Source organism: Octopus sinensis, linkage group LG2 (assembly GCF_006345805.1).
Source record: "Octopus sinensis linkage group LG2, ASM634580v1, whole genome shotgun sequence".
Lineage (NCBI taxonomy): Eukaryota > Metazoa > Mollusca > Cephalopoda > Octopoda > Octopodidae > Octopus > Octopus sinensis.
In genome coordinates this window covers 90,424,556-90,496,644 of record NC_042998.1, presented here as the reverse complement: position 1 = coordinate 90,496,644, position 72,089 = coordinate 90,424,556, and the positions used below count along the sequence as shown (strand labels likewise).

Here is a 72,089-nt window from a genome sequence, read left to right as displayed (position 1 = left end):
ATGCGAAGATCATGCTTTACCACCTTGTCCCATATCTTCCTGGGTCTACCTCTTCCACAGGTTTCCTCTACAGTTAGAAATCAACACTTCTTTACAGAGTTGTCCTTATCCATGACCATACCAATGCAGTTCTCCTGCATGCTACATCTGATGCCTAAATATACAGGGGTTGGACAAAATAATGGAAACACCTTAAAATTTCAAACAAATGTATTTTAATATGAGGTAGGACTGCCTTTGGCAGTAATAACAGCTTAAATTCAATGAGATATGGATAGATCTGTCATTTTAATGAATTTTAATTACCCTTTTCTGATGATATCTGAAAAGAAACAGTAATTTTAGCAAAGCATATAAAGCAACACTAATAATAAATCAAAAAACATAAAAATAAACAAGTTTTTGATGGTTTTATAGATGTTCCAAAATTGTGATGTTATGATACTAGGTGTTTCCATTATTTTGTCCAACCACTGTATATATATGCACACACACACATATATGTATGACTACAACAATGGGTCCAGTGCCTTTTGTGGATAAGAATAGGAGGGAGCAAGTTCAGAGAACTCTTACCTCTGTTAGCAACCAAAGGTCCTTCTCTTTGAGTGAAGGGAAGATTGTATGATGCATTATGATGCATGTGTACAATTTGCAACACTGCATGGTAGGGACATAATGGGTTCTGAATGCAGGGGACATGTGAGGACTGCAGGAAAATGAGGCTAGTATGGTCCACTGGATGTGCAGTGTCAGTATACATGTGCAACAGAGCACAGGTGTATTGAGAGAGACACAGGTGTAGTGTGCAAGAGAGAAGATTGCACTGGTTTGGTCATGTGATGTGGTTGAATGAGGACAGTTGCATAAAGAAGTGCTTACTTAAGTGGAGGGAAGTTGTGGAAGAGGGAAACCCAGGAAGAAATGGGATGTAGTATTGAAGGCTGATCTCAAAATACTGAGCCTTAAAAAGAAAATCACAGAGGGTTGAGATATGTGACACATCACTGTACTCACGAAGACCTGCCCAACACAACAGAATTGAGATCCTAAAACCAAGGTGCCACATGAAAAGTACTGGTGATGGTACTATGTAAAAAGCATCCAGTACATTCTATAAAAAGGGGTTGGCATTAGGAAAGGCGTCCAGCCATAGAAAACAAGCCAAAACAGACTGTGGAAAGTGGTATGGTCCCTAGTCATACCAGTTCTTGTCAAGCCATCCAACCCATGCCAGCATGGAAAATAGACGTTAAATAACACACACACACACACACACGTACCCCTCCCCTGCTGCACACACATGTATCCCACCACACACTCATTGTTCTTTCACAAGAGTAGTCCAACTCATGCCAGCATAGAAGAAAGATAATGGCTATGATGGTGATGATGAGTATTGCCAGTGACTTCGAAGTTTTGACCAGTTAATCCATCATCAGGCAGTCCGATGATGGCTTAGCTGGTCAAAACTTCAAAGTCACGGTTAATACAATTCTTGTCAAAGAATACTAAATTTGTGCTCTAAATACACTGAGTAATCCTGTAAAACTGTTTTTATTATAACATAAAAACAAACATTATCATCATCATCATGTGGGCATGAGCCAGATGGTTTGACCACAGGTGGCAAGCTGGAGAGTTGCACCAGGCACCAGCCTGATTTAGCATGGTTTCTACAGCTGGAGACTCTTCCTAACATCAACCACTTTACAGAGTGTACTTGGTGCTTTTACATGGCACCAGCACAGGACTCTTGTTGGCCAATCCTCTTCACCTGGGGGAGTGCCCTTAACATTTCTGCTGTGGAATATAGGTCTTCTTGAATACAGCAAGATGCCAGGTATCTTGCTCCTTTGTCAGCTCATCTGGAAGGTTCAGTGTCCTGAGGTTGTCCTTCAGCACTTCATCCCATGTCTTCCAAGGTCTCTCTGTTCCATGTGTTCCATCTACATTGTGAGATCAGCACTTCTTTATGGAAATGTCAGCATCTATCTGCATCACATGAACAAACCAATGCAGTCTTCCTCTTATGCCTAACTTCTCTCTCAATAAATGAACACTTACACTACACATCCAGTGGAGCATACCAGCTTCATTTCTCTCTGCTATTTGCATGTCCTCTGCATTCAAGGCCTGCATGCGTCTCACTACCATGTAGAATTGCAGTCCATATGCATGCATCATACAATCTTCCTTTCACTCAGAGAGAGAAACTTTTCATAGCCAACAGAGGTAAATGTTCTCTGAATTTCTTCCTATTCTTATTCTAGCTATTAGATTCTCTATACATCCTCCCCCACTGCTAATTTGGTCCCCTAAGTAGCAGAAGCAAATGAGCCACCAGAGCATTTGAGAGAATCAATTTCCCAAGTATTTATTGTTTTATGGATCCTGTGCATCTTCCATATACAAACACGGTTTCCTCTGATAACCTTCCTATTATTCTGCTGCACATCTTATGTGTTTATAACTTGCACTGCTATTCCTGCCTACATCTTTCCTATAAATCAAGCAGGGCCACCTACCCGAAGTGGGTAGCGTCCTGTCTGTTTTCTTGCTTAAGACGTTAGTCTTTACTAAGTTAACCTTTAGGCCCTTAGATTCCAGGTGTTGCTTCCACACCTAGAATTTCTCTTCTAGCTTTGATATGGAACCTGTTATGAGGGCAAGATCATCAGCATATAGTAGTTGCCAGGGGCTGCCGGTCTTGAATTCCCCTGTTATGGCCTGAAAGATAATGATGAAAAGGAAGGGAGTGAGGACTAAGCCTTGATGAACACCTACCGGCACACCAATTTCTTGGTTTTACAGATAGTTAACTCTAATCTTACTGACAGCATCTCTGTACATGGCCTGTACAGCTTTCACAAGTTACTTGTCTATCCTTATCCTCCTCAGAGCCTACCATATCACACAGCAGGATACTCTACTGAAGGCTTTCTCTAGATCAACGTATGCCAAGTATAATGGTTTATTCTTAGCTAAGTACTTTTGAAATTGCATGACTATGAAACTGACATCAGTAGTGCTTCTCCCAGGATGAAGCTAAACTGCATTTCATCATGCCTTAGCCTTTATTCTACTTTACTGGACATTTTGAGCATTGCAGCAATGATTTTAGATGGACCAGGAGCTTATCTTGTTGGGTTCACATGAGACTCCCTTTATCCCATTTATTCTCCATTCAGCAGTCTTGCATAGTAACTCTTCCATGCCTCTTTCTTGTCCAAGCATACCATTATCCATCTACACATATTTCTCAATTCTCAATGACACACCGTCTAACAATCTGGAACATGTTAAGTCTCTGATCTTCATGTAGCAGGACATTGATAAACCTCTTCTTTTCTGATTTTGCCCTAGCTAGATAAACCTGACATCTAGTTTCCCTTTCAGAGTTCTGATGATTCTTTGCTACCACCTCCTTTCAAGACCCCTCACCTCTTTTATAGTCCTGTCAACATCACTGTTCCACCATGTCACCTGTAGTCTGGCAGAGGCTTTACTCCAACCATATTTGGTCTGTCACCCTCAGTAGATTGTCGTGTAGGAACTTCCAGTTGTCCTCTATGTCATATATCTCTATCTCTTCCTTCTTCTCATCAAAGGCTTCATTAAGAACATCTCTAAATCTCTGCCTATTTGAAGGGTTCTTGAGCTTCCACAACCTCTTTGTCCATATCAGCTTGTGTCTCTGGATCCTTCTAGCCCTAAGCCTAATCGGTGTAGGCATGGCTATGTGGAAATTTGCTTCCCAACCACATGGTTTCGGCTTCAGTCCCACTGTATGGCACCTCAGGCAAGTGTCTTCTACTATAGCCCTGGGCTGACCAAAGCCTTGAGTGGATTTGGTAGATGGAAACTGAAAGAAGCCTGTCAGATATACATATAGGTAGATAGATAGATAGATAGATATGTAGATAGATAGGTAGGTAGATAGATAGATAGATAGATAGATAGATAGATAGATAGATAGATAGATAGATAGATAGATAGATAGACAGATAGACAGACAGACAGATAGATAGATAGATAGATAGATAGATAGATAGATAGATATGTGTATTCTTTGTTTCATGCTCCACTGGATATGTAATGTTTTGGTGTACAAACAATGAAGTACAAATCGACTAAGAGAAAACTGAACGATATTCTCAAATCAGATTCAGTGGACTAAAGGGAAGAGTGCATTGGTATAGGTAAATGATACATTTACAGGATGGCAACTTATAATGAACTGCTGAGCATTCAAAGAGGGTGGAACTTACAGAAGAAGGAAACCTAGCAAGATATGGAACAAAGTAAGAAAGACTGCATGATTGATACCTGCTGCTGGAGCTCCGTCCATCTATGCGTGTATGGTGAGGCTGGAATGCATAATATATCTACAAAGTCTCTTCTTTTATCCATTATATTTTTGTGAAATCTCCAGCTATTCCTCACTGCCTCTTTAGCACCTTTTGTCTCACATCCTCTCCTCTTTTCAGTCTGTCCCCTTGCATCTTTCACACTCATCTCTTTATCACTCCTGTTCACTGTAATATGCTACTGTATAACATGAAATAATGTTGGGGTTCTGATATTCAATTTTCTTCACCATCATCATTACTTTCACTCACTCCTGTCACAGTGCTTGTGAAACAGGATTCTATCAGATCTGCTTATACCTAACATACCCAACATCAAACTTCCAGACTGTAAGTCACTACTCTTTCTTCTCCACCGGAATCACTTGTGATTGACATACATTGCTTTTCTTTAACTGTTGTCCATCTCTATGACTATCCATCACTTGCTGTCTCTCATATCATCAAACATGTAGCTATCATCACTACTTCTCTCTCTCTCATTAACTCTTCTCATTACCGACTCTCTTTCATTACTTCCTTTTCTCCCACTCTTTCACCCCAATAACTTGCTTCTTTTATGCTCTCACCTAAGTTCATCTTGTCATTGCCCTCTCTTCTACTCATGTTGTACTAAACAAATGGAGACAAAAAACTTTTCGTCTTTTTTTTTTTATTTGAAATGTAGTTGAATAGCATTTCCTCCAGTATTTGACTGGTACTTTATTTTATAGACTTTGAAAGGATGAAAGGCAAAGTTGACCTTGGTAGGATTTGAAACTAGAATGTAAAGAGCCAGGTATGTTGTGTGATGCTCTAACATCTCTGTCAGTCCACTATCCATATTGCTATTGTCTTTTACTTGTTTCAGATGAGATGCAGCCATGCTGGGGTACTGCATTGAAGAATTTTTAGTTGAATGAATTGATCCCAGTACTTGTTTCTTTTTTAGACCTGTGATTCTATCAGTCTCTTTTGCCAATCCACTAAGTTACAGGGACATAAACACACAAACACCGCTTGTCAAGCAGAGGTGGAGGACAAACACAGACACAAACATTTATTATATACACACACACACATATATATAGTCCCACCCAAGCTAGCATGGAAGGAAGAATTAAACGATGATGATGATGAGCTTCTTTCAGTTTCCATCTACCCACTCACAAGGCTTTGGTCAGCCTGAGGCTAAGGTAGAAGACACTAGCTCAAGGTCCCACACAGTGGGACTGAACTCAAGATCATGTGGTTGAGAAGCAAGCTTCTTACCACACCCATGCCTGTGCCTATGTTAAAATAATACAAACAAAAATACCAAATTAATATCCGAAGAGAAATATTTTTTTTTATTTTCAAGAAACAAATCAGTACATCTCAGTTTCTACACATGACTGGATACTTCTTTGCTAAACAGTTAGCTGTTTCAATAAATGTAGATCTTATTAAATGCTTAGTCTAACAATGAGCTTCATCTTTCTTGGAACTTCTTTTTGACAGTAATTTTTCAGCCAAGACTGTTACAACCATTGCAGCAAAAGCATACTTAAAACCACATAAAGCAGAATTCTTTAAGTTCACTATAACAGGATTCCAGTTCTTTTTATGGTAACGCCAGACTTCATTTCTGAAAAGAGAATAAAAAGTAAGTTCCATTTAACATATTCTAAGGTAATTTCATAGAAATGTCATTATTTCTAATCCTCTCTAAAGGAGACTATGGCAGCAGTACTGGATATTAATAGTTATCACCAAGCTAACATGACAGATCACATAAATAGGACAAATGTTGCCATTGGTTAGCTCCAAGAGGCCATCGCCTCTAGCTAGCTATGTGACACACAAACCTGTGTCCATTATAACCTTCGAACAGGGGAGGTCAGCAGCTTCCCCTTGCTGGTCTGGCATCCACAAACTAGTTTTGAGGTGTTTATAGCTAGCTAGAGGCGATGGCCTCTTGGAGCTAATCAATGGCAGCATTCGTCCAATTTATCTGGACTGCCATGTTAGCTTGGCGATAACTATTAATAATGTAATTTTATTTTTCAAATATCTGATTTTGAATAGCTCAAGGTCAGGGCTAACACAAACTCCATGAGATGTTTCATATAAGTTGATTCAGTCTCCATAACTTTGTAGTAAAAAAAGAAAAAAAAAAACTCCCATGAGCAAACTGGCCCCAGTAATTATTTTAAAGTTTGGTACTTATATTATCAATGTGTATTTGTTAAACTACTATGTTATGGCATCAAAAACATTACTAATTTTAAGCAGTGTAGATATAAAACACACATGCACATACAGATATAAATTATATATATATATATATTGGCCTGCTTGATTAGCCAGCGGGGTGGTGTCATTTGGAGGCTAAAACAATGTGAAGCGCATTGTGACCAGTGATGTGTAGCAACATCTGATAGCCTGGTCGGTCACGGTGATCACAGTGATATATATATATATAATATATATATATATATATATATATATATACACACACATACATACATATTTATATATATTTCTAATTAAATTAGGCAGCAGTTTAGCAATGTAACACCAGAAAGGAAAATTATAATAGTCATTTAACTTTAAATATACATACATATATATATGGATAAGTAGATTCAATGGGCTTCCACACTGTTTCTGTCTACCAAAGTTTACACAAAGCATTAATCAACTTGAGGTGATAATAAAAGACACTTGTCCAAGGTGTAACACAGTGGGAAAGAAATTTAGAATCACATTATTCTGAAGCAAACTTATTAACCATAGTTATGTTTGCTACTATATTATTGATATGCTTTGTTTTAGAATACATTGGAGAATGTATTATACTTCCTTCATTAAAATTGTAGGTTCAAGTTTAACCATATGAACTTTACTTTGATAAGACATTGATAGTGGAATACAGTGAATTAAGATTTGTTAAAACTTTACAAACATAGTTGCACAGTAGTAGAATATGATAAATGAATTATATTTTCGATTCCGTTTCATAGTTAAGATTGTTCACTTCTCGATGTATAATAAAAATAAGAAATAACATCTCAAGATCGAAGTAACAAGTGTATGAGAAGAACTGAAAATTTCAGTGAGGTTGACTTCTAATACTAGGTAGACTTTTACCCATACAAAGAATCAAATAAAATACAATTTCCAAAGAAATTATACATTTCACGTTTCTCAATAAACTTCAAATCATCTAACACCTATCAAAATAACCGTGGAATTTCCACAGGTGCAGCTAGTTATAAATTAGTTGAAATAAGTTAAAACATAAGGGAGATAACCAAGTGACATTTTGTTTTAATCCCATCCGTCATTACATTATCCAAATTAGAAAACTGTTAAGGGCTAAAACTATTTGTAAAAATATCTAAATTGTTTGTCATTTGAAGTAAATTCACCCTGTCAGTAGTTAGGTGAAGAAAGTTTAGAAGTGGAACCGGTAGCTAATAAAAGGATTATATTTAAAACAGTACAACTACGGAAGCATTAACATCATTAATTATCAGATACAAAAATTAAAATAATCTTTGTACTTAAGCACCTAGCACACACACTGTAAAGTAGTTGGCGTTAGGAAGGGCATCTAGCCATAGAAACCAAACCAAATCAGATTGGAACCATCCAACCTATGCCAACTTGGAAGACATGTTAAATGATGATGATAAAACAATATATTCAGCTAACAAAGGAGGCATCAATGAAGGGAAGTTCACTAGTATTTGACATTCCACAAATTCCTCTCTCTATGCATGTGTGTCTGTAGAAAGAGAGACAGAGAGTGCTGAGCATTGAGAAAACAATAGTAATTTTTTTTTTCCTTTTTTTCTTATTTTAAACTTACCTAACATATATTAAGAAATATAGTTTTCTCATATTGATTGAATTTTGCTTTCTTAAAACTATACGAATATTCTCTTGACTTCTAATCCACTTTTAGATATAAATTTTTGATAAAATGTTTTAAGTGCCTAACATAAATGTATTTAAAGAATATCTAAAACAAAAATGCTATCTTTGCATGGTAATTACTACCTGCCAGAGCAGCTAACTGGCTTCCATGCCAGTGGCATGTGAAAAGCACCATTCAAGCGTGATCATTACCAGTGTTGCCTTACTGGCACGTGTAAAAGCATTCCAGCGAGGTTGTTGCCAGTGCCGCTGGACTGGCTCCTGTGCAGGTGGCACGTAAAAAACACCATTTGAGTGTGGCCGTTGTCAGTACTACTTGACTGGCCCTTGTGCCGGTGGCACGTAAAAGCACTTACTACACTCTCGGAGTGGTTGGTGTTAGGAAGGGCATCCAACTGTAGAAACTCTGCCAGATCAAGACTGGAGCCTGGTGCAGCCATCTGGTTTGCCAGTCCTCAGTCAAATCGTCCAACCCATGCTAGCATGGAAAGTGGACGTTAAACGATGATAATGATGATGATATATTGGAATTTGATTAAAGGAAGATTGGAAGTCAAACAAGATGCCAAAAGCAAAAAGGTCAGAAGAAAGTATGATATATACTTGACAACATCTACAATCCCAATGATTTTACTCTGATCCACTCATTTCATGAACTGCTTTGCAACCATGTGGTTTTGGGTTCAGTTTCTCTGTACAGCACCTTGGGCAAATTTCTACAGTGGCTCCAGACCAAAGTCTTGTGAGTGGCTTTGGTAGACAAAAACTAAGAGAGGCCCATTGTGTGTGTTTATGTGTGTGTCAGCCTTCCAAAGTTAGCAATCTTGATGCTGTTGAGGTTTTGTTTAAATTGTTGAAAATAAACATCTGCAGGGAAAACATGAGTAGGAAGAGGAGTCTAGAGTGATTACGTTTTGGAGAGGAAGAACAAGGCATAGTGATTAGTGTGGATGGGGACACAATAAGGGTAGTGGCAGGTGGACAAATGAATGAGCCAGAACTGAATGGAATAGGTATGTAACTAGCTAGCTCTAAGAGCAGAGACCACTGTGGTAGTGATAGAAAAGATAAGGAGAATGCACAAACTGGGGAATGTCTGTTAGTGATTGAATGCTTGTCAGTTGGATGGCTCTTCTCTGGATGTGGCCTAAGATATCTGTGTGCATAGCAGCAACACTATCCAAATGCAGAGCAGTACTATATTGTGGGCTACATTCAAGACTTGTAGAATGTCAGCAATATTTTCTGACTCTAAAAAGAAGAGAGTCTTTGAAATGTGGTCCTAGCAATGTTAAGGACATACATTTGCCTCAGCAGCAGTAAGACTTTACATTTGTAGCAACCTTGTTTAGCGCTGCTCATGTTTAATAGGGTACAGTGTGATGCTGTTTTCTTTATGACTATTCCTGGGGGTTTTGCTATTACATGAGACAAAATTGGTATGACACTGAATGGTGGATGCTTATGAGGTCTCCATTCATGGAATCCATGCATGTTTAACATGTTAGTGTCTAGGCTACTTGGGGATGATGTATGGTTGAGGAAAGATAAGGGAAGAATGAAGACTTGTATCATTTGCACAATAGGTGTTGTTCTAGTGACAAATATAAAGGGAGGAGGGTGGAGGATAAAACTGAATTCAGAGGTGTAAGAGAGTTGATTAAGTGTTGGGCAGAAAGAGCTCTGTTAATACAAGCCACACTTTAGACTGTCAGTCCAAAAAATGAGAGATGAGTGAAGTCCAAAGACAGGAAGATCTGATAGGAAATTTGCATGCTGAACATCGCTGAAGGTTTTGCTGATGTTTAGGGCAACAGAACTGCTTTTGCCAAACTTCTCTAAAGCAAGATCTCTCTTATGAATGACATAAGAGAGTAAATTTCCAGTAGATCTAGCTTTACAGAAGCTGTGTTGGATGGATGGATGGATGGATAGACAGAGATAAATAGAGAGAGAGAGAGGTATTAAGGTGTGAGGGAACACTATTATTAGCTGTCTACATTACATTATAAAGGTGCGTGGCTCAGTGGTTAGAGCGTCAAGCTTACGATCGTGAGGTTGTGAGCTTGAATCCCGCACCAGGCTGCGTGTTGTGTTCTTGAGCAAGACACTTTATTTCACGTTGCTCCAGTTCACTCAGCTGTAGAAATGAGTTGCGACGTCACAGGTGCCAAGCTGTATCAGCCCTTGCCTTTCCCTTGGACATCGGTGACGTGGAGAGGGGAGGCCGGTATGCATGGGCGACTGCTGGTCTTCCATAAAACAACCTTGCCCAGACTTGTGCCTCAGAGGGTAACTCTATAGGTGCAAACCCATGGTCAGTGTCTGACCGAAGGGGGTCACCACATTACCTTAGGAATGTTACAGTTAAGTACAATAGTTGTTTAGGTCAGAGTGCTTTTCTTTGGAATGGGATACACTGTAGCACGTTTTGTAAAAACAAGCTATATCCTTGTAGAGTGTGTGGGATTAAAAAGTTTGGAACGTATAAAGGCAAGTTCTGGGGCACAGAGTTTGAATAGGGCATTGTCAGGGCCTTGACTTTGTTGGTTTGAAGCAACTGGACATATTTCCACACTTGGCATGTAAGTTTGTATAATATAGCAATGACCAGGTTTATATGTTGATGATCTGTATGGTATAGAATCTTCACATTATCCTTTCTAATAGTATAAAACATTTTTATCAATGTACGAGTCGTTTGACTTGCTAGAATAACCAGCCAGCTCCTGAAAATAAATAAAAACACCAGACCATCTTTAAAAAAAGGGAATGATGCATTGGAAAATAAATACCTGGATTTGCAAAAGGACAGAATGATCACAGATCGACTGGCTATTTGACAGAATTTGACATGGAGTTAAATAACTATTTAGCCAAGCAACTAGGTAGCCTCTAAACGGACCAATGTAGTCGCACGACCTCTTAGAAATACCAACCAAACTTCGAGTCAACTTTTTAAAACAGCAGGACACATTAGGTAATGGGGTCGTGCGTACGCTGGACCCGGAAAAAGAAATTGTAAAGCTTGGAATGCCTTTGATCATAATCGATCAAGGCTAACCTATAGCCAAAAGACAAATGTTTGGAGTGTGGAGATGGCAGACAGTAGTAAATTCTAACAAGCCTAGATAACGATCCAATTTTGGCTATTGTCTGAAGTTATTGGCATATGTAAGCACTTGGGAAAGGCACTTACCCACAATTCTTGTAATACTCACCAACAAATCGGAGGATTTGAGCCTATACATTTATATGTGATTTATTTATTGTTTAGAAGAATGCAATGGTACGAAGTGTATATTGTAGCAGAATCCTGAAGGTGCACTCAATGTATTAATAAGGTGTAGGCTCTCAGAGTAAGAAACTAAGTTCAATATACTTAAAATTTGAAGTGTGTTATGTTTCGTTAATTTGATATATTTTTTAAAAGACGTTGTTAAAGTTAGATCTCTGTCTTGACAAAGATTTAACCCCCGCGATGTATAATAAAAGACGATATTTATGCTAATGTCCTTGAAAGAAACATGTTACAAAAAAGCAAAACTAAAAGGAAAAAAAGAAATGATCATTCATAATATATGTTATATAAATATTATAAGCACGATTCCCCACTTTCAGTAATTCATATTATCTAGTTATATATTTAAGAGTGTATAATTCAATAACAACGAAGTATAAAGGGTTGGTTTCATAAAGAAATATTCACGAATACTTTACCAACCTAATCCATGGATCTTTTAGCCCGTGGGAGGCCAGTCTCTTCTCTAAAATTTGTAATCGTGGAGCATCTTCCACTTTATACTGTCTCCAGTCAGGAACTTCAAATTTCACACCTCCCATTATTGATAGACATGTATTCTATGACCTCCGCCGTTTCGTGACTTTCACAGCGAAGATGGGTTTCTTAGTTTCGTAAAAGGAGGGGACGTAATCACGTGAGTCCTCTTTGAAGTCGACGTTATTATCTCTCTTTGATACATGACCAACCAAGCTTTCTCTTTATTCATTTATGACAAACCTTTATCGAATATTTTGTTTTCCAAGCACTTTTTCGTTGTTACCTTGCATTTTTGGATGAAACTACATGAATAGGAGAAAATATTGTACATATGTACATTGAAAGGAAACATCGTACGTTCTAATGCACATGTACGAATGAGTTTGTATGAATACATGTACTGTTTCTCTTTCCTAATTTCAATTTACTATTTTCAAATAATGCATTCATTCTGATGGATGTTTCTTTGCGACAGTCACTGGAATGGAATCACCAACGTCTCCCACCCCAACGATGATGAGCATATATATCATAGGGAAACAACAATCTGAATTTCTTCCAATTTTCTAATAATTTGGAATGGCAGGCTGTATTTAATCATGTCAAAAGGACCAACGAAAAACTTGATTTACAATGCTGAGTAAGAACGAAGAAGTGCCAAAAGATTTAATGGCTGAATTGATGGAGCAGTGCAGTTCAAAGATCTTTAAAACTACATATACTAAGCATTTGGAGTATGAACTTTCTAGCCTGACCTGAAAGTCCTAGTTGGGTTTATTATGGCACATGTTCATTCAGCTGTGGGTTGTTAGTAAAAAAAGAAACAGTTATAGTCACTACATTCTATAGCAGTGGTTCTCAAAGTGGGCAGTATTGTCCCCCTGGGGGTGGTGGAAAGTTCCAAGGGGGTGATGATGGGAGTAGCAATTCATGTAAAAATTGGGGCGATAATGGGGTGGAAATTCATGTAAAAACAACAAAATAATGGGTTCATTGGGTTAAGTTTTTTTTTTGTGAAATACAGTTGCTTTGAATTTGCTTCAGAAAGTGGTCTGTTTGTGATGGTTAGTTGGGGGTGGGGACGGTAGGAATGTGGCCTGGGTGTCAAGTGGGTAGCAGTCCGAAAAAGTTTGGGAATCACTGTTCTATAGCAATGTCTGTTCAGAATAAAATCTCTAAAAGAGTACATTTTTCTCAGGGGTTTCTTTGGTTATATATCAAATGTACATCATTCTCTTTTCCCCCCCAATAACCTCAGGCAAAGCAAGATTAAGAGTCATTCTAAATACCTCAAGACTGGCGGTCTTGAAAGATATGGAACGTTTTAGGTGAACTCAGTGTATGTAACTCAAAGAATGAAGTTATTACCTGTAAAAACTTACGAGGGGCGTTCAATAAGTAATGCCCTGACCCACTTCCCATAGCAGTAGAGCAACGAAACTTGGCACAGTTATTAGTCTTTTTCTACATAGGAACCACCCAGAGTTACGCATTTCTCCCATCGTTTGATGCGGCTCTGGAGACCATTTTTGTAGAAGAACCCAGCTTGGTCCTCCAACCTCAACGTGACTTCAGACATCAAGGCTGCATCATCTGGGAAACGCTTTCCTTTCAAAAACAACTTCATGATTGGGAAGAGGTGAAAATCAGAGGGTGCAAGGTCAGGAAAGTAGGGGGATGGGGAGGAGTTCATAGCCATACGCCTGTGCTTCTGATCTGGCGACAAGCGAGTTGTGGACCGGAGCGTTGTCCTGCAGGAGGAGGATGCTTTTGCTGATCTTGCCCCGCCTCTTGATTTTGATAACTTCTCTTAATTTCCACAAAAGTGAAGCATAATAGGCTCCTGCAATTGTGGTACCCTTTGCCAGGAAATCTGTCATCACTACTCCGTCCTGGTCCCAGAAGACTGTGAGCATGACCTTGCCAGCGGAGGGCTGCACCCTTGCCTTCTTTGGAGGGGGTGAGTCACAGTGCTTCCACTGCATTGACTGGGCTTTGGTCTCTGGGTCATCGTGATGGACTCAGGTTTCATCCTGTGTAATCAGTCTTTTGAAAAATTTTGACTCATCTTCTTGGCACATCTCCAAATTCACCCTCGAGCACTCGACGCGTTCTTGCTTCTGGAAAGGCGTGAGCAACCTGGGAATCCATCTGGCAGACACCTTTTGCAGATGCAAATGGTCATGAATGATAGTTTCCACAGACCCGGTACTCATCTTGACCTCATGGGCTATTTGGCGAATAATTATGCGTCGATCTTCCAAAATGGCAGCCTCAACTTGACGGACAGATGCCTCATCAATGGCAGAAGGGGGCGACCAGATCTGGGAGCTGTTTCCACAGAGTTCCGACCATGTTTGAATTCACGATGCCAGCGTTTTACAAGGTCATATGATGGGGCATCATCACCATAAGTTACTTTCACTTTATCAAAAGTCTCCCGTGGTGTGCGTCCTTTCAAATACAAAAACCGGATCACTGCTCGACACTCAACAGGCTCCATTTCACACTTGACTCGGTCCAAACACCTGTAAATCAGAAACCACAATTAATTCAGAGCTGTAATTTGCCACTTACTCTATAGAGATATAAATGATTGCACATGCTAGATCAAACAACTGCAAGTGGGTCAGAGGCATTACTTATTGAACGTCCCTCGTATTTTACTAAATTTTTCATTATTTGAAACAAAGATAGCATATTTCAGCACAAATATAGTAACAAAAGGATTAATAAACTAGAAGAGCAAATGCTTATACAAAATTTCTACTCATTAAATTTTAAATTCCATTTTATTAGAATGATGATTTCTAAAATAAGGAAAAAGTATTTTCCCATCCTTACTTGGAACTTTGAATGTTATTATTTTTCTGATTATTCCTTGATCCTGGTAAAGAAAAGCCCTTAAATTACACAATTGTTCTTTACTGTAGTAAATTGTGTGGCTGAGTAATTAAAAAGTTTCTTACACGACCATAAAGTTCAAGGTTCAATTCCATTGGGTGGCATCTTGAGCAAATGCACTCACTAGCCTCAGGTCAACGTCAGCCTTGTGAGTATATTTGAGTGGACAGAACCTGTTAGATGGACTGTGAAAGGTCTAGCTTTGTCACACTTGATTCTGCTTGAGAATTACATTTAAGGTACATACATCTGTGGAATACTCAGCCAGTTCAAAAGCTAATTCAGAAGTGATCAAACAACTAGATGCTCATACTATGAAATGAACATAAGAGTCTGTCTTTAGCTAACTGTACCTAATACAGGATACCAATTTAGTTGTATACATTCTAAACCATTTCAAGGTGTTTTGATTGGGAACTTTTTCGCATCAGAAACAGAGTATGATGATACTATCAACTTATCAAGCTATGGTACGCAAGAACGCGTCAAGTGCTCGAGGGTGAATTTTGAGATGTGCCAAGATGAGTCAAAATTTTTCAAAAGACTGATTACACAGTCAATGCAGTGGAAGCACCGTGACTCAACTCACCCCCTCCAAAGAAGGCAAGGGTGCAGCCCTCCGCTGGCAAGGTCATGCTCACAGTCTTCTGGGACCAGGACGGAGTAGTGATGACAGATTTCCTGGCAAAGGGTACCACAATTGCAGGAGCCTATTATGCTTCACTTTTGAGGAAATTAAGAGAAGTTATCAAAATCAAGAGGCGGGGCAAGATCAGCAAAAGCATCCTCCTCCTGCAGGACAACGCTCCGGTCCACAACTCGCTTGTCGCCAGATCAGAAGCACAGGCGTATGGCTATGAACTCCTCCCCATCCCCCTACTTTCCTGACCTTGCACCCTCTGATTTTCACCTCTTCCCAATCATGAAGTTGTTTTTGAAAGGAAAGCGTTTCCCAGATGATGCAGCCTTGATTTCTGAAGTCACGTTGAGGTTGGAGGACCAAGCTGGGTTCTTCTACAAAAATGGTCTCCAGAGCCGCATCAAACGATGGGAGAAATGCGTAACTCTGGGTGGTTCCTATGTAGAAAAAGACTAATAACTGTGCCAAGTTTCGTTGCTCTACTGCTATGGGAAGTGGGTCAGGGGCATTACTTATTGAACGCCCCTCGTAACTCAGTCTTTAAGAAACTGATGTTTGGAACATAAACATGAAATTTTTATGGGAGGTTTTTATTCAGATCAGTATGAAACAAGTTTGTATCATAGAACAGAGGGCAGTTTATCAGATTGGTATCAAAAGAGTTAAATATTCAACCTGTCCAAGCCTAGCTTAAAGAAACTGGCTTTATTAATTTAGATTTCAAGCCTATTACCAAAAAAAAAAAAAAACCCTGAATTTTTTGTCTTTGATTTTTAGAAGAAATACTGGAGAACACTTATCTGTTTATTAGGCTATAGCAGGGAACATGTATTTATCAATTTTGATGCAAGCAAATTATTTGCAACATGTACAGAAAACTAAGCAAGATGAAAGATGCCACAGAAAGCTGTTGTCATAATAGAAATAATAGAAAACAGTTTATTTTTTGTTCAACCTGTGGTTAAGATATACATTTACATTTTTTAAAGAATGATTTAGTCAGTGCCCATGGCTCTTTGCAGAGCATTTGGGACTGGTAGGAGAAAAAATATTCCCAGAACAAGAGACCTGGTCCAAAGGACAGATGGTGGTGTTAAATCAGGTAACAGATAAAGTCTGCCACCAATTACTAGAGTCTCAAATTTTCAGGTAATTTACCAGATTGCTCAACTTTCAAAGGAGTATTGGATGGCCATCCACTTGAAAGAGAATATTCCATTGTGCTATGGAGACGTTTGTAGAATGAGGTGTTGTACAGTAGCCATAATCAGAACTTAAAATCTGCATCTAAATTGAGACTAAGGCATGTAGCTGGCAATTAGTGGGTAGGATTGGAGATTTTTTCCAGGCCTACAAGTGGAGGAAGTGAATTTAGTGCTGCAAGCTACTGATAAATGAACCATTTGGGAATATTACAGTATTGTATGTAAGACAATGAATTAAATACATTTATCAAGTGTAGGTCAGAGTTTCCAATCATGAATTGGTTACAACCAGAGAGAGAGAGAGAGAAAAGAGAATGAAGTGCACTAATAGCAACTGGACCATGTATATTTTGACTCTGAGCTATTGTATTTTCACAAGAAAATTTATTAGTTACTCAACCAGAGCAGGAGTAACAAATTATCTTGTGGAAATACAAATATGATATCCTAATCATCTTTATCATTGTCACTTTTTTTTATGCCTCCCTTTTTCATGCTAAGATGAGTTGTATGATACTTAACTGAGACAGTATTCTATATCCAGATGCCCAGCTTGACTCCAACCCTTGTTTTTCTTGTTTTTGCATGTTCAAATTCTAAGTCACTAGACGTTTTGTTTATGGAGGATATAAACGATGATGATAAACGATAATATTGATACTCAAGTAATGTTAATGCAAAGACTAGTAGAAACAAACACATACACGACAGGCTCTTGTAGTTTCTACCGAATTTCACTCACAAGGCATCGGTCAACCCAAGGATAGGAAAATAGATGTACATGTATGTATGCAATGAGTTAAGGCAATTTTGATTACATATATCAGTCAAATGAAAAGCAGGAGACGAATTTTATCCGTTAGATATTATTTAGCAAGTCTCATCGAGGAAATGACAAGAGACCGAGACCTATGGAAGTATGCTGTGCGTGAGAAGACCCGGCAGGACTAGTGAGACCATAACCCGTGGCCTCTACCTGGGATGTAGCCGGTCCACTTATGCATACCTTTCCTTCTTGGGACACAAAACTCTACTTGTGAAGACCTGTTGAGGCAAGTGAGAATCAGAATCAAAATCAAAATCGAAATCGATCAACATCAATAGAAATTGTAGCTGTGATACCAGTGCCGGGGGCATGTAAGAGAACCATCCGAACGTGGCCGTTGCCAGCGCCGCATCGACTGGCCTCAGTGCCGGTGGCACGTAAAAAGCACCATCCGATCGTGGCTGATGCCAGCCTCGCCTGGCACCTGTGTTGGTGGCACATAAAAAGCACCTACTACACTCACGGAGTGGTTGGCATTAGGAAGGGCATCCAGCCGTAGAAACATTGCTAGATCAGACTGGGCCTGGTGCAGCCTTCTGGCTTCCCAGACCCCAGTTGAACTGTCCAACCCATGCTAGCATGGAAAGCGGACGCTAAATGATGATGATGAAAATCCAATTTAAAACACAATGCAATTTTTTTTCAATTGAAAAACAAATACTATACCGAAAATTTAGAGAAATTTATTTACAAAAATAAACAAACAAGGGACAATGCAAGTGTTTTTTCATTTTTTTTTAATAAATATTTTATCTGTTGATCTGTTTATATCAATCTTTATAGACAAATGAACAGCAGGGAAAAGGATTTTGCTCTGCATATTTTTTTAATATTTTCTGTTTTTAAGATTTAGTAACCAATGACGACAATCTTTTGATCAATGACAACTAGTCACGATCAGCACAAGCAATATATCAGTAACTGGGGTTGGGGTGCAAACACACTGCTGACATAGCAAAATATCAGCATTTTAGTTGACAGAGAGGGGCATACATTTCTCATCCCATTCATAGAAAATGTTCACAAAGCACCAAGTGTACCGACAATGGAAATTTGTTTTTTATGCTTATTTTTTTTAATACATCATATGTGAGCAGAATTTGTAAAAAAAAGATCAATTCTGGTGAAAAGAACCAGTATAAATCTAATCTGTATTTTCTGAAAGCACAATTGATAGAAAACAATAGCTGATCTTGTCCAAATATTTCACAAAATATAATAATGATGGTAATAAATTCTAAGCTGCAGCCTCTAATATTGGCTGTGTTGTCTGTTCATTTGTACATGTTTCAGCAAGCTCAACTTGCTTGTGAGCTGTGTTCAATGGAGTAGAATTCGTTTCCTCTATACTTTTCCCGCCACTAGCTACTGTTGTTGAAGTACAAGTTGAATCACTAGTGGAGGATGAGTTCACTATTAGATCTTTGCTGTGACTACCATTTGATTCAGCTGCAAAATTAGAGGGAGCTTCTGAACTGTTGCTCTCTGCAGCAGATGTGGTGGTCTCACCTGGAGTAGAGCTGTTGGCACTTTGGGATTTTTGAATTTTTACATCCTAAAGAAAGAAAAAAAATTCCAATATATCAATATTATGATTAAAAGATAACTAAATATGTTCTTTAAAAATATAAATAAATACAACAATAAAATCCAATTAAAGTAAAAAGATATATCAAAATAATTAAATAAATATGAATTGTTGCTCTAAATACATTTTTAATTATTATATGTAAATGGTAGTTTACAGCAGATTGTCTCACCATAATTGCTATTGCATCCCAATGGCCATTTCATAATTTAAATTGGCCAGACACCAAACATTTCTATATCCAGTTTACATTGCAGCATATACACATAACATCAAATCTTATAACAGATGGTTGCCAAGAGATTTTGTTGATGTACAAGTTTAACATAAAAACAAAAAAGACCTAACATACACATCTAAACAGATACTGGCTTAAGGTGCTAGTATGTACATATCACTAACTTACACAAAAGGCAAAAAGATCTAAAAAAAAAAATGCTTTAATGTTAAGCAAGGCACAACACACACACACACAGAGTACATGTACCTAATAATGCTCAGTTGAAATGTAGATAGCAGTGGTTCTGAGAAGACTTTCTTTAAAAAATGATTTGACTATTATGCCTTTAATATTAAAGAACTCAAGAGATAAATGTGGGCCTTTAATGTCACAATGGTACAGAAGGGAAAGGTTTATAAAAAGTGCATTCTTTAACTCACTTGAGGGTCAATAATAGGGATAGCCGATTTATGCCTGCGAACTGGTGATCGGCTGGGGCTTGGTTGTTGTAAATCAGTTGAATAATAGGTGGTGCCTCCTCTGAACATTTCTGATAAAGCTGAAGTCTGAAAGAAGCAAGATATCAAAATAAATTAAACAAAGAAAAAGTTATACAAATAAATATAAAACTATTGATAAGAGCAGATTTTATCTTATTGCAGTCATGCTTCTTAACTATGCAGCCACAGATTTGGACAAATTTGTGAATCTGTTCATACCTTGAATAAATATTACAATTTTTTAAATAATAATTTCATTACTACTGAAATGTTAAAGGCCATAAATTCTAGGGATTCAGCTGAAAATTGACATCAGTATAGCTATTTAATGAACTACATTACATTAGCTAAATTATACAACATATAAATTTCTACACATGTATGAAAAGCTGTCAATATGCTTTTTAATAAAGTATTACAATTTATAAAAATATAAAATTTATAATGCACAAAGAGAAAATAATACACTTTCAGCCTCACAGATAGTATTCTACCTATTTTTTTTTTATTCAAGGGGCTTTTAACCCAATGTATATTATTTAAAACTGAATTTGCTTTAAGACACATTGTTAATAAAGACTTAGTTACATATTTCTGTGTTCTTCAGCATTTGTGTTCTAAATGTAAACAACTTTCTCATTGATAAGATTAAAGATGAAATTTGATGGAGGAAATATGGGTCTGCTTTACTGTACTTGGAAATACGTTTGTTTGGGTACAGAAAATGCATGGTTCAAGCCTTGCGGGCAGCATTCTGCCCTTTTTGTCTATTCACAATTCAAAAAAATAAAATTATTTATTGAAGATGAGAAAGATAACTTACCTGTGAATGAGTAGAGGGTGGTGGTGATTGATAACCAGGCATCACTGGAACTTGATAGGGACCATGTGGTGGGGCTCCATATATCATCCCAGCCCCAATATACTGTGGAGGCAACATGGCAGGAGGAGCAGTAGGAATACTCACAGGCACTGGTGCAGGACCAAACATACGTGGAGCTGAAGGAATGCCAGTGGTAGAAACTAAAATGAAGGATATATCGCTATGTGTAAGCTGAACAAAAATATCTAAAGTTAAATAAACTATACTAGTATTTTAAGTCTGTACACTGAAATTAATGATATTTCAATATATATATATATTTGTAATATGTTTTTGTTAAATTTTTCCATTTGTTCCTTTTAGTCAATCCTTGAAATATATATATGAAACAATTCCTCAAGAAACCTCATCAGTTCAATAAGAATGTTTTACACTATTAATTTCTTTTGTCATCATACTAGGACTTTTCTGCAAACATAAATATTTATCTATATGTATATACATTTACAGATAGATATCCAATACTTGGAAACATTTCTTTATCCAAATTATTCAAATTTATCAGAAAAAATGTTATCTGTGGCTCAAACTGATAGAGGATGAGTAATTCAAGATACTGTACCTCTAAAATAAATAAATAAACAAACTACCTCCCAGTCAGTTAATGCCCAAATCATGAAACTCTACTGTTGTCTTATAGCATGTTTTATTGATATTAGATTGGCAAGAGCCCGAGAGCATGAATTATTCTTAAAATTTGGTGCATCATTTATACTATATCCAACCATTCCATTTGTTTCAGGATATAGTTATTACTTATCCCTGTTTTTAAGAAATTTGTCCATGCCATTAGAAAGATTTGAAGGCTCTGACATCACCAGCAAGGAAATTATTAACAATCAAAGACGTCTTAGTAAAGCCAGAATATATTTTAGTGCAAATGAATAACTCTTTTTCTTGCATTCATGTGAAAGTGTAGTATGAATTGAAATGTTAAAGAACAGTAAGGAAATCTCTCTATATATATAAACGGCAAAATGTCTGCCTGTGTGTGCGTGCGTGTCCTTTATACAAATCCACATTTTTCAGTTAGAGGGCTCGCACTTTCTATGGTCATTCAAAACCGTCCAAGGGTGGTCGTGCACATCTTTACATTTCTCCAGTCATCCCGCAAAGCCATTAATAAATCAATAGAAGTGACATTTTTGTGAATTTTCTATCCAAAACCCAATCAAAATGCCCGAAACTTGATACGCCAAATGAATGCCAACTAGCTGTATGTGATTGGTCGGAGATTTGGACAGTACTTGCGTGTATGTGTGCATGCACTAGCACTATGACCCGGCATTGCTGGGTCATAGTGCTAGTGTCTTATATTTTACTATATAAAAAGTTAATTTGGTTGAAATTTTGTCCCAACTTAGCATAATTCTTTTCCCTTTCTAATAAAAACTGACCAACTATCTATATAGTTACTTGCAAAAAATAGTGTTTGGTGTACAAATGCTATAAAATCAGATATTTCTAAAACAGTACATCTGAGAAAACAACTAAATTTTAATTTAAAGATATCTACAAATATATCTATATATAATGAATTATATTTCAGGAAATATATAAGTGGAATTTTGAAGATTTGCAATATGGTAAATTATAATAATTAAAAAAATTGAGAAATGTGTGGTTTGACTGAAATAAATTTTCTTTTTATAAATCAAGAAATGCACAAAAAAAAAAAAAAAAAATACTTAGCAGTATTCTTTACTTGATATTAAGCAAATTTCAGCAATTATGTAAAATCAGATAAAATGGGTCAAATATAAATGAGATTCACTTTTGATACATTTTATAGAAGGTGATTAAAACTAGTTTAAACTAATATACCACTGAAAACTATTGCAAATAGTAATAAAAATATCATTTCCCAATGAATGGACAATGCAATATGAAATGACTATAACATGAACTTAGCATTGAATTTAGTGGAAACCTCAATCACCCTCAAACAAATGTAGTACTTTATACGTTACATAGATTAATTAGCAGTTTGCTACACTGAACTAATATCAAAAAACTGTTATAATACATCAATGAACAACTTAGATTTACACAAGTACCTTCAGAGTGAAAACGTTCTATAAAACAAAATTTGAAAAATGTTTTAAAGAAGCAGTATTACAGTATTTTACAAAAATAGAATTGAAAAAAACATCAAAACTAGTTTATGAAAAAGTCACTAAAGGAACCTCTATGTGGTCGTTCAACCTGCTTGAAATCTCCCTCAAATTACACCCTACTATCTTGAAAAAGGAATTACATATTGAAGAATGTATTCATAGATGTGCAACAGCCAAGAAAAAAATGAGATAATCATTACAGGAATGCTCTTGTTTATATATCTGCTCAATCAAGGCTGATCTTAGATTGAACATCAACAAAACAATACACTTTCATAATTTACATAGTTTAGAAAGAAAATGCAAACATCCAGTCAAAAGAATAAACATAAATAAGACAAATAAATGTCTTGATACTTTGCAGCTGTACTATTTGATAAACACACACTTCAGTGCCATGTCAATACTCATTCAAAATTATGATGTAAGTCACTCATTTAAAAAAAGTAAAGAATGCTCCATTTTCAAATTTAATTTTTATATAATATAATGAAAATTGATAATCTTACACACTTGTAGGATAAATGGAATTATTCAACCTTACAGGATCAGAGATAGTTCTCATTTGTTAATCAGTTCTACAGAATTTTCTCAATAAAATTTAGTATCTATTTTCTAAATAGTTAGGTAAATGTAAAACAATGTTGAATTAAGTTTTTTGACCTGAGACAAAGTACATTAAAGATTTTCATTTTACAACTTTGAAAATTCTATTTAGTTGGAACATTCTTTTATTATTTAACTGGTTTTGGCATTAGAGCATCACCTTCTAGGTTATTACAGTCTATTACAACAACCCTAATACTCATTTTATTGACCTTGGAAGGAAGACAAAGTGAACTTTTAGTTTACAAACAAAACAATTCACACAAACAAGCATGCAAACAAGTATTTTTGTTTGTTTGTTTTTTTTTTTGTTTCTTTTATAACGTTAACAAAGCACTGTTATACCTAGAAAAATCACTTAAGAGAAATATAATTATTGGTTAAAAATAACAATTATTTTTGACTAAGCACAATGTCCTTTTGGAAGGGAAAAGGTATAGTCAACTGGCTCAATCAGGTGTTTGCTTTATAGAAAAACGGGGATAAGAAAAAGTTAATGCCAGAAATATAATACGAGTTTAACTAACCTCGGACACCAAATAAGGTGAAGAACAGTCTCACTTCTACCTGTGTCACTCTATAACAATAAAGCTTAGTAAACCTCAATCCCTGATGAATTTTATCATCACAGGGTAAAATTCACATAATTTAATACTAAGTTGGGAAAAGTCCAAAATGTAAAAGGAGATATTGTAATTAAAGCTAAGAAAAATTAAATACCTGAAACCAAACAAATATAAATAAATAAATAAAACAAAAATATTGGAACAAAATTTAAATAGTAAAATAGATTTTTCACTTTAAACAAGAAACTGAATTAATGAAAATTCAGTACTTCAAAATGGAAAAACAATAATTTATAACAAAACTATGAAAATATTAGTAAAAATATGAGACATCAGATAATACGTAAAGTAACCCAGTTTATATTAAATGTTAGTAATAATATGTAGGTTAGCATGATGAGACTATTATCTAATAAAGATGGATTAAATTTTGTTGACATGAAGCCAAATGAATGTATGAGACAAAACAATAGTATAAAAAATCCAATCTCTCAATGAATATTTATAAAGAGATGATGCACAAAATATTTTTGAAGAGGGAAACTGTGGAAGACATGGGATGAGGTGGTAAAGTATGAACTTCAAATGTTGATCCTCACAAACACAATGACAAGTGATCAAGTCCTTTGGAGATTTGCTGTGCTTGAGAAGACATACCAAACTAAATGAAATCGTAGTCGTGACTGGTGTCAGTAACACATAAAGGCACCCACTACACTGTGGAGTGGTTGGCATTAGGAAGGGCATCCAGCTATAGAAGCCAAGCCAAAACAGACTGGAGTCTGGTACAGCTCTCCAGTTTATCAGTTCCAGTGAAACTGTTTAACACATGCCTGAGTGGAAAATGGACACTAAATCATCAAATGATGATAATATAATATATATATATATATATATATATATATATCATCATTATCATCATTTTACATCTGCTTTCCATGCTGGCATGAGTTGGATGGATTGACTGGAGATTGGTGAGCCAGAGGCTGCACCAGACTCAATCTGATATGGCAAAGTTTCTACAGCTGGATGCCCTTCCTAATGCCAACCAGTCCGAGAGTGTAGTGGGTGCTTTTACATGCCACCAGCACGAGGGCTAGTCAGGCGGTACTGGCAACGACCACGCTCAAAAGGTGTTTTTACGTGCTACCTGTACGGGAGCCAGTCTGGTGGCACTGGCAACGACCATGTTTGAATGTTGTTTTTCATGTGCCAGTAAAGCGACGTTGGCAACAATCACGCTCGAATGGTGCTTTTCATGTGTCACTGGCACGGGAGCCAATCCTTGGCCCTGGCAACAATCATGCTCAGATGTGCTTATAACGCTTCACTGACATATATATATCAGAACGATGTTCCATGCTGGTATGTGTTTGACAGGACCCAATGGGGCGAAGGACTGCACTGTGTCTCAGTGCTTGCTTTGGCACGGTTTCTACAGTTGGATGCTTTTCCTAACACCAAGCACTTTTACAACATGTACTGGGTGCTTTTTTATATGCCACCAGCACTTGTGACATTGCCATGAAGTTTGGAGGACTATGAACCTGGAAGTGGGGGAGGAGCCTTTATGTGAGGAGATGAGGAGTTATGAGAGAAGAGTAGGGAGAGCATGTTCTTGCTGTAGAGGAGCAACATGTCTACACACATTTAGAAGAAAGGGTTAAATGATCAGAGGAGCTGCAAAGACATAAATAGTGATGATGTGGTGTCCAGGTGGTTTCTCAAGGTACAAGGTGAATAGAAGTGAATGGCAATAGAACTAAGTGTTGGTGGATGGGTAGGTTTGCAGTAGTGTCTGGGGGAGCAAAACCTGAGGGTATGGGAGAGGGAAGGTAGGCAACAACTGTAAGGATTGGGTCAAGTTGAAGAGTGGATAACCAATGTTGCATGAGTTGGGTAAGGTAAAGAGCAGAGGAAGCAGAAAGAGAGCAGCAGACAGTAATGATGATATTGTTGACAGGACAAGAATATATTTTTTTATTCGTTTCAGTCATTTGACTGCAGCCATGCTGGAGCACTGCCTTTAGTCGAGCAAATCGATCCCAGGACTTATTCTTTGTAAGCTTAGTACTTATTCTATCAGTCCCTCTTGCCGAACCACTAAATTACGGGACCGTAAACATGCCAGCATCGGTTGTTAAGCAAGGTTGGGAGGACAAACACAGACACATGAACATATACATACACACACACACATATATGACGGGCTTCCTTCAGTTTCCATCTAACAAATCCACTCACAAGGCTTTGGTCAGCTCGAGGCTATAGTAGAAGACACTTGTCCAAGGTGTCACGCAGTGGGACTGAACCCGGAACCATGTAGTTGGTAAGCAAGCTACTTACCACACAGCCACTCCTGCACCTATATATATATATATATATATTATTTTTTACTTGCATCATTCACTGGACTGTAATCATGCTGGGGCATTGTCTTGAAAAGCTTAGTTGAATAAATCAATCCAGTATTTATTTTTAAAACCTGGTACTTACTTTATCAGTTTCTTTTGAAAAACTGTTAAGTTACAGGGACATAAACAAAAACATGGGTTGTCAACCCATGGTGGGGAGAATCACAAAGACACACAGACACAAATGGCAGGCTTGCATACAGTCTCTATCAGCAAAATTTACTCATAAGGCATCAGTTGGTCCAGGACTATGGCAAACAGCACTTGCCCAAGGTGCTGTAGAGTAGGACAGAATCTGAAACTACAATACCATGCCTATAAAGAAACATATCATTTTGTTTCTTTGAGAAGGATTTTGACATCTCTAACTGAAGATTTTGTTGGAGTAAATTAATGTTACAATTACCAAAGCTTAATTCTAGTACATATGTTTCCTGATTTTATTTCCATCCACTGAAAATGTTTGCTTCACTACGGATGGGGGTGGGGGAGAATCCAACAACAAAAAAACAAACAAGTAAGAAACAATACAAATATGATGTTTGTTTATATAGGAGTAGTTTACAAAAATAAAGGAATAAAGGACACATGTTCTATGCTTTTCCTTTTTTAGAAGAAACTGTATATAAGTTACCAGTTATTATGACTATTACCTTACAATTCAACAAATGCCTTATAATTAATTTCATTTGTTGTAATAGCTTGGAAATGAAAATACATGAATGATTTACACCGGATATTCATCTTACTAAAATATGAACATGAATAAAGATGCCAACAAGCAGACAAAATCTCTGATAAAGAACCAACTATCTGTGAACCTTTTTTTTAAATTTTGAAATCATATGAAAATTACGTTATAAAATACATTCCAAATTCAAAGAGCAACCTAAATGATAAGAATGATATCAACAGAAAATCAGTAAAGCTTGGCAATTATGCTTTGCTAATTTAAAATAAGACGAAGGAATTAAAAGACAAAAATCCAGTAAGCAAAACTAAACTATCCATTCTTTGTGAAGAAGCTTTTTAGCCTAGAACTAACCAATAATTATCAGCAATTCCTCATTTGTTCAATAGCAAATAGTTCAATAGTAAATTGTTCAATAGTTGTAATTTCTTGACACGGACAACTATGACAATAACTATCACACCAATACAGACTGGGTGCTACTGACACAGAGCTAGTATCTCGAGTCGTACCTGGTAATGTGTAAGGGATAGGGGTAGGAGCCTGTAACATGGTAGGCTGGAACGCTGCTCCGTCCTGATGAGTAGGTGGACCTTGTTCAGGATGAAATATGTGTGGTGGACCTTGGGTAAAATCTGGAACACAAATATTTTAAATAGGAAACAACCAATAGAGTAAACAAAATATCAATCAAAATACAAATCCCAGACAGAAGAGGAGACACAGAAGATTAAAATAAGCAAACACGAGAAACAGAAAACAAGGGAACTGAAATAATAAACAGACAGAACTTTTAGCTAACTAGAGAAACCAAAAGAAAAGAGAATAAACCAATCCATGACATTTGGTGCAGATATAGGTCATATACACTAATCTAAAACATTTACAAAATATACAAAATAAAGCAAACAAATTGAAATGAACTAGTGCAGATAATGACATGTTCCAGAGCCAAAAAGAAAAAAAACAACAAAATAAAAGTACAGCAACACCATGCACAAAAATGAAATGAAAGAAAAAAATGCCACACATCTATACAGTTAATAAAATTTAACTCAACAAACATCTCAATCCAGACATAGAATTACACAGATAAACAAAGTATTCTAATAATTTATCAGGTGTAGGTACATGAAACATATATATATATATATATATATATATGTGCATGTGTGTACGCATGTTCTCAAACAAAAGAGAAGTGATGTCATAACTTAAGCTATTTGAATTATCTAGATGTGGTTGAAATGAAAACTTAAATCCTTACATGCCTAGTTGGGTTAATAGCATAGGAAAGTAATTTTACATGCAGTATGTCATCAGTTCAGTACAAAATTATAGAGCAACAATCAATCAGGGTTCATTTGAGATTTGTAATAATTATATAACAAAGAAGAATGGAATTATCAGACCACTCTGTTGGCATGCACATCTAGTAGATATATTTAGAAAGAACAAAGTAGTAGTTTGTCATTATATAAAACTCAATTCTAATAGTTATAGTATATCTATGGCCATTTATAACTATATCAAAACTAAAATTAAATGCTGTCATAATGATAAATATCTTAAAAGTAAAGAAATCTTTTAATATTTGACATAACCTGAGTTATATTTCATATTTATATCTGACTTTTATAAGAAGCTTTATATCGTGTTTTAAAATAATACTTATACATTCAAGCTAATGGGAAATACAATTCAAATGAATGACACTTTTCAAATCTAGTTCTACTGAATACATAAAATATATTTTTGGCAGAGACATCTTACTTAAAAGATGTCTATTCTGATGAGATTTTTTTCTTTTTCTTTCAAAGAAAAAAGAAGAAAAGTTTATGAAGATAAGCTATTTTACCATAACATTTCAGTAATTATAGTCATGATGTTTGATAAGTAGATGCAGTTAAAAAAAAAAAAAAAGTTATGAAAGTATGAAAAATGCTTGAGATTTGACAGGAGTATTATTCATGCTACTAAACAAGGTCAGCTAGCAGTACTCTTTATAAGTAGATTTGTTTGTTTAAATGATGAACAATTAATTTCTGCTATAGTTCTTGAAGAATCCCTTATAGCATCCCAAGTTGATAAAGGATCCTATGTAAAGCAAATCTTTAAAGTAACTCCTTTTTTTTACCAAACTGCTTCTTCGAGCAACAACAAAACTGTGCTGGAATTTTTTGTCACCCATCCATTAGCTTGGGTAGATCCTCAATTTTATGTTGTGTGTCTCTGCCAATTAATATCAAAGCATCTGAGTGGCCTTCATTCTTTACTGGGGTGTCACAGTCTTCAAAATATAACATCTAATATATGTTATTCAGCAAGATTGCAGTGGCCAGTAAAGCCTACTCTGCATTGGGTAATAACAGCATTCAGCATATTTTATCAAGTACACCAACAGTAGTGGGGTTGCCTTCTGCTGGGTCTGTTCACTCAATGCAATGTGACCATGAAGTCATTAAATATTTTACCTCCAATGCTTGCAAAGTTTGAAAGTTCTGCCATCATATATTTCTATAACAATGCTGATCTATCACCAATGGCTTCTAAGATGATAAATTTGTCATCAACTACTACTTAGAGTGCTACCATATTAATAAATCCCTTAACTGAATAGTTTGATGCTACAGAATTACACAAATACTTGGGTAGTTCATCTTCCCTGACCCATTTCCTGCAGTCCTTTACAAGCTTAGATAATCTATTGATAACTGATATAAATTTGAAAGATGTGTGGAGGGAATTATCGTTTTAATGCAATGAAGCCACAAAAACAATTTAGTGTCAGACTAAATACCTTACAGATCCCAGTAAGGACCCTCTAGGTTTGATAAAATAAAAATTAATCAATAATGTTCTTTCTTTTCAAGTATGTGCTGGGTCACTACAATTAACTATCCACCTTCCCAATATATTACCTTGTGCCAAAGTAAGAAATCATTACTAGTATTATAGCACTATTGAAGATTACATCATTAATTTCACTTGTGTCACATTCATGGTGATAATATTTGGAACTTTTGAAGGCCATTTTTCAGAGATCCTCCATTTTACTGTTAAATCTTGCAAACGAATCAGGCAAAAATGGATTTCTGTACCCTAAGTTATTGCAAGTGGGAAGTTTTGATCATAAGGAGTAAGTGAATATTGGTAATAGATTGAAGAAACTTGTGTCACACCTAAAAATATACAATCCCTTACTTTTTCCTCCTATAACCTATATCACTGAAAAGTGGTCCACCTCAGGTACTAGAATACAATCCTCTTCAGTTTATCCATTGTTATCATCTCAATCTTCAGTTCTTTCACTATTATAAACCTTGCCTTTTTCCATTTCAAGTATTGCATATGTCTTTGTAGTGCACATTTTTTTAATGGAGTTTATGAAGCACAAAAAGTGTCTTGAAATTACTTATTCTAAAGAAGATGCCCTCCTCCATGTCCCAATAATTATATAAATGCTAGATTTATAAAAAGTGTACAAGCATGCAATATAATAGAAAATAGCCTTAAATAATTATAAAACACAATAGTTCTGGAATTTTCAGTTCAATGAAATTGAAAATTCAAAAGACCTATTTCACCATCAATAACAAAATACATGTGATACAATATAGATATATACATGGTGTTCATTATAACACATGTGCTATTCTACTAAACAAATACACAGAGATAAACAACCCAAAGACAAAAAAACAACATCAAAACCCACTGACTAAACTTGTCAGTGGTGACAAATCAGCCATAGGCTACACAAATCAATTTAACTAAAAATATAACCATGCAAAAAAAAACAAAAAAACATGATTTATTCACAAAAGATAGCAAATAAATCAATCAATTACCAAAAGAATATTGCTAAGAGAAAAGCATATTAGATTCATTAACAGTGTTTAGATCAACAATAAATGTTAAAAAAAAAAAGAATTCATAATTGCTTTCATAACATCATACAAAATTTAAAATTTAAAATTATCATGTCAATTTAACTATCATGTTTTAATTCACATTTGTAATAAATACAAAAAATTAAGTTTTAATTGACGAAAGTATTGAAATTATAAGCAAAATCAATTATAAACAAAGAAAAATGCATGAATTTAGCAGCTTTTAAATATGGTAAATCAAATTCAATATACAACTGTATTTCTAGTTTCGACCTAAATTAATTCTGGAGTTAAACCCCAACAGAAAACATAGATCTAACAACTGAAGACAAAACTTAATGTTGATTATTTGGGTCTCCTTCACTTTGGAGTTCTCAAAATCCCACATTCTTTCTATTAAGGAATATTATATAACACATCTTAGAGCATTTGCTGAATAAGACCCACCTAAGTCTAAATTAATTTTGACCCCTGTATATATATTCCTTTCATGGACGATACTCCCAAAATAATTTTAGAGCAAGATTATAAATATATTCATATACCGAATTATTTCATGTGATTTATAGAGAGTTTACATAATAATAATTGCAAATGTTTATAAGTTAATTGATGATGCAAATCTCAAAACTGACAAACTATTTAATCCAAAAACATCTATGAAGTTATTTAATCTATATTGATGTAAATTAATAAGTTGTAATCCTATCAATTAAGATTAAATAAAAGGTAAAAATGAAACCATACCAACAACTTTAATTTTAAGGACTACAACAATCACTTTCTGTATTAAATATATTAGAGCACAAAATGTTTAATCATCCAACTAATCTGATTCATCAGAATCGTTTGTTCTAAATAATTATATGAAATATTATACCAACATAAATAGGTTATAAAATATGATGGAAAACAAATTAGAAATTTTAGTAAGAAAACTACAATATATATGAGTAATGTATACTCATTAATTGTTAATCAACTTCATTCAAAACATTATTATTACGGTCAATGAATAAATGAAACTATAAACATGACAGTGTCTTTAGATTTTTTAATTGTTTGTCAGAGTAGAAAAGACAACGACCACAATCCTTTTCAGGGTTTCTGAAACAGGTGGGAGGAAAGAAAGAAGTTATCCTCAGGCCAGAGATCTGACCTGTTTGCTTGCAACTGAGCAGACCCTGTTGCAAGTTACCCTGAGACATGGCAATGATGTTAAGCCAGATGTGGGCCTCTCATTTCAAGATGCTTCATTATGTTGCATAATGGGGGAAAAAAAATTAAGACTCTGCTATACATCCATGAAAAATTAAATATGAAAAATATGGCTTGTAACTGCTTAACTAAAATGCTTTTACTAAGATTTGTAAGTATTTTAAAACAAACTATTTTGAAATATTCATAATTAAAGATCATTTCTAAAAATGAGCAGTAATCAAAAGATCTGGATAGTAAATATATCCAATCACACTAACATTGCATTTCTTTCCCTGGAAAATAAGAACAGAAGATTCTCACAAAGAGTAGTCTTAATGCTCAATATCTTAATGGTATTTTTTTAAAGAACTGCTGTAAATATTTCATTCCAAATAAGACCAAAATAGCAATGATGAACAATAGCATTAATCTTACTATTCTAAAAGAATATACATTCATATAAAAGGTATATAAAAAATATTGTATAAATAAATTAGCATATACTACAATTTTTTTTATTAAGATGCAGATACAAAGACAAATAACCTTTGGGATCAATACCTATAGATGAAAGACAGAACCGAATAGCTTGCCTGGAAATTTGAAGATCTTATAAAAAAATGGATTCTTCATTCTGGATCAAGCATACCCCGAAAAGCACCAGAAGGTTAAATATACAGCAAATTTCTATTTTAAAAGATCTAGTTGTAAGTATCACCATAGTAGCTGAAATATTTGTTATGTTGAAGAAAAAAATTAATCTACTGTACTTTTGAAGTAAATTGTAATTAAAAATTGGAAAAGTTCCTACTGTGATATGAAGAAATAAATAGAATAGAAATAGAGGAAGGAAGATGTATTTTGTTGGAAATTTTAAGAGAGCAAACAGAAAAACCCCCAGCTGATACTAGATTTGAAAGATCTTGTATAGATCTATGAACTGCATTATACCATATTTCTATATAGAGGTATGGTAACACTGTTTACAAGACTATATTTAAATGAATAGCTGAAGACATTCTTAACATTGATAAAGCAATTCTATCATTACTTCTTTGGTGACATAATGTTCAACAGCACCATCTCAGAGTGATTCTCAATTAAGTCAGATAATACACCCAGGCTAGACACAAAAATGAAGGATCTTAGTGATCAGTGATACATACACATGATTTATGAATATGTTATGGATATATATATATGTACATGATACACTTACAAATAGTAGACTAGAATAAAAGTAGGACAATTTATTGAACGAAAAAAGGTTATTCTCGACCAAAAAGTCCTTCTTTTGCCTTTAGCAAGAGTAGAACCCCTCAAATTCATAAGTCCATGCTAACTAGTCCAACTGTCCCACTCCATCCCAGCCTGGGCACATGGAAGGCCTGTGTTTCATTCTCTAAATACTAGAAAAGAAGGAGAATCTTATGGATCTTCAAATTGTACTTAGAGGAGGCAAGCTTTGTAGATGATCTGGCAATGCTATCTACTGAATACAACCAAGAAAGTGGAAAACTACCCTGCAAAGCCAACTGAGTTTAATATCAACACCTCCAACATGGACGTTATGTATATTAACAGTACCACAAAGAAGTACAAGAGGGTGGGAACTTTTATTAGTAAAAATAACATGCAAAAAGTATCAAAGCAAAATTGGGAAAAAATTGTGAGTAGCTACTGCAAAACTCAGCTGCTTCTAGATATCTAACAAGCTTACTTTAAAGATAAAGATGTAAATGTATAATAGTAATATTAAACCAGTAAGTATTACTGCATTGTTCTAAGTACTAGAATGATATTGAAGGGGTGATGGAAAATATCAACACCTTTCTTAACGGCTGCTGCATTTTTGGGCCAGATAATTCTTAATGAAGCCTTCTAAAAAAAAAAAAAAAAACTGCAAGTATGATACCAGAGATCAAGTGTGAATATTTGAATTTGTTTGGCCATATTCTGAGAATGCATTGTGAATTACATGATGAAAGTAGAGTGGACTTCATTTCAATCACCCAAAGAGTATATAGAATAGGAGAATGACATTACTGTGGATGAGAGGTTGTGATGGTGGTTAAATAAAATATGAGAACTATTAAGATCACTACTGAGTGCTTATGTATCTATCTAGATATTTATATTTACACACACACTATTCTATATGAATATGTAATGAAATATATTGAAATGTGAAGGATAATGTACTGGCTTCTCAATTGAAGAATCGTAAGTTTGTCCCACTATTAGTATTATATTATATCCTGGGAAAGGAAATGAATATATTCAAGTAGCTTAAATAAAATGAAAACAATCTAACAGCTACTCAGTAGACAGAATATTGAGGAGTTCATAAAACAGATGAAAAGCTCTCGCATAAGTTAAAAAGAAAAATCAGTTTCACATTAGAAGGATACACTCTATACTGAAATGCTTTTTTGCTAAAGAGCCATCATACATACTTTGTTCAAATAAGGGTGTTTTAGAAGTAATTTCTATGAGTATAAAAATATAAATTCCCAAGGTAAACAATTAGTTTCAAACTAATTAAGATGACTAGTAGCATTTGTTTTCAGATACAAACAATGAGACATTACAGAATATTATAAATAGACTGTTTGTTAAGCACTTACTTGGGCTATAGTATGTAGTTCCTTCAACTGGTATCTGCTCTGGGTAGTTTACTTCTGGTACATTCCTTTGACGCTGTGTTGAATATCTCTTAGGACGAGAGACATTTTCTGTCTTGGAAGCATTACCACCTAGAAAAAATTATTGAATACTGATAAAAAAGCAACCCAATAAAGACAGTACTAATTTGAAACATAAACTGATACAGAGTAGAAGGGATATTTTAATTCTGATTAACATTCTCATTAGTCCCAGTTCATGCTGTGAAATGGTTTAGGAAAAGAGCATCCAGTCTTCAAACTCCTAACATACAACAAGCTGCATAATTATTTTCTTGAGTAAAGAATTCAACCACTGATTTAAACTTGAATATTTCAGTATGAAATAAAATTATCTCATAACTACTGCTATCAATCATGGACATAAAAATTGTGGTGCAACTTGGTTCATGTTCATCACTAGCTCTGCTTCCAGCCTTTAACAGAGACATGATTCTATAACAAAAATATCATTAGAATACCCCAGTGTGGAGAAGTGTATCATTGATAGGTGTGTTAGCTTTTGATATTAAACACAAATATTCTCATATACTTGGAGAAAACCATGGGAACCACTCTAGTGTCTTTACACTCAATTACTACATGAAAACTTCAGCGGAACCATCCTAACTCACTGGGACTTCTAGTTTTACATCATGCTCTGCTAATTCATGAGATAGGCAACAATTCTGACTTAACATTAAGGTACATATTTCACCCAATGATTGTTTTAGATCAAAATTTCACTAGTTTCAAAATTTTAATGACAGAACTGGGAATGCAGTTTGATTTAAAATCCTTAAAAAGCAAAAGAAACAATGAATAATGATTTTATACAATTTCGTAAAGTTTACTCAATAAATTTCATAATCATACTGTGTTGAATCAAAAGTCTAGCAATATTTTGGTAACTTATTCATCAAGTTATAACAGAAACAACCCAGCATTTAAAGTAGAAGCCATCATGTTGCACTGTCTGAAGCTACCTTTCTGCCAGTTCTTTGATTCCACACTGATACCAGCACTTGTCCTTCAAGGCAAGGAACTTTTACATTGAAGCTTCCATTTTCTCTTCTTTGATGAAGCATTGAAAGCACAGGAAGTGAGTCATGGACCAGAACAAGTAATAATCCAAGAGAAATATTTTCCCGCAATCCTAATGTGTATAAGCAATGGTTTTAAGCAAGGGCTAACTTCTGGAACTTATAGCCAAACGTGGGTGTTTCAAATGCAACATGATTCTGTCTAATAGAATTATGAGGGTATAATTCACTATGAGTTTGTTTCAGATAGTCGAGCCATTGATTCCAACCTGTACTCTGAACAAGTGGAAAGGATGTATGCAATTATGCAGCAAAAATACCCAGCATTGGTTAACAGAAAGTGAGCTCTTCTGCAGCAAGACAATGCAAGGCCTTATACCACTCACACAACCTGGAATAAACTCCAGGAACTTGAGGGAATTGAACTAATGCTACAGCCAGCATTTAGCCTGGACCTGGCTCCCTCAGATTATTATTCTGATCCATGGCTTACTTTCTGTGCTCATGATGCTTTATCAACCAAGAGGAGGTGGAAACTTCAGTGAAGGAGTTCACCTTGAAGAACAAGAACTGGTATTGGTCTAGGATCAAAGAACTGGCAGAAAGGTGGCTTCAGATGGTTCAATATGATGGCCTCTATTTTGGATGCTAGGCTACTTTTGTCATAACTTGATGAATAAAGCAAATAGGTTACCAAAATATTGCAAAACTTTTGACTTGCAATGTTTTCAATTAGCAAAATTAAATTTAATTGTTAGCAATCTCAGAAAATTTTATAATAAAATTATATATTTTGGCAAGTTTTAATAGAATTTGTCTGAGACAAAAATTTAAGATGGGCAAGATATTTTTTAAAAACTTTTAAAAGCTAAAAATGATTATTGACATGTAAATCTTAAAGTTATATGTTAGTCTAGATTGACTGGCTTGTACAAATTGCTTATAATAATGAAAACAAATATAACATTCATGATGTTGTGCTGCCTGTCTTACATGTGTGTCATGTGATTCAACCTGATGATCATACTATTTAAGAAGATTAACAGACTGATGTGAAAGCTTGGGTTATGAAATACAATAAAGCTTCCAGAAGTAAAGAACCTCCAACAGCTATGGCTTTACTTGAATACATATTTTACTGCAAGGTTTCATTACTGGTTTATAATGATGACAAGTAAAATTTAGCTCAATACACTATATGAAAACAAATCAACATTGTACAAATGCCATGTATTAATAGGAGAGACTAATCAAGCATACAAAGCTCATATTCAAGAAATATCTTAAAATATGGGGCTCATCAAAGTATTTGTGAAAGAACTTGGTAAGAAATGCCAAGACGCTTACAATTGTCAATGGGCTGATATCTACTGAGAAATGGTAAAGTGATGAACAGCAGAACTTAAGGTTGCACAAATGAATTGTATGTTTTAGTTAGGAAATAAAGTCAGAATTCAGTTGCAATCTTAAATTGAAACCCAGAAAATAAACTCAACTAATACTAGTAAGTTTTAACTTAAGAAAACAAGGATTTTACATAGAAAATAAACAGCAATAAATCTTCAGTAAGCAACTTGAATGAAAAATATTTGTTGCAAATGTCACTTTCATAAGTAGCTAGAATATGACCTACCAGATACTGATATCTCTGTCTATACTGCTGACATTTCCAAATACTAATGACTCCATGAACAAAAATATGTTTGCAAGTGGCATACAATCATATCTTACAATGGAAAATGTAACTTTAAACATAACATGAAAGAATAGCACAGATAATACATTTACAATAAACAAGATAAAATGACCAGTAGATAAAAACAGCAATTCACAGAAAGATATGGCCAGTTTAAGAAACTTTAATTTTTGAATTCTAAAAATCTGTTAGCATGCTACAAAGCTCAAATGTGACCCCTACCTTAACAACAAAAATAGAATCTATATGCTATACTCCTACTATGACTGCCCCTATCCACAATTCCTTGACTATTACCAGACACAACACTACACTTACCAAAGCATGATACGTATCACAAAACTTTGACATAATTGCTTTTATCTACTGGTCATTTTATCTCATTTATTGCAAATGTATTAGCTGTAATTACTAGAATTTCAACTCAAACTATCCTTTTTCTTTACTATTTTTTCAGGTTATGTTTAAAGTTATTCTAATGCTTCTAGAATCATTTTCTTCAGCAGATTTCTATGTCAGAAACTTTTGAAGAAAACCAAACAAACCAACACAAATTGGTAATTTTGTAAATCTGCAAGGAAAGTGAATCATCGTTCTTTTTGCTTGATTTTCAGAAATTTTGTTACAATAAAAGTAATCTGATGGAAATGACTTCTACATCAATCAATAAGGTTGAAAGGTAATCTATTTTCAAACACAAGTTTGAAAACTAATTGATATCCAAATACAGAGAGCTTGAAACTTAAACAATACCCAGACACTGAATTTGAAAGCTAATTTATGCCTAGACACCATGAGTTTGAAAACTAATCCATACCCAATCACAATGTATTTGAAAATAAGAGTATACCAAAAGTTAGAGCTACAAAATGGTGAGATATAACATTCATGTTAATGTAGCATTGCAAGTTTTACATCCTTGTGTCTTATGACTCAACCCAATACTTGTGCGACCTTATAATTTAACAAGGCTAGACCCTTGGTTATGCAGTTAAGTTTCTGGAAGAACGATAGATGACTGTGGCTTTACTTGAATGAGTATTGCACTGAGTTTTAATAACTGGACTTAAACAAGCATCTTCTTAAATCACTGTGCATATACAATCGAGATGAAAATAAATTATGATATTTAACAAGAATCTAAAAAGGATATTAATAAAACAAATAATTGTGCCAGTGTTAATTCATATCATACATAGAATTCACACTTTTCTGTCAATTATTTGTTCTGCACATCAAAACAAAATAAATAAAAAAAGAAAAGAAAAAAGTAATAATTTACCCAGATCTGATTTGTTATCTGCAGGTATGGCTTCTAAATTGAAAGAATTCCGTTCAGGGTCTTCCATATTTTCAGGAAGTGGTGCTGCTGGCACACGTGTACGTGTAATTCCTTTTATACGCCTGTCCTTAGAGTAAGATTTTTTTTCCATGCTATTATTGGCAGTAACAACTGATCCACTGAATTCAACATTATTCAACACAGCACCTTTTTGTTTTGGTATGGAATCATGAACTTCTTCATGGGAGAAGTTCCGATCAGGAGTCCTCTTTTTATTTTCGTAATTATTCCTATGACAGTAGTTGTTGCTCTCTGTATTCCTGTAAGCTCTGTTGTCAACAATGTTTCTGTGTCCATTTTCATAGTTAGTTTTATAGACTCTATTTTCATGGGTTTTAAAATTATTGTTGTTTTCAGGACTTTTTCTAAATCCATAAGTTGTTGAATTTTCAGAATCCAGTTTTGGATTATCACCGTTATCATTTCTATAGCTAGGGTTACTAAACTGACGTTGTGGGCCAGCTCTAGCATTTGTACGGTAGCTATGGTTAGGTTTGGTTTCACCATTGTAGGATCTGTCACCATAGTCTCGTCTGTTGTCACTAAAATCACGTCGGTTATCAACAGTTTCACGGTGATTGTTTCCATAATTTCTCCTGCTATCACCGTAATCTCTTCTGTTATCGCAATAATCTCGCCGGTTATCACCATAATCTCGCCGGTTATCACCATAATCTCGCCTGTTATCACCATAATCTCGCCTATTATCACCATAATCTCGTCTATTGTCACCATAATCTCGTCTATTGTCACCATGGTCTCGCCTGTTATCACCATGGTCTCGCCTGTTATCACCATGGTCTCGCCTGTTATCACCATGGTCTCGCCTATTGTCACCATGATTTCGCCTGTTATCGATGTGATCTCGCCTATTATCACCATAATCTCGCCTATTATCACTGCAATCACGCCTATTATCACTGTAATCGCGCCTATTATCACTGTAATCTCGCCTGTTATCACCATAATCACGTTTGATCTCCACAGGTTCCTTTTTAATCTCTACAGTTTCTTTCCCGTCATTACCAGATTCCTTTTTCAAATGGCACTCTTCCTCTTTAGGTTTCTCAATTATCTCTTGTTTGCTGTCTTCAGAGGGCTGCCATTTCTCAGTAACCTCCTGCTTGGTTTCAGTGTCTTCCAATTTTTTTTCTACAAAGTTCTGTTTAGGAATTTCTTCAGAATCTCCTCTATTGTCAATACAAGTTCTCCTCGTTTCAGGCTGGTCCCAATGGTTATCAGTTACCTCATGTCGAATTTCACGATATTCTCGTTTATTATCCACATACTCTCCTTGTCCATTATTTTCCAAATAATCTCTCCTATTTTCTTCATAATCTCCAAGTCGACCACGAGTTCCACCTCGCGATCCTCTTTTATTACGATAATTCTTTCTTTGAACATCAGGGCTGTTTCGTTGTCCAGACCACTTTGAATCTATGAAGTCATGCAGCTGTTGCCTTTGTTGAGATTTGCGTATCCTAGAATAAAACAATTTTCATAGTTAATAGCTTTAGTCAATATATTGTCAAATAAAAGGATGACTCAAAATAACAGTTAGCAAGCTAAAGTGATACTTTATAAAGACACACTAGCCAGGAATTCTAACAAAGTGATTTTTCTTAAGACATAACCACCATCCACACACTAACCATTACAGACAAATTACTTCAGTCCAGGAAACAGTCATAATAACTTACTACATTAAATGTCAATTAAATCAAAAATATATAAAGTAGATTACTGTAAAAGATTCACAGATTACAATTGATGTCACATAAACTGCATGTAACAATTTTTTCCCCTCAAAAATCTATAAAGTTCTATATTAAAAGCTTTCAAATTACTTGTTCAAAGCAAACAATAGCAGTCTATCTTCAAGTAAAACCAATGAAACTATGCTTTCATTGGTTTTTCAGTTGCTGAGTCTGCAGTCACAACTTCTGACAGAAGTGTCATGGTTTTTTTGGTCATGGAGCAGAATTGAACACAGAATGTAGATTGGAACAGAGACTAAAAAAGCACCTTATCCAATACTCCAAACAAATCTGCCAATCCACTATGTCCAGGATAGAAATTTTTTTTATTGATCTGCCTTTCAATATCAATACAAATGGTAATGTAAGTTATTCTAGTTGCTTCATGAACATACAATAGAGAAACAAACTAACAAAATTAGCTAATTTAAATAGAGTTTGTAAAAGCTGATATGAATTGAAGTAATTCACTGATTACAGTTACTCCATGTATAGTTTCTGCAATCAAAACTAAACCTACAGCATAAAAAACAACATGAATATTTATGTACCTGAGAAATGTTTCTTACATAAGCATGAAACATGAAATAGTAAGGGAAGAGAAAATGGAATAAGTTTTAACATGAATGCATTTTTTCAAAAAGATTAATGAATAAAGTAAGCCTCTAATTAGAAGATCTACAAAAGTTAATGAAGGACAAAGATTCCTGATGTAGTGTAGCAGAACACATTTTGGTTGCAACCAATTAAAAAAGATGACAGTAAAATGGCAAAGATTTGAATATTAATCAAATCTGAGTTGTACTCTTGTTTACTGAGAAGAGATTGCCACCAAAGAATGGAATAGTATCGGCCAATAGATACTATTCCATTTATCTTTATCTTTCATCTTGCTTACTTGTTTCAGCCATTGGACTGTGGCTATGCTGGGACACTACCTTAACCCTTTAGTGTTCAGATTATTCTATCAAACATAATGCTTATTGATTCCCATTGATTTGAATTAATCATGCATTATCTCATATCTTCAAGATCTTGATGGTGTAATTACTTAATGTAGAATAACATTGTAGGGTAGGTGTGAGGGCCTGGATCTGGTCAGTTTGAACATAAAACAGATTAGCTATTTTGGCCGGATATGGCCGGTTTAAATACTAAAGGGTTTTAGTTGAACAGATTGATCCAAATACTTTTTTTTTTTAAGTCTGTTACTTATTCTATCAAAACTCTTTTCCTGAGCTGCTAAGTTACAGAGATGTAAGCAAACTAACACTGCTGGGAGCTGGGGGGGGGGGACAAACACAGATACTAAGACACATACACATATGTACACATGATGGGCTTCTACATAGTTACTGTCCACTAAGTTCATTCACAAAACATTGGTCAGCCTGGGGATATAGAAGACACTTGCCCAAAGTGCCAGACAGTGGCACTGAACCCAAAACTACATGGTTGCAAAGCAAGTTTCTTAATGACACAGCCATACTTGTACATATAAAGAGCAAAATTAATTTTTAATATGAAGTGCAAAACGAAGATGTTTTGTTTTTAGTTTATGAGCCATTAAATTATGAAAGATGAGCTGATCTATTTTATCCTCATTAAAAAAAATCATGTAATTTTAAAAGTACTAACCTGAAAGGAAGAGAAAATATTCTAAACAAGTAAAGAAAATTTCTTCTTACTGGGGTTTGTTCATTCTTGGAGGTGCAGCAGGTGGCTGATCACTTGCAAGTATGTCATAACCATAAATAACCATCAATTCTTCACGAGATTTTGGAGCCTGCTGATCTTCTCGGAAACGGTCATGTTGCCATTTCCCTTCATCTTTCCATAGTTTCTTCTTTGGTCTACAAAACAGAAAAAACAAAAAATTATACATACATACATTATATATAGTGTGAATTTACAAAAAAAAAAAAAAAAATGAAGATGGGTGTGTAAACAACAAACAGATGTATTGGTTTAGTGCCCAGGAAGTGAGAAAGTCTTTTACGTTTTGAGCCTATGCTCTTTGACAGAAAGGAATGCAGAAATAAGGAAGGAGAGAAAATAGAAATATACATTTATATCAATTTTACTTAGGCTTACCGAGACTAATAACCTGGTGTAGAACTCAAAATACGTATGGTCCAGAACACAATATTATATGAGTATAGAGTGGTAATAGAAAGAGATGATACCGGAAAAAACATGTTATGTAATGAACTTCATTAGCTTACAGCTACTTCTGCTATAAGATGAAGTGGTCTCTTAGTTGAGTACCAGGATAACATCCTATAGCTTCATCAGGGCCTTGAATATTAAGTGCACTTTATTTGGGAAAGTTACATTTTCAGAGCATCCAGGCATTATGAATGAGAAAGTTTATAACCATCAACATAAACTTTCTCACCCATAATGCCTGTATGTTCTGAAAATGTAACTTTCCCAAATAAAGTGCACTTCATATTCAAGCCTCTGATGAAGCCATAGGATGTTGTCCTGGTACTCAACTAAGAGTCCACCACATCTTATAGCAGAAACAGCTGTCAGCTAATGAAGTTCATTACATAACATTTTTTTCCTGTGCCATCTCTTTGTTTATATATATAAATATATACACATACATATATACACACACACACATACAAACACAAACAAATAGTGAAGACATAAAATAAGAACCCTCTCATATCTGCCACAGACTGCTCCCATCTTTGTTTGGCATTATAACCCATGTATCTCTGACTTTCATGTCACTCCTCCCACCATCATGTTTCTCATTTATCACCCCTTGATCCCTATTTCTCATTGCTCAATAGTTTTATACTGCTGCTCTCCACTCTTTTTGTACAGCTACTAATCATCTCTCCTTCCATTTCTATTTCTTTCAGCTCCCCACTACCACTGACTTCATCTACAAGCTTGTTCATTATTCACCTCTATCCACCTCTTGGATCATCGGTCACTTTCCTCTCACCTTTTCGTGAATACACTGATCCACCCTTCCTGATTCTCTCTTCTACTCACCTTCATGTACCTTGAAGTTATAGCCTGACACCTTGTCACCAGCACCTATATCTCTCATCCCAGCTTACTCCTACCAACCCTTATGTAATGTAGAATAGCCAGCAAGACATGTTCCTGTCCCTCTATTATACTTTAGACTCTTAACACCTGGCATCAAGCCACCTCCCTCTCTGGTAACCTTACTAGTGCAGGTGCAATGAAAACCAGTACCAGTACACTTTATGAAGTGGTTGGCATTAAGAAGAGCATCCAGTTGTAGAAACACTACCAAAAACATAAGAGCTTGATGCAGTCCTCTGGCATATAGAATCATCCAATCTATGCCATGGAAGACAGACACTAAATGATAAGCGTCTATGGGACTCAAAGCTTTTATGAGACAACCTGCTACAAGCTACAGATCAGACAGGTGGATGGAGTAAGGTTCTAGCCAAATGTAAGATGAGATGGTGATGGAACAGTGTAGCAAATAGAATCATAAAATTAAAGAGACATAAGTGGGTATCAAAGAACAATATGAAGCTGCTAAAACAGAAGGTAAACTTCAGGTATACGTAGTGTGGAGGAAAATGGTAAGAGGTTTGCCATTATTCTGCAAAGAGACAATCAGGAGTGTGAGATATTCTGAATTAAAAGGCATTGTGACAACCGAATCTAGACATCGTTCATGAAACATGTCTGCAGAATGGTTGTAGCACACATGCCAACATTACTGCTGAGAAAGGAGATGTAAATGTTACCATGAGAAGTTGCTGAACATGGGAGCTACCCTAAGTAGAACCAATAGAAGGATTAGCTAACCAAGTTGACAACTATACGGTCAAAAGTGTAACTATGGAAAGCAGAGAAAGCAGTTAGGTCATAAGAGATAGTCATTAGATGCTAAAATTATTTGCTGCTGACATGAGTTGGATGGTTCAACAGGATCCAGTAGGTTGTATGACCATACTTTGCACCAATGTCTTACTTTTAACATGGTTTCTATAGTTGAATGCTCTTCCTAATACCAATCATCTAACAGTGTACTGGGTGATTTTTTCATGACACTGCACTAGTGAAGTGGTCCAGTGACTTGCAACATTAAAGAGGCCTCTTGACTGACAGAAAGAACAGGAGAGAGGGAGGTGGGTCATGTGAGGTGTTGATGGAAGGAACAGAGTTACTGTTGTGAGCAAGATTCAGGGCTACCCTACATTATATATGAGTGGGCAAGGATGGCTAGAGTGGTACTAGAAAAAAGATAGAGATGATAGTAATGAGGTGCCTGACTACACACTCAAATTAGTATGTCTAAAAAAGGTGATATAGAAAAGAGCATGGAGATAGAAAGATTAAAAAGAGCAAGTAAAGTTTGCAAGGGTATGTGTGAGGAAGAGAGTAGGTGATGGACAGAAATAGGAGTGACGGTGAACAAGCATATATATGGTAGTGGGGTGGGATGCTGATATTCTATAGCTTTACTTGTCAGTGCCTGAGTGAAACAGCAATATGTTTACAATTCTTGTTGATATTGTGACTGATTGCTCTGCACTTTTAAAGACTAGTGGAATAAAAAAAAACAACCCTTACTGGAAAAACAGGTAAGAGATAACAGAAAGAGCATCTGGCTGTAAATTTCTATCTCACATAATTCCTTGTCCAAACTATGACAGTTGATATTAAATGAACACAATATATTTGTGTTCATTTGTTCATTCAATATCTTAAAATGCCATCAAAACTTTTACACATACATTGGCTGACTACAATAAGTTAGTCAAAGAAGTATAAAACATGCAATGTTCCACAATTATGCTTATAACATCAACAACCTTAAAGAAATTCATATTATTAAATGCTTAGTCCTATCATATGACTAGTGTGCCTTTTATAATGCATGTGAAATTAGTTAATTTATTATATGTTAGGATTACAACAATTTTCAGAAAATCTCATTAGACCCACATCAATCTTATCTGTTCCTTCTCTGCATCTTCAGTGATGCGAGTATCATGTTCATAAAAAGCTCCCCGTCTTGGAACATAAGCAGGGTTCCTTCGATCTTCATCATCATCCAGTTCTTTATCTTTATCATCAATTGGTTGTTCCTGAAAGACCAACAGGAAAGAAATTACATACTTAAAAAATGACAGATAAAGAGGTCTCTATTTAGGACAAAAATGTAAATTCCAAGCAAGTAAAATTTGACATTAAGTTTGATAAAAAATGTCCACCACAAACAAAACCATATTAATGTTCACTTCTTTCCAAATATTCAAGCCATTGATTTTTAATATTTACAATATTTTAATATTTTACTAACAAAGTAATTAGGTTTCTCATGACAAATTATTTTTGTAATGCAGTATTCACAACATACCTCACCATCACCACTTTGACGTTCTTCATCAATGCCATCTTCTATATATTCTCCTTCACTCTCTACTTCACTAGATTCTTCTTCACTATCTTCTTCACTTTCTTCCTCACTGTCTTCTTCGCTCTCATCTTCATCATCATCTTCTTCTTCATCATCTTCATCGTCTCCTTCTTCATCTTCTTCCTTTTCTCCATTTTCAGCTTCCTGCTAGGATAGTTAAAAAATAGAAAGAAATAATCATAAAAATAAAGTTTAAAAATTCAGGGTAAAAATATATAGATTGAAAATGAAAATATGTTTTAGAGTTAATAATAGGAATAATTCCATTATTACAAAGAGGAAATCTAACAAAAAGCAATGAAAGTGAGACAATCTAAGATGGAAAAATGAACAGGCATAGGAGTGGCAGTATGGTAAGTAGCTTGCTTACTAACTACATGGTTCTGGGTTCAGTCCCACTGCATGGCACCTTGGGCAAGTGTCTTCTACCATAGCCTCAGGTCGACCAAAGCCTTGTGAGTTGATTTGGTAGACGGAAACTGAAAGAAGCCCGTCGTATATATATATATGTGTATATGTTTGTCCCCCCAACATGGCTTGACAACCGATGCTGGTACGTTTATGTCTCCGTAACTTAGCGGTTCGGCAAAAGGGACCAATAGAATAAGTACTAGGCTTACAAATAATTTGCTCGGCTAAAGGCGGTGCTCCAGCATATCCACAGTCAAATGACTGAAACAAGTAAAAGAGTAAAAGAATATGTTTAACGTGGGTTTTCAAAATTAAATATTAACCTTTTTGTTACCATACTTCTGCTGAGATGCTCTCTGGTTCTTTCAATTAGTTTTAAATATAACAAAGAATTTAGTAAAATAACTTAGTTATCATGAAGCTAGTGTTAGGAAGATAAACTGACTAAGGTTTGGTGGAAGATTTTAATTCAGAACTTTTGGAAACAAGACATTTATACTAGAGCTAGAGGCAGTTTCAGGCAGGTTGCTATGAAAAGGAGTAAGACATCTGTGACAGAGAACTGGAAATAATTAGTATAAGTTGAAATCAGCAGTTCTCAGTTAGTTCAAGGAATTCTTTGATATATGGTCTCAATGTTTTTCTGTTATCCTTACAACTTTTAAACACTTTTTACAAAATTATTTTCTTTTGTTTCACTTCAGGGATAGATTAGATCAAAAGACCTGGGGTACCTTGCATTACACATTTTTATAAGGTATTCATGAAGTTAATATACTGAAAACAAAATACATGATTTTGATTCAGTGTTACATTTGTATGCCAATACTAGGAAACACCAACCTTTTAAAGATATAATTTCAATAATTTGAACCATAAAGCTGAGAGATCTTACAGGAAACACCACTTTGAGTTGCAATGATTACATAGGATACTAAAATTTTCTTTCAAAGAATGTAACTATTTGTGAAGAGTTTCAATGCAGTTATTTTTCATATGTTGAAAGTTATTTGGTGCTTCAACATCTTTAATGAAAATACTACACATTATCCAGATTAATATTGCTATCTTAGCAATTAAAACACTTCTATTCCTCACACACATATTCATAAATGCAAAATTACTTTTGAACAGATCCTTTCTGTTCACAAAAGAACTTTTCTAAATATTTCCCCCCTTCAATAAGTTCAGGTTAAATAATCAAAACATTTTACCCATCAACTGAATCATCAATGTGGTCCATTGTTTTATAGTTAGTCTGCATTGGTTGTTACACTCAAGAACTTAAAGATTGTTGGGTAGCCAGTATTACATCTGGTTGATCAGGAAGAACTAAATGAACAACATGGGCTGAATGTTAATTAGCCTAAACTGTTTTTGTTGGTGTTTTGTTAACACTGCAAATATAACATACCAGGTCACTTAGCAAGTAGCTTGTCAATCATAACATCTACAATGAAATGTTATTTACCAAATGTTTTTATCTTTCTTTTAACTCTTGAGAATTTAATCATCCTATACAACATCTGTTTTCATCTCATTTATTTGCAAATTATTAACCTTTTCATTACCATATTTCCAACAAAATACACCACCTGCATTTCAATTAACTTTGAATAAAGAATTTAAGAAAATAATTGTTTTTATTAATTAAGCTGGTGTTTGGAACAAATTAAAATAAAATTTTGGTGGAAGGGTTTAATTTACATCACTTTAAAATTAGATGTTTCTATCGTAGACCTAGAGGCTGTCTCTGGTAAACTAATATCAAAAGGGTTAATGTATGATTCACAGAATTGAGCCAAATGAGTCACAAAAATGGTTGTGGGTGGGTGAGAGCATTTAGGCTATTGCATAATCAGTCTGAACAAAGTCAGATGTAGCTCTCTGATGGACATTTTATCTATCACAGCTATTATTACTGATGGTACAGCTATTATTGTTGATATTATTATTATCATTATTGTTGTTGTAATCATTTGTGTTATAATTGTTGGGAATTACTGATGAGGAACAAATAATCTTAAAAAACAGTAAAGTCTTTTAAATTTCTGAATATATATCTATATTCTGAGACATAGACACTATGGAGAAGGAAAGTATGGAAGCAGAAAGATCTCTCAACTAGGTATAACTTGAAAGATACACTGAGTAATTAAGAGATAGAAACTTAAAACATAGAAGAAAACCTAAGTTTCTGAAACAACTACCTGTGAGCCGCAAACCAGACCTATGGATAGAGAATGAGTAAATCAAGCAGATATGATGGTAGAATAGTAATGTAGACAGCATTATAAAAGCTAAGAGATAGGCTTGTAAAGACTTAATAAAAGGAGCAACAGTGACGATAGTAGCTAGAAGAGAAGCTTGATGTTAGATATAATCAGCACAGAGAGTATGAAAGAGGTTTGCCAATGTTTTCTAATATGGGGTGTTGCACTTGCAAAACAGTGTTCGTGGGATTGAAGACATCATTGGTGAAAAGTGTGCTTATAATAGTGGTACACTCACCCTCACTGAAGCCAAGACAGAAGAAGAATGAAAATGGTACTAAGGAGAACGCATTGGGGAGATGAACCAGTTATTGAAGTTGATAACTATATTGTCAAAAGGATATGGAGGAAGAGAAAGCGGCTGGACTAGATGTCAGTGACTAAAAAGGGTAAAACAGATGCTCTAGAAAAGAACAACATTAAATCAATGGACTAAGTTATGAATGGCTTTGTCAGAAACATGCAATCCATGTACAGGAGTGCTGTCAGCAGAGTGAGACTTGGTAAGGAGTACAGAACATAAGGGAGACATCCATTGGAGCTGAGTTTCCAGCCTCCTTCTGTTTATTATAGTTTCCCAGGTCATAAAAGAGAAATTGAACATAAGCTATTGATGGGAACTCCTGTATATCAGAAAATCTAATCTCAAAATTGAATTAGCCAAAGCGTTACTGGAAAGTTTCCAAAAAGGAAGTAAAATCTAGAGAAATCTAAAAGTAAGCCTAGCAAAGATACAAATTTTACTTAGCAAGAAAAAATACAGAATTTTACTGCCATCTGAAACAAGGGTATGCTTGAGATTAATAGAAGCAGTGAATCATGGGCAGGTGGACAAAAGACTGTATGTAGAAAATGCAAGAGTAGTTAGCTTTAAGAGCACCCATGGAAAACATTTTTCCAAAGAATCAGAAGACTTCCAAGAGGTACTTGATAGCATCTGTTACCATGGTGACCAAATTAGCAGCAGAAACAGATGTTCAAAAACCAGAGCTATTAACTATGCTGGTAACAAAGAAATTCCCTTTCTGAGTGAAGAGCAGACTGCATGAGGCTTATGTAAAAATGTACAATGCAGTATGATAGTAAAACATCAGCTAACAGTGTTATGCCTGATTCTAATTTACACTTAGTTATGAAAGAAAGCATGATTCACAATCTAATGCCAACCACTTTATAGTGTACTGATTATATTTTATTATGGAATCATTACTAGACAGATTGTAATGTCTTTAGAAAGCTAAAGAGTTTTCCTGACCCTATGATGTCTCCAGTTATCCATCAACTCCTGTAAGGTTTTCTTATCCCTTGCAAGTGTCCTCACTATCTTGTCTCTGTTCTTTCAAGACATCACTGAGAAGATGAATAGAAGAGTCAGGTCAGATGAGGTGTGGGTGCATGTGCTGTTGCATTCACCATTTATAGGTATATTCCTGGGTCCTTTCAGGCAACCCATCAAGCAGAGTCCCAGTCAGTTCCCGTTTCTGCAAGATCCTCATCTGTTATGAACATGTGGCATATGGTTGACCAACATGACCTGTCAACCCAGCTCGATCCTCAATCAAGAGGATGCAGTAAGAAAGGTCTAACTCAGAAAATCAAGCAAGATAGCCATACAGTCTGAGCTGGTGTTCCTGAATCAAACAAGTAACATGATGCATCCCAGTTTCTGATTAGATTCAGTGGTTGGATATGAAATTCAACCAACGGGGTAATCCATAATCCTGTGACATGTCCTGGTATCAAAGGAGTTCTGGTAGATCCTAAGAGTCCTAGACAGCGTCCTAGTCTCACAACTGTAGAACAGGACAGGGTTAACCAGAGATGTAAAAATCTGAATGTTTGTCCTTCTGCTCAGATATCGACAATGCTGAACACCCTCATTCAATGAGTCAACAACTCCACCAGCTTGTACAAGTCTTTTCAGCTATTGCTACTATGTATCTCATTGCTGAGAAAAGTGGTCAACAACTTTTGACATTCTCACCCACAACAGACAGAAAGAGAAGCAAGACGAGGTGAAAAAGTAATGGAAGTAATAGCAGCTATATATTCTTAACTGGTAAGGAGATTGAATAGAAACTCAGTATGAGTGGTACAAGTGAAATGGGATAAAAAATGAGAGGAAAGGAGAGTAGTTGATGAAAGAGGAGGTAATGGAAGTGACAGAGTGGATGAATGTTAACAATAAGTGATCGGGAAGGGTATGTGTGAGAGAGATGGAAAACAATAATTGAAGGTGGGTGATGGTGAGAGAGATAAAATGTGATATATAGCACTAGAGATGAGTGATGGAGAGAGAGAGAGAGAGAGAGAGATGACTGCCAATGAGTGAACTAGGATTGAGGAAGTGATGACTAGTAGTACAGAAGGTTAGAAGTAGAGAGATATTGAGTACAAACAAATCTGAAATGTCATCCTTTGTTATACAGGTGGCAGTGTACATTGAATGGGTAATATTGGTGAGTGATAGATGAGAGAGCAACAAAAAGAGAGTGAGTAGATGGAGACTTCAGTAACATGTAGCAACTAACAACTAAACTAATTAAAATAGTTTTATTAGGAAGAACACGACTGGGGGGGAATTTTGTGATAGGCTATATAAAGCATTATTCTGGTAGGAGGTATTTCATTAAAAAGGTACACAACCAATGCTTTAACCCTTTAGCATTCAGATTACTTTGTCAATTATTCATATTACTCTAAATTAATCATACATTACCTCATAGCTCTGAGATTTCAATGATGTAATTGCTTATGATTCGAATGACATTTGTGGGTAGGTGTGAGAGGCCTGATCATGTCAGTTTGAACACAAAACAGGTAGAACATTTAAGGCCAGATATGGCTGGTTTAAGTGTTAAAAGGTTACAAATGTTATTGATTTGAAAAGTATTTCTATAAATAACTAATAACAATAATCATTTCTAACAGGGGTACAAAGCTACAGATTTGAGGGTGGGAAGGATTAGCTGATTAAACTGACTCAGTACTTTTTGTTCATGCTTGAAGAGTGAAAGGCAAAGTTGACCTTGGTTTAAATGAAACTCAATGTAGAGAGAATAAATATTGCAAAGCATTTGTCTGAAGATCTAATAGTTCTGCCAATTCACCACCAAATAATTTCTAATTTAAGCCCAAGACCAGTAATTTTGGTGGGAAGAGCTAGTCGATTAATTGACCCAGGTGCTGGACAGTTACTTTATTTCATCAGCCCTGAAAGGATGAAAGGTAAAGTTAACCCAGGCAGGATTTGAACTCAAAATGTGAAGAGTGTAAACAAATACAGCAAGGTATTTTTCCAATACTTAAATGATTTAAGGCACAAACCTAATATTTGGGGATAGTCAATTATATTAACCTCAGTACTTGACTGGTACTTTATTTTATCAATCTCAAAAGTTAAAAGAATAATAAAAAAACGAAAAGTGAACCATCCTTAATATTTAAACATGAATGTTCTTAAAAGATACATCACAGTCAGAATTCCATGATATAAAAAGTGTATCAAATAATAACAATTTAGGATCAGTGAATCAAGTTGCAGCAATTATATGAGGTGGTATCAAAAGTTCCCGGACTAGTTTATGTTTCATAAAAAATAACTTATTTACCTAAGTTTTAACATTATCTCCTCGCATAGCAATACAGTGGTCCCAGCATTTCTGTCACTTTTGGAATCCGGCCTGGAAGTCGTTTTTCATAAATGCGTTGAGGACCTTCTGCGATTCATTCTGGATCTTGACAACGGTGTTAAAGCAGCAACCTTTCAGCTGCATTTTCATTTTGGGGAAGACATGGAAGTCTGCAGATGCTAAAGTTGGCAAATAGGGCAAATGTGGAAATGATACAATGTTGTTTTTGGCAAGAAACTCACAAGTGAGGAGAACTTGGTGACAGAGTGCATTGTTGTTGTGAAGAATCCAATCAGATCTGGTTACTTTTGCCGAATGTCCTTCTTCAAATGCTTCAAAATGTTGCAGCAGAACAGATTGACAGTCTGGCCCTGGAGGACGAATTCTTGATGCACAATACCGCAGATGTCAGAAAAGACCATGAGCATGCTCTCGATTGAGCTGTGGCTCTGTCGTACACCTGTGCCAGTCGAAACATTGTGTAACCCACTGCCTCACCACTGTAAGCTTGCTGAAGCATGCTCAATATCTCTGTAGCAAACTTCACAAGTTTATCACAAAATTTCACGTTGGCTCTTTGTTCCAACTTCCTGTCCATGACAAAAAATTGCAGACTACAGCATACACATGATCGCAAAAGCGCAAATTTCACAACTTGTGAAGTAAATACAGCGTTGTCACTTGGAACACTGTTAGTTCTCACTGAGCACGCAACTGTGTTTGGGTGTGCTACAGAACTAGTCCGGGAACTTTTTGATACTACCTCATATTCTAAATTACATTTATAATATCTAACTTGCACCAATGATTTCATGGCTTTAGGAGTGAAACAAAATAAAATTGCTATTCACTAATATGAATATCAACTGATCAGATGTACATTTCGTCTGCTTCAAGCCACAGAAAACTGGGAAAATATGGCCCAGCAATGCATTTTATCACATTAGTGAATTTCATCAATGACAGAATGCCATCATTACTGTTGTTCGGGAGTGGATGCTCAGAGAGTGTTACCACTAGAATAAGAATAGCCTGGGCAAAGTTTAGAAAGCTTCTACCCCTATTGGTGAGAAAAGGCATCTCACTCAGAGTGAAAGGTAGATTGTATGATGCATGTGTGCGAACTGCCATGCTTCACAGCAGTGAAATATGGGTTGTGACTGCGGAGGATATGCGTAGGCTCGAAAGAAATTAAGCTAGCATGATCCGCTGGATGTGTAATGATAGTGTGCACACACAACAGAGTGTAAGCGACCTGAGAGAAATGTTGGAGATAAGAAGCATCAGATGTGGCATGCAAGAGAGACGTTTCTGCTGGTATGGTCATGTACTATGGCTGAATGAGGAGAGATGTGTGAAGAAGTGCCGCTCTCAAACAGTTGAAGGAATCCGGGGTAGAGATTGACCAGGAAGACATAGCATGACCTTTGAACGCTGGGCCTCACAGAAGCAATGATGAAAGATCAAGACCTCTGGAGATATGCTGTGACTGCGAAGACCTGACAAATAAAGTGAGTTTCGGCTGTATCCTACACCAGTTTTGCATACACCAGCCCCAGCCCATTCCAAAGTACCTGCTGTACTTACCTTGGATCGTAGGGCGACCTGCTGTGCTTGAAGAGACCTACTGAGTCAAGTACATCAACATCAAAATAAAAATCAAATGGAAATTGTAGTTGCGATACCCGTGCCGGTGGCATATAAAAAGCACCATCAGAACGTGGCCAATGCCAGCACCGCCTTGACTGGCTTCCATGCCGGTGGCACGTAAAAAGCACTGTTGCCAGCCTCCTCTGGTGGCACGTAAAAAGCATCCACTACACTCACGGAGTAGTTAGCATTAGGAAGGGCAACCAACTGTAGAAACACTGCCAGATCAGACTGGAGCCTGGTGCAACCTCCTGGCTTCCCAGACCCCAGTCGAACTGCCTAACCCATGCTAGCATGGAAAACGATAATAATGAATATTTTTCTTAAGACTGTTTTTTTTTGGGGGGGGGGGTAATTTACAGACTTAACTGTTCATTGAAAGTATATGAACCAGAGAAGTTAGTTCTTTCAAAAGATAACTGAGAAATATAATATATTCTTTTAAAAAGTTAATAAACTTACAGTAGATTTTTTTCCATCACCAACACTCTCATAATCAGACACTTCAACTTCTGAAAGTTAGAAATAACAATAAAATAACTTAGATATGACCATCAATATAATATTTCTTTAAAGTAAGCATGATTGAATTTGTAGCAGACAACTTACAATTAAGAAGCTAAAAATAAAACAAGAATTGGTTGTATTGAAAATTAGATTAGAAAGTGAAGTGATTGAAATTTTAAGCATTTTAAAAATCATTTTTAAATAAAGAGGGAAGCCATTACCCATGACTCTTTACAGGGCTTGAGACTTGTGTAAGACATTCAGAAACTGAGGTTTGGTCTGAATATTTGCAACAGAATGGACTCTACAAAAGGCACCCAAGGTGCCAGACGATAGTGTTAAATGAGGCTGTGGGGTAAATTTACAATACAAGCAGGCCATAGTTAGATTTGAACTCAGAATGTAAATGCTATGAGGTATCCTTTGTGCTGTTCTTACAGTTCCTAAGAAAGGTACTTTTCTTTTTTTTAACAAATCTGAAAGGTTGAATAGCAAAGTTCACCGTGGTAGGATTTGGACTTAGAGTACAAAGAGCTGGGCAAAATACCACAAGCATTCTATCCAATCCTAACAATTAAACCAAGTTGCCACTTATTGATGAAAGAAATTATAATTGGTTAATGGAATCTTGCTTTTAACCTTACCATGAAGGAAAATGAATTCTCATTGATTTATATTACAAAAGCCCAAGTAAAAAAACCTACATAGAAGATTGATCATGTCAACAAAGTTAATGACAAATGAGAAAAATATATATCAATAAGCTAACTGAATACATGTTATTTTGGCTTGATATTCTCCATTTAAGTAGTTACACGACCAAATTGTTTTGTTTGATAACCAGCAAGTTTTCTAATAATATTCAGCATTTTTGTAAATAAAAATTTATTAAGTTTTAAAAAAAATTTTATTACTTACCATCTGAATGTTCATCTTCACTGACCTGGAAAAATTATAGTGAAAATGTTACTGATTTTCAACATTGATTTCTTTCATAATAATTTTGAAATAAATAACAATAATAAGTGAAACTAATGGTTTCTCCCTGCCACCCCCCACCCATCCCACATAGTCAAATGAAGGACCTATGAGACTGGTGGGAGGAAGTTATCCCCAGATTAGAGATCTTGCTTGAATGTGTATTCTGCTAAAGTGTTTAACTGGTTAACAGTCTGCTACCTGAGAACAAGAAAGGCTCCTGAGAGAAGCTTCCAAGACAGTTTTTGTGTACTAAATTTCAATGACAAGAATTTGGTCATGTTAAGGCTATAGTAGGAGACACTTCCTTAAAGTAACACACAATGTGCTCAAACCGTAGGCCACATAGTGACGAAAGAATTTAACAATCCAGCCATGCCTACATTTATACAATATTATACAGGCCAAGAAAATTCTTCATTATTTTTATCATTGCAAGCAATAAAATCATTTTCAGTTCTATATTTAAAAGATGAGGAATTATGTACATTATTTACATTTGACAGGTATTTGTTCTCATCTTGTTTGTTGTTAACACAATATTTCAGCTGATATACCCTCCAGTCTTCATCAGGTGTCTTGGGGAAATTTCGAACCTGGGTTCTCATTCCTAAGATATTTTTCAATGTTATTATTATCATTATTCAGGTCACTGCCTGGAATCAAACTCGGAATCTTGGGGTTAGCAGCCCACGCTCTTAACCCCAAGATTCCGAGTTCGATTCCAGGCAGTGACCTGAATAATTATAATAACATCGAAAAATATCTTAGGAATGAGAACCCAGGTTTGAAATTTCCCCAAGACACCTGATGAAGGCTGGAGGGCATATCAGCCGAAATGTGTTAACAACAAACAAGATGAGGAAATAATATCCATCAAATGTAAATAATGGAAAAATCCTTTTATTTAAGACTGCATTAACTAGCTCAAAATTATTAAATTTGGTTGTTAAATTATCATTTAGAAAACCATGTACTAAAATAAATATGAAGTATTTTTAATTATATATATATATATATATATATATATATATGATTACACATTATTTAAGTGAAAATACTACAAATATTTAGATTTTAGTTTGCAATTAACAAAATCAATAGTAGTTTAAAATATATATTGAAAATAAAACGTTTTATAAGTAATTAGGTGCTAGAAATAAACTTTAAGACTATAATAAAAAGAAAAAAGTTAATTTGGACAATAGCCATAGAAAATTACATCTTATGGACTAATTTTAGGAGGTTAAGAAGTACTGTTGGAGAGACATTGTAAGAAAGAAAGAAACAAACCCATAATCTTAGAGTCAGAAATTAACCTTTGATTATAATAGTTAAGAAAGTACTGGTTTTCACAATACTAGAAAGTACACTAGGTATGTAGCTTAGAGTGTCCACAAATGTCTACACTGGCAATAATCTAATATTAGATCATTAACATTTTTATAACAAATATTTTATTGGTTCTGTTGTTCATTGCACTTTTTAATGCTGTTTTTATTAGGAGAGCTTATTTTTTTTTATTCCATTGAGTATCAAAGTATGATACAGCTGATTTCATCTATAGTGGTAGTCTTTAACCCTTTAGCATCAAATTACTGTCAAATGTAATACTTATTTATTCACAGTGTTTTGAATTAATTATATATTATCTTGTAACATTGAGATTTTAATGATGTGATTGCTTATTTTTAGAATGACATTCTAGATCTGGCCAGTTTAAACATAAAACAGGTACAATATGTGAATCGGATATGACTGAATGAAATGTTTAAGTGATTTAAATTAAGACCTTCCATCAAAGTTTCATGTTAAATGAGTCAAATACCAGCTTAATAATGACAAATTTATTTTACTAAATTATTCATAATTTTAAAAATTAATTGAAACAGAAGCAGAGTATGGCGACAAAATGATTGAGAGTTTGTCAAATAAAAAGAGAGCAAATTCTGAAAATCAAGCAAAATATAAAGAAAGGGATTTTGTCATATTTACTTAAAGACTATGCAATTGTAGTGACTAAGAATTCACATAAGTTTACCGATTTCTTCAACTTTATCAGCATAGGGAGTGAGAATGCCTTTAATATGCTGAATTTTATTTATTGTTCAAACAGAGAATAAAGCCAATTTACTGCTACTGTTAGTTTGTTACAAATTCAATTAAAGGCTTTGCTCTCTTAATTATTGCTTTCAGCTTTTTACAAGTTTAAAACTTTGTATGAAACGGAAACCATGACCTTTGAATGTAGAAATTCTTAAGTACAATTTAGGTCAGAGACAAGAGACTATAAAGCAGAAAAATCATTGAAATATTTTAATGACCATAACTGTAAGTGGCAACTACAAGCCATTGATCTACAATTTCTCTGTAGACATGAAGTTCAGCTAATCTTTGTCCAATTAAATATACTCAAAATTGTATGTTAGGATTGTGAGAAATTTCAGCCTCATATCTTCTGTTACAGAAACCTATATATGAAATGAAAGTAATATAAAATTCAATTTTCAATATTGATAGTTGTGATAATCAAATAAATTCTGTTTTGATTATCTAACTCTTAATCCTAATTATGATTTAGGATAACATCAGTATATTACACAATGTTTAAAGATTAGGCTCCTGATAGACAAGATACTAAATATTATAAATTAATAGCATACAATAAGATCAGAGAACTTCATAACAGTTTATTTCTATTGTTGCCTTTAAGTCATTAAATCTTTCGTCCAGTATCTTTTCACCCCAATAGAGTATCCTGGAAACATGTTAAAACAAGAAAGTGAAAAATGATCAGAACAATGTGTTAGTCAATATGAGCTAAAAATAACCCAACTACTTCCACCACAAAAGAAAAGGTGTAATTCTAATTGATTTGTTAAAACATGAAATTATTACTTATAGTATTTAGCAAATGAAAATGGGGGATAGATAATTAAAAGAGTTCAAAAATATAAAGGTAATATATATATATATATATAATATATATATATATATACATAAGAAAATAGGAAAAATTTAAAAAATGAAGGAACTGTTAGAAAGTTAATCATTTCAGAATACCTTTGCTGCCTATTTTGAAAACAAATTAAGAAAACAAGCTGTAGACATTGTAGATATGTACACAATTACAATAATCAAATATATTCTAAAAGCAAACAGATTTTTGTCTTTAAAAATATTGCCTAATTTATTTTCATGATAATACAACTAAAATCAATGAAGAGGAAATTTCTATTTGTATCAGTGTGAAGGATTAAAAATGCTTCACTTCTTAATGCGATAACCACAGAAATGTCTGCAGTTAAATAAATTAATCTTCATTCTGTTTACTCGGAGTAAACTAAATACAGAAACCTGATAAGGCCCTCATAAAAGAAATAGATGTGTTGGTATTATAGGAATCTTAATGAGTACAAATATCAATGATACTGTAATTACTATATGGTGATATTTTAAAAGCCAATATTTGTAGCAACAAAGTCTCAAACTTGATCAAGTCTTGTGAAAATGCATTTTTGTATTTATTTGATGCTAATTTTTCTAATTTGTAAATTAAGAAGAAAAATTCCAAGACTTTTTGGAATGGATATTTTTTCTAGTAGAAAGCATTCTGCTTTGTAAAGGCAATTGAATAATTAAAGTAATGCGATCCTGTTAAAGTATTAAGCAGTGAAGGTGAAGGATTTATAAGATCCAGTACAGAATTAAATTAACATGATACTAATGCCTGTGTAACATGAACTTGATTAATAATGTGAAGCAACACAATTGTTGGGGATTAAATCCAACAGCTTGCTAGCTGTAGTGACCAAGATATTAAGAGTGAGGTAATTAATCATAAAAGCTTCCTAGGAACATATAGCTCTCATGGAAGATACACTTTCTTAATCTTATGTTAACTACAAGAATTTGCGACTTACTCTTCAGAGGTAAAAAAAAACAACTTTAGCATGAGCAACTGTAGATACTGTATTGCTCATCAGATTTATGTGACACAATTTGAGTTAAATACATCATGAACATGCAGGAGAAAGTCATCTTTCTGACAGTCTTCAGACCATGGTCTATTACTGTACAAGGTACTCAGTGCCCTTTTTACCACTAAAACAACAGACTTTGTTGTCTCAGCTTGTTAGCTCTGCTCCATCCCACTAATACTGTACAACTCTTTGTTCCTCATCATCTACATTACCTGTAAATATTTGTGCTGACTAGACTATACGCAATACCTTACACTCTTGGATATAATAAAATTCCAGTGAATCCTTTATAAGAACCATTCCTTTCAATTATGTAGAATTTAACCTATAGTGATAAAACAAAAATTCTAGATCTTGAAACATCATTTTCCGTTAAAAAGCAAATTGTTTTTGGGAGCATGTAAAAAAAAATATAAAAAGCATAAAATAGTTCATTCATCAACTATCAGATAAGCTAGAAGCTATTTGCTCCTGTGATTAAAATGGATTCTCTACATCTTTTCTTGAAATAGAGAGTTACACTAATTTGCCTCGTGTTCCTCGGTTTATCCCAAATTAAATTTGTCTGATTACAAACAGAGCTAATAATTATTGAAAAAAGGACGAAAATTAACTTTAACTGGTTAAGAGAGCCATCTGTAAGAAAACTTGTTGATGTGTAAAAGTTAACGTTAAAACGATAATGATTATATATATAACAGAAACAAACCTTTTCAAATTTTGAAGCTAGAATCTTAGAAAATATGATTCATTTGAAAATAAATAAATAAACTAAAAAGCAGTAAACGTGAATAGCTCTTAAAAGTTTAAATAGCCTACACAAACACACACTAGTATTTTGTAAGAAAAGAATGATTTTAAAAATACAAATAACTGATCAATGACTAACTCTTTTTCACAAATAAGAATACTAAACAAAATGAAAGTATTAGTATTGCACTCTGTTTCGTTTTCTGAACATCGGAAAATGCTTATGTAATTTTTAAAAGAAGTAAATGTAATATGGTTCGTAAACTAGTCATCACTGGTATTGAAAAGGTTGAGAAAATGTTCTTACACAAATTCTATGATATAAAGAAAAAACAAACCGTTTTTGTATATGAAAATATGATTATACAATTATAATTATACAAAGTGGTAACCCAAAATAAGAGGTTAATGTTAAGTCCCAGGTCAGCTCTGACCGAGCAGAACTATGTTCAAAAACTTATTCCAGCTATGAATACTCAGTCTTTTCAAATATGCAAGAACCCTTTATCCAACATTTGTAGATTAAGAGTGAAGAGAGATATAACTGCTATTTCTAACCAGTGCAGTGACTCCGAAGACGTTCCCTTGTTGGTTCGAAAATAAGGTTTCCTATAGAAGTTTGAGAAAAATCCGTCTCTATATATATTCAGAGTTACAATGTTCAAGCAGTTCTTTATTCGTGCCTTTCTGATACCAAGGTGACTCTCCTAGATTGAGTGAGCATTCCGTTATAATTGGGGATCAAAGAATTAGGCTACCTATTGATCGCTAATTCAAAAGGTTTCCGGACTCCTGTTAACTAAATCAATATAAATTACTCCAGGCAAAATTAATAGAAAATTGAGAAGTCCAAGACTTTAAACAGTTCAAATTGAAAAATAACAAGAAATTAATAGTAATGTGGAGTATATTGGAGGGGGAAAAAATTCTAAGTTGATTTAGATTTGTTACTCATAAAATCCGAGCTCGTATATTTCTAAATACTTTAAAATAAGAAATTTGAAAATACAAATTGAAATAAAACGTCAACACAACACTCAATATTAAAACTAGAAATGATTCGAACACGATAAATATCGACATATAAAAGAAATAATATAGAGGAGATCAAATATGTAGACTTACAAATATCACAGAGTAAATTTGCACGAAAATATTAGTCTATTTTAAAGTCATACTATATAACTATATCGCGGTAATTACATAAGGAAAACATCACGTAATTAAAATAAAGAGCTCTTAACCTAAAATACTAAGATTTCTTCAAACAACAAGCACTACTAACTGGAAAATGAACAAAATAACTTCACAATAAATATATGGATAGATAAAATGTTAAGCATCTGTAGGGATGGAGTTCTTCATGTTTTACAAGAGATGGTTGGTGGGACAGTTTCTATCAGACACAGTACTTCATAGTTTCAACATCAAAAGAAACGAAAATGAGTGAATATAAATATAAACTTTGTCATTATCGATCGACGAATATTTAAATTAGGTTAAATGAACTGAATTGAAGAAGTTTATATTTTATATGCACGTGGTTTTTAGAATGTAGATTAAACAAATCACAAAATGAATATATTCTTTATTCTATATAACTAAATATTTGTTCCTCATTGTGGAACACTATTTGAGAATTGTCTGAGATACAACTGAAACCTGCAAGTTGTTAGTCAGCCTGAAAGAATTTGAGAAAAATGTCTAGCTTAAATTGTAATAACTGTTTTTGTAGTTTAGTATCTGATCCTTGTTTTAATTTAAAAACGAATATGAAAAGCTCAATCATATCAAAATAAAAGTTCGACTTTATAAACTAAAAGCTTTTAAATGCTCACAAGAAATTACTAGTGCCAATGGGTTATTGACACCGATGACTCCATTCTTGCAAGTGTTCATAAAAGAGCTATTTATTTTCATTTTTTTCTATTTTGAACAATGAGGAGATAACATAAAAAGAACAGTCAAAACAAAAACGCCAGAGAAACGCATTTATTTATACTGGTGCTTCTATGGTGTTGGAAGAAAGAGTTTGTCCGAGAAACCTACTTGAATACGTCCCGTGTTGTCTGTAGAATACTATAATTTACGCTCGCTTTCATCGTATTGAAATAACAGGAAAAAATCACTGTAATGTTTTACTCCTAATACACAATCATTACCACCATATTTCGTATAAATGAAATTCCAGTAAGTAGTTAGTACACAAGCAGGCAACAATTTCTTCCTTACCCCAACATTTGGCGAGAACAAGCTTTGCTTTATTAACCGGGATAGTTTTTAGTAGTAGAAACATACATGTACCATATACACATAAACTGAGGGAAAAACCGGAGAAATAAACAACACAGAGGTGGCACAGTTGCTGTTAATTAGATCTTAATTGATTTCTCGATGTCGTCTTGGTTTTAGTAAGAAAGTAAAAGTCCTTCTGTAGGTTGTTACGATCCATGAAAATAAGCAGAACTAACAGTAGCTAATCAGTATTTTAACGCAACCGATCTCTCGAGCAACAGGCTACAAGGTTTTGGTGTATTAACATCGATATTACACATTTTAATATCAATAAAAAGAGGTGAAAATAATTTACATACGCATTCGGAAGGACAATCACGCGTCTTAACTTCTTTAGAATCCTCTGATACTTCTTCACCACTCTCCTCCTCAGATAGTCTCCTACGTCGACGTCTTTCCGCCATTTTAGCTGACGATTTTTACCTAATACCACACCAACCTCGATTGTTACCGTTTGATCACGCGAGACTTATATTTCAGTGATAACTTGTATTCCGGCCTATGAGATAAGGATAACCTGACATCCATTTTGATCAGGGCAGAACTAGTCTTACATTCTCTTAGCAGAAATTCAGACGGCGGAAAAAGAACAACAATATCCATAATGATAAAAAATACTTTGTTTTCTACTTTAAGAATAATTATGGAAACCCATTAAAGCATAACTGCATTATTCAGTTTGAAAGTCACGCAAGAAGCCAATAGCTTTGTAATCATAGCAGAACATATTTTTGAGGTGCTATTAGTTTGTAAAGTAAACTGAAAATTTGTATTTGAAGAATTCCCAAGAAAATTTCAGAAATTTTCTTTATACAGTTCTGATTTGGCATTTATACAATTCTGCCAGTCTCGTAATATGCTCATAAGATATGTCTATTAACTCTCAGGAATTTTACACAAATTTTATAAGAAACTAAAATAAAAATGTTCATATCCAACTTAAAAAAGTTTCTAATTTTTTTTTTTTTTTACAAGTTAATATAGTTTGGATAATTTTGAAGATTTGTTGAATATGGATTAACAACTACTGTCTTGTTGCTGTGTGACCTTTATAAAATCAAACCCTTAAGAATATAAAAAAATGTGTGTATACCTATTCAGCTTATTGATCAGATCAGTTTGACTTCAACAAATATAAATTTAATTGAAATGAATTATCTTCAGTCTCTACTACAGTTACCACATTTATTGCATACATCAGCTGACCTAATTTATTTTATTAAATTCTAGAATTTAAACTATGTCTGTTTGAAAACACTACGATCCATTGTAAGTGATTCTTATAAAACTTCATAGATACTGACATTTCTGGTTATAGTTGTTGCTACTATTTCCAGTCAGTTCTTTTCAAATACACTGATACTACAGACAGTTTATTGACTAAGTAAGATCACCAGCTCACCAATGTAACACTAGATATACAATACTTGAGTCTGGTCAGACGACTCCATCATGTAAAAAGTATTTTTAGATGCAGTATGACTGTCAAGACCTCTCACATTCAGTTTACTATTCAGTCTACACATTCAAAATTTTTTATGATGACTGCAACAGAGAGAGGCAAGCTAGATTTGGTCAGTGGGAGAGAACTGAGGTCTCTAAGAATTTATTACAGGTGCATGGCAACCTAACACAGTTTTGGCAATGATACTGGAGACAAGTTAGTGTGAGTATGCATATGTCTGTGGTTTATGTTTATCTAAATCAGACAGAAGAAGATTGTGATTTTTGGATGGTGATTGCAGAATGATAGAATGTTCTTAGTGCATGTATGCATTTGAAAGTATTTGTACTTGCAGCAGGCTGCAGAATGAGTTTGCACATGAAATAAACTGTAAACATGTCTCAAGCTAATCTTTCAATTGTATTTTGAATATTGTAATTAAGTTTCCCTGGGTAGGTAATCAGTGGGTGTGTGTAAATTGTTATGGTGTAGAGACATTGATTTGTTATGTATGGAATTTGTTACAGTGTAAAAAAGAGAAATTTTGTTCTCAGTATTAAAACTGATGGAACACATATATTGTTTGGAAATCCCTGATAGATTTTTTTGATCAACAATTAGACTGCTGTTTAGGATATTTAATTGTGTTTTCACTTTGTCAGTTGTCTTCCAGCTATTTTATGAATGTAAGGTGTCATATAAGATTTGCAGGGCTGGAGAAGTGTTTAGGGTATTAAAGTGGTCATAACATTAAAACAAAAGCACTCAAAGTGTGCAAACCTCTGTCCTCTCAATGATTAGCCAGAGATGAATATTTGAAATAAATGACTGCTCCCACAAACGAGAATACTAAAAAGGAACCTGACCACTCTCAAAAATTAAATGAAAAACACAAAAAAAGTAATACAGAATCCTTCTCTGGTACTGGATCAATCCCCAAATCCAATCAGTTTGTGCCAGTCATGAGGCCAAATATCTCTGAAAGTTTTATCCAAATCCATCCAGTGGTTCTTGAAGTATCTTGTCCACAGACAAACAAACAAGCACGACTGAAAACAATACCTTTGCTTTCACTAAGGCAGAGGTAATAATTGACTTTTGATAACATGAAAATTATAGACTGTCCAGATACATGTCAGAATTCCTTCCCTATACTTGGTTCAAAGGAACAGGTGATATAACATTTGTCACTATATTAACTGTATCAGAAGAAAGACATAGTCCAGCCATTCATAGTCTAAGCTCTACTCCAGATTTCTTGTCATGTTTAATTTCATTAGCTTTTGCCTTGGCATTCACAGAGTAAGCTCAATATCACAAGCCAACAAAATACTTGTTTTTCAAAGTGATATAAAATGCACACACACACACGCATACACAAACTGAGTAGAGTATGTTTCACAGAGGAAGTGTAATAAAACTGAAACATGCCCGTCACTTTCATCAGTTGATTTTAAAGCTGCGGTGCACTCCAGCCTGTATCATCTTACAGCCAAAAAATTTTGATTAACTGATCGTGTTGAAGTTACCTCCCTCATTTTGTTCTTTGTAGATTTTGAACACCACCCCCCAGGAGATTTTGACTACTAATTGCTTGGATAATACCAATCATTCACATTTTTTTAACTCACTATATTACATGTATTTGAGACTGCATGTTTAAATTTTAGAGTCATGATTATTTTTATATATTGCTTTTAAAATTGAACTAAAGGCGGTGCTCCAGCATGGCCGCAGTCAAATGACTGAAACGAGTAAAAGAGTATAAGAGAAGAAATGAAATAACAGCTATATTTTGGTTACATAACTTCAAAGATAATGGATTTCTATGTTAAATTATTATTGCTCATAAAATATTAGACGACGTTTGCTAGTCATTGTTTAACCCCAAGTGAATTTTGAGCATACCTAGATTCAAAAACATTCCAACTGCAATCATTGACTTTTTGTGTGGTATTTACCACTATATTATCCCATGTCTTTTTGCATTTTGAAATAGTAAGGTGTGATTTGAAAGGAGATTTGCCTGCTATTACCAGCAAGGTGAGCCACCATGCAGAGGCTCTGCCATTGACTCAAAATGCTGTACTTCATTCAAGTTAGTGACTTATTATTAGAATTTTTTGAATATTGATCAGTTTCTTTTGGGTGTGATCATCTGAGAGTTGTCCTTAAACATTTGATCAACTATATCCTTGATACAGGACTGCTTGACTATTATAAACATAAATTTTGGCAGGTTCAATAGTTACATTGAAAAGAAAGAATACAAAAGATAATACAACTTGCAATCATTTAGTAGTGAATGAGTGAGAGCATGACAGCATATCCACATTTAACAAATACCATAAACTATCCTGATAGCTCACCAGATGTTAATAATTTATGTTATTGGAGAAAGTTGTAAAGAAAATATAATAGCTGGAGTTTGAAAAGAGTGGAAGAACTTTGATGATCTGTTGCTCCTGGTTGTAACAAAGAATTAATTTTTCTTGCTATGTGAAAAGAAGAACATATGAAGCATGTCTAAGAGGTGTAATGCTGTGTGGAAGCAAAACATTGATGTTATATGTGAAAGATCTGTGAAGACTGAAGACATGTGAAGCCATAAACAGATTTATAAAGATGATGGTGATGATGATGAGGAGGAAGAGGAGGAGGAGAAGAAGATAGGTGTAAGAGAAGCAGGAGGACAACTGGCAAGTGAAACATAAGATACCATTGAGAGCAGTAACACTCACAGCTGGAGAAAGACATTTAAAATATTACAGCAGTATATCATGTAGGCATAACAAACAGATACAGACAGACAGAATCTTCCATCTGAATGCAATTGTTCCATTCATAAACTAACAATTTACAACAAGTATTATTTTATGTAAAAAAATAAAAAAAACATTGATCGACTTGTTTAATGTTTCATATCTGCTTAAGAAATTACCTTTGTATACATCAGTGACATATGTTTGTCTGTTATAGTCAGTCTGAGAATCTTCATCTGGAATGTTCCTTGCTAATGTGATGGCTTGCACAAGGATTATTGTGGAAAACTAGCAGTTGTTCTTTTCTATGTCACTGATGTTGTCTCAAAGAAAGGCTTGGCTGATACAGTTTGGTACGAGTATTGATGCAGGTTTTGCCTTTAGAATGCAAAGAAGTGGATTAGATATATCATGATATCCCATTGACACTCTGACAGTTCCATCAAACCTCCATTTTCGACTGGTACTTTATTTATTGTTACCAAAAGGATGAAAGGCTAAGTTGATCTTGGCTGGATTTGAACTCAATATGCATTGAATCAGAAAAATATTAACAAGTCTTTAATTTAGGTTCAGTCTAAATATGACATGAGTGGGATTGGTGGATGGAAACTATGTATGTATGTATGTGTGCGTGTGTGTGTGCATGCGTGTGTGTGTACATGCATGTGTGTGTGTGCATGCATGCATGTATGTGATAGTTGTAAGTGAGCACCACTGTCATATAAATGACCACCCAAATATTACTAGGGTCTTATGGTATACAGGGTAAAAGGTTGATGTGGCCACTAGCATCTCCAGGTCTCAACCCTAACAAAAAATTTTTGGTCCATCATTAAACAAGATACTTATGCTGATGGACTCCAATTTACATCGAAAGATGTGTGACCATCAAAGCTGCAGCAGACAACCTGCTACTATTAAGAAATTAACAGATTCCATGACTAATAGGGTTTTTGAAGTTTTTCATCCAAATGGTACTCATGTGGCTAAATAATTCATTATGTCTATAAATGTTATGATATTATGGTTTTCTGTTAAACATATTCTCAATATATACTTAATATCTATCATTACCCTTCATTTTCTGAAAAAAAGACCCAAATGTCTACATGGCCTATTTTCATTCAAAGGCTATTAGCGTGGTCCACCCCAAAACTGAAGAATCTGAAATAAAAAAGAAAGGACATTACATAGAATAATGAAAACATAACAATGGTGTTGCCATAATGTGCACACCAGCAGGGAAAAGTTTTTTCAAAATTGATTCACAGAAAACTGAGAAATCCTAAATTTCACTCCTAAGCTAATAGCATAGTTGTGGGTGTAGATTGATAAATATTGGATAATTATTTCATCTAAAAGGTTGCCTAAGCACAGGTAGCCAGAACACAACTATTTTTGATGTGTCTGTGTACGGCTATGTGTCAGAGGTATAGCATTATGGGAGTAAGGAAGGATGTTATCACCTGAGCATAAGTAAGAAGGGGCTCTAAATTTCCTTTTGTTTATCATACCAGTTAATTAAGGTGTGATGACAAAATTGTCCAGGTTCCCAACAAATGCTGAGAATCTTTACCATGCTACTTGTCTCTGTTTATCTGTGTGTGGATGTGCGCGTGTGTGTGACAAAGACCAAAATAGCAGTAATTTCCAATTCTCATTACTAATATTGAGAAAAAAAAAGTAAAAGGCTGCATCAGTAATTTGGTTTCATCACTGAATTGGAATTGATTTTCTTGTTTCGTTATTATCTTAAGAAAGACATTGGTATCACACTTCCCAATGCCTTCATATATTCCCTAGTAACTATATCTCAAGTTGCTTGTATGTTTTTCATACACATGAATTTTTTCAACTGAAACAAGTTACTTGCTCCAGCTTGTTGCCATAATGACAAACAATATCTTATGATGTTTCAAATGAATGAATAGTTGTACAGTTTCATTCTCATATCTTACAATTATTATCTTATTTCTTCTCTTACATTAATTTTTTTTTAAATGTCCACTCTTATCAAGTTACTAATGAAGAAATCTTGAAATGAATAACTGTAAAATGCTTATTAGCAAAGAAAAGGTGAGTGTGAAAAAATGATAACAATAATGATGATGGTGATGACAATGACAATGACGACAAACTAGGTGAGCTGAGATGAATTGGGTTAAGCTAAATGAGTTGTTCATGGCCATAACACTTCCATTGTAAAAAAAAAAGAAATCATCATCATAAACCATGATAATGTTAGGATAGAAAAATGATCTAATCTGTGTTTATGTGACATCAAGAAATGTAGGAGACCTTAATAAATCTTGCACTTATACCATGTTATTTCTCTCAACAAAAATTATGGTGGTGGTGGTGGGGATAGTGGTAGTGGTGATGGTGGTGGTGGTGGTGATTGTTGTGGTGATTGTTGCTGTCGTCATCATCGTTTTTGTGATGATGATGTTGGCGTTTGGCGACGGACTTGGTAAACACCCACAAAGTTATCAACCACCTCACCAACAACAACACTGAACACCTTTTTGATCTCCATGTGTCTAACACACGTGGACATGCCTACAAAGTCAGAAAACAATACAGCTCCCATGACTTTCGGAAACATTTTTTCACGCTCAGAGTTGCTGAAGCATGGAATAAACTGCCTGCGTCAGTTGTTGACTGCCATGACACTGCATCTTTTAAGGCCCTCATGCTTTCCGAAATCCGCCGAAACTACACCTGATTATATATACACTTTAGATGAGTTGTAGTGCACCTGAGCACTGTACACAATTATTATTATTATTATTATTATTATTATTATTATAATGATGGCATTGATGACGATGATAACAACAATGAAAGCAGCTGTGGTACTAAAGCGGTTACCAAAAATGATGACCAGTAAGTGGGATATAGGATATCATCAGAGCAGTAACTCTAACAATACTTGTGGAAAAGCATTTGAAATATTGTTTTCAACTCTTGGCACAAGGCCAGAAATTTCTGGGAGGAGGCTAAGTTGGTTACATAGAGCCTAGTGCTCAACTGGTACTTATTTTCTCAACACTGAAAGGATGAAAGGCAAAGTTGATCTCAGCAGAATTTGAACTCAGAACTTAAAGACAGATGAAATACCACTAAGCATTTTGCCTGACATGCTAATGATTCTACCTGTTCACTACCTTAAAGAATTTGAAATATTACATAGATGTCACAAATAGTCTTCTATTTGACTGCCTTGTTTCAGCCATAAACTAGTCTCTACTGCAAATCAGATGTTATGAATTTGTCAGTTTGTATGATAGAAGAGTAAGAAGACACATTCCTTTCATTTTTGGAAAGTCATCTTATACAAGTGATCCTAATATTATACCACATAATGCTGAAAATATATGTTCTAGTTATGTAACTCCTATAGCAGGGATTGCATACAGCTCATACAGTTACAGCTTTTAACTTGATGGGAAGTTGTTAGGAAAAGCTGTTTGAATACCAGTTGGGTTTCACTGCAACTTAACAATTTTGAAATAGCTTTTACTATCTCTAAATAGAAACGACTGGCATTTGTTGTAATTGCAACGATGTCCTGCTAATTTCCTGAATGCACTGTAGAATCATGGGGGGTGATAAACTTAGGAAAATCGAAGCATGTTTTACCTGATGATAAAATATATCATAATCAGGTTGTATAGTTAAGAAGTTCACTTTGCAATCACAAGGTTTCATGTTCAATATCCCACTACATGATAATTGTCTTTCATTATTGGACTGACCAATGCCTTGTGAGTGAATTTGGTACATTGAAACTGTATGGAAGTATGTCATGTGTGTGTGTGTGTGCATGCGTGTGTGTGTGCGTGCGTGTGTGTGTGTGTGTTTATGTTTGCCTATGTACAACTGCAGGTTGATTTATTTATGTCCCCATAACCTAGCAATTTGGCAAAAGAGAATGATAGCATAAGCACCAGACTGCAATAAGTACTGGGGTAAATTCATTCAACTGAGCAGGTAAAGTGGTGCTCCAGTATGTCCATAGCCCAACAACTGAAACAAATAAAACTTATTTAAAAGAAACTAAGTAAAAAAATTAAGTTTATTGATTTCTTTTTCAAATCTCTAAACAAATATTTCGGATCAATTTTCACAATACTTTGTAGTTTTGTTGAAATAAAGATGAACATATGTGCTACCATATTTTTGATGGGCAAAACTTTGTTTCCCTGATATGTAGAACAAATTAATAAGAAATTTTGAAAGAAAGTTAAAGTTTTAATCTAAATTTCTAAAAACCATGGAGTTTGTATCATAGAGCCAGGCACGGTCTCTATCCAAATGGTTAATAATTTAGGTACAAGGACACAAATCTTGCAGAAAAGAACTAATAACAAAGTCATCTCATGTACTTTATTGGTATTTTATTTTATTTTTTGAAGGATGAAAGACAAAGCTAGCTTTGGAAGAATTTAAATTTAGAACATAAAAGAGATGCAACAAAATACTACAAAGCATTTTCATGTAATGTTCTACTAATTATTCCAGTGTCTATGACCTTCTTGTGAGAAAAAACCCACAAACTGCAACAAAAAAAAGCTATCATTATGAAGATACATGGCCTTGTGGTTGAGATATTTGACTTATGATTGCAAGGTCATAGGTTTGATTCCTGAAATGTGTAACAAGTTGTACTCTTGTGCAATGCACTTTATTTCACATTGGCTAAGGCTACGCAAGTGACATACCAGCTGTCTCCCCTCAGCTGTCATATCCACAATACTTATGGTATCAAGTGAGTTTGTGATTGCTTGCAACTACACAGGTATCCAAAACAACTGGCAAAAGCACAGTACATGCATCCAGGTCATACTTGCTTGCATAAACTAGGTTTTTTTTTTCATGAGCCTACTTCCTTTAATAGTTTTATTCAGATTAATTTTTTTTTCAAATCTTTTCATAATCCCCACCAGTTCTTTTGTCCACTAGCATGTAATCTGTCTTCTGCTGCCTTGAAATATTAAGATGAGCAACAAACTTTGTATTGGGGCATAACACAGTTAAAAATAAACTTGTTATATGTTGCTTAAATTGTAAAAACTAGAATTTCCTTACTCAAATATACAATGCAGCACTTGCAACTTGTGACTTGATATGAAGTTACTTACAAGCTGAGCCCTGAT

General features: G+C 34.8%; 2 protein-coding genes and 1 long non-coding RNA gene across 9 annotated transcripts; 1 reads left to right on the top strand and 2 right to left on the bottom strand.

Annotated features, from left to right (window-relative positions):
- Positions 1-5,671: 5,671 nt before the first annotated feature.
- LOC115232464 (NADH dehydrogenase [ubiquinone] 1 beta subcomplex subunit 3) lies at positions 5,672-12,199 on the bottom strand. Its single transcript, XM_029802346.2, has 2 exons — positions 11,998-12,199; positions 5,672-5,976 (listed from the first exon to the last, which is right to left on the bottom strand). Exons 1-2 carry the CDS (start codon positions 12,114-12,116, stop codon positions 5,808-5,810), a joined length of 288 nt encoding a protein of 95 aa, XP_029658206.1. The 5' UTR covers positions 12,117-12,199; the 3' UTR covers positions 5,672-5,807.
- Positions 12,200-18,349: 6,150 nt separating this feature from the next.
- LOC115223450 (protein CASC3) lies at positions 18,350-63,173 on the bottom strand. 7 transcript variants are annotated; one of them, XM_036515219.1, is made up of 13 exons: positions 63,021-63,173; positions 55,634-55,658; positions 54,671-54,720; positions 46,183-46,389; positions 45,768-45,910; positions 42,497-42,661; positions 39,879-40,532; positions 38,992-39,836; positions 34,935-35,063; positions 27,727-27,849; positions 20,761-20,960; positions 19,878-20,003; positions 18,350-19,184 (listed from the first exon to the last, which is right to left on the bottom strand). In XM_036515219.1, exons 1-13 carry the CDS (start codon positions 63,123-63,125, stop codon positions 18,867-18,869), a joined length of 3,090 nt encoding a protein of 1,029 aa, XP_036371112.1. In that variant the 5' UTR covers positions 63,126-63,173; the 3' UTR covers positions 18,350-18,866. The 7 variants fall into 7 exon arrangements, with proteins under 7 accessions (XP_036371112.1, XP_029649883.1, XP_029649901.1 ...); XM_029794023.2 differs by having other exon boundaries at positions 38,992-40,532; XM_029794041.2 differs by having other exon boundaries at positions 20,761-20,936; positions 38,992-40,532.
- On the top strand, positions 21,599-22,293 carry LOC118768540. The gene is made up of 2 exons (XR_005004359.1): positions 21,599-21,733; positions 22,128-22,293. It is a non-coding gene; the product is annotated as an uncharacterized LOC118768540 (long non-coding RNA).
- Positions 63,174-72,089: the final 8,916 nt, after the last annotated feature.

Coding starts and splice junctions, on each gene's coding strand:
- LOC115232464 (XM_029802346.2), bottom strand. CDS start 12,116: ATGGGAGGTGTGAAATTTGAAGTTCCTGACTGGAGACAGTATAAAGTG. Junction 5,977..11,997: donor CTAAAAGATCCATGGATTAG/GTTGGTAAAGTA, acceptor TTCTCTTTTCAG/AAATGAAGTCTGGCGTTACC.
- LOC115223450 (XM_029794023.2), bottom strand. CDS start 63,125: ATGGCGGAAAGACGTCGACGTAGGAGACTATCTGAGGAGGAGAGTGGT. Junction 45,911..46,182: donor GTCAAAGTGGTGATGGTGAG/GTATGTTGTGAA, acceptor TTGGTCTTTCAG/GAACAACCAATTGATGATAA. Junction 35,064..38,991: donor AGATAACAAATCAGATCTGG/GTAAATTATTAC, acceptor AATTTTTTCTAG/GTGGTAATGCTTCCAAGACA.